The sequence below is a fragment of the Toxotes jaculatrix genome, chromosome 1, assembly GCF_017976425.1.
Source record: "Toxotes jaculatrix isolate fToxJac2 chromosome 1, fToxJac2.pri, whole genome shotgun sequence".
Taxonomy (NCBI): Eukaryota; Metazoa; Chordata; class Actinopteri; family Toxotidae; genus Toxotes; species Toxotes jaculatrix.
In genome coordinates this window covers 8973529-9045617 of record NC_054394.1, presented here as the reverse complement: position 1 = coordinate 9045617, position 72089 = coordinate 8973529, and the positions used below count along the sequence as shown (strand labels likewise).

At 40.1% G+C, this 72089-nt stretch overlaps 1 protein-coding gene across 1 annotated transcript; it reads left to right on the top strand.

The window, feature by feature from the left end:
• Positions 1–23712: 23712 nt before the first annotated feature.
• On the top strand, positions 23713–65194 carry tox3 (TOX high mobility group box family member 3). The gene is made up of 7 exons (XM_041062349.1): positions 23713–24182; positions 46201–46263; positions 54626–54877; positions 61192–61455; positions 61562–61792; positions 62016–62096; positions 62348–65194. Exons 1-7 carry the CDS (start codon positions 24081–24083, stop codon positions 63176–63178), a joined length of 1824 nt encoding a protein of 607 aa, XP_040918283.1. The 5' UTR covers positions 23713–24080; the 3' UTR covers positions 63179–65194.
• Positions 65195–72089: the final 6895 nt, after the last annotated feature.

Genomic DNA, 72089 nt, shown 5'->3' with positions numbered 1-72089 from the left:
CAGTTAACTTTAAAGGCATTTTCAATCAAAGTCTAATGTCATTTGTGGCATGATGAGGCAGTGTCTGGAAGGCAATTCAAATCAATACTGGCCTTCACACTCTGTGTTAAAGCACTACAGCCTCCAAAATCCCCAGTGCTATAATAATGGTTTACTATCTTCTTTTACTGTAATTGAATTAGTTGATAAAATTGTCTTTTTCGTTTTCATTACACATTGGCCAAGCATGTCTTCCTCCCCAGATATTGCTAAGGTTCCTACATGATCAGATAATCAGGTGTGATAAATTAATGGCACACCCCACACAAACACAAAAAGTGGGCAGTATAAACACAGGCACACCATATTTATGTCACACAGCATTCTCATTTCTCATTATTCTCATTTGATCACAGTTCTCATTAGATGTCTTTAACATATATTTACATAGCTATGACAGATATGTTTTCACCAACTACATAAGAAAGAAGCAAATGTAAACCGCATTCATTTGATGTGCCCTATGATTTGTGTTATCCAACACCACAAGTCCTGTGCAGAGCTGGGAAGCTAAGCGCATTTCCAAAAAGTCAGCAAAAAGAAATGGAAATCCTTAACTGTTTTCATCAACTACAGGAATTACAGGAAGCTGGTGAAAAATAGTCACAGCCTATTATATAATTGAACAGCTATGATGAAAAAAATTTACAATAACAATGGATCAAATGACTATGTATGATATGAAAGTGTTCACTCACAGTGAAAATCCCTCAAGGAATTAACCTCAAGTTCCACGTAAGTCTCTGAAGCATTTTAGTGTCTTTTAGCTCATTGTTTTGGTTCATACATTTGGATGGAAATGAGCGTCACTATGTGTGGCTTATGACTGATATATTGTCCCATGAGTGTAAACAATAAACACACCAGATCATATGACAAGTGGTAAATGTGATGAAGTTTGATAGATACTGATTTTATCTGTGTCAAATCTGGTCTACTTTAATGATACGAGTCATGTATTTGTACAGCTATATAGATATAGATAGAATTACTGGGCAGTATTATCTTAGTGAGCAATATTTATGTGTTTATATATGTTCACCTGACTATGTAAATATGTGGATTTTTGCTGTGCTTATAATTTACTGAAAAAGTTTGGGTTTTTTTTAACTTTAATGAGGGTACAAGTGGGGAATGTGTGCATAGGATGACTAAGTTACAATGTACAGCACCTGATAGTCTTCTGAATGAATGATGTTTGAGTATATTTTTTACACGCTCAGGAAATTTGAGAGAAAATTTTCTGTATTTAACCCGTCCATGAGCACAGCAGGAGCAATTAGGGGATTAGGTGCCTTGCTCAAGGGTAATTCCTTTACTTCAGGTTGACTGCAATTATGTTATACAGTAACAATTACATCATTATGTCTAATAACTACAAATGAATAAGTGGAACAACAAAAAAGGCATGCTTTATTTTTCATAAATGGCAAATATCAGTGGGGGCAGGTCAAACTCAGTCCCATCATTGTATCTGGGGATAGTCAGTTTCCTCTGGGACACACACTTTCTAGGCTGGACCTTCACATCCAGATGGCCGAGTCTAACAGCCATCTGTGGCTGCATGAACCAGATACAAAATGCACAAAACCAGTTTATGATCACTGACCCTGCGCCTAACATTTGTACCTTTGGAGAAGTTTTAATTTTGGACAGTTGGTATAAGAGGCACCCACTGGTTTAAGATGCTTTCTTACACAGGGTATGGCTGAAAAAATAGGACAGTGTCATAGCTGATTTAGTTTACCTCATTATTTCTTAGCTGTAATTTAGAGGCAGTTCTGAATCTTCTCATCAAATCAAATATATTCAACTTTCTTTTTTAAGAAAGAACAATGACAACAAATTGAAGTCTGAAAACAGAGGCCAACCAAACACTGATGCAACAGCATGAATATTAAACAATCCTCTGTTTTGATGAAAAAAAAAAAGAAAAACAATCAACATTTTTTTGATCCTTTGAGTGGTTATGGTGAAACTGCTCAATATGCACTGGAGTTAAGAGCAGGGTCAAGCAACTACTGATTTCTGCCAATGTTAAATGCAAATCTTCCTTTTAGCATGCAGCAAGACAGTCCTGTAAATGCTCTTGAGTTATTATGGAATAAAAACACGGTCATCAAAACAAAAAAAAAGGGCCCACTGTAGTTAGCTACAACTGCTTAAAACTAACAAATGTGCACATCATTTTACAGCATGATGCATGATCCCAAACTAGTTTTGAGAGCTCACAGGATTTGACATGTGTGTTGTGTGTGTGTGTGTGTGCACGTGTGTGGGGGTGGTGTAGTTGAAGGGGGGTTAATCACCCTTGTGAAAAAGGAAAACCTACAAACAAAAGCATTCAAAGGCCCTTTCATATGTTTTCCATTGAAATTTGGTGAATATTCTGTCACCGTGCTTTTGAAGTGATTGCTGAGCATACAATTCAGAGAAACGCTCATTTGGGCCACTGCCTCCCCAGTCTTTGTTGTCATCTTCATTGTGCTTTGCTGACCCGGTGCTTTTCTAAAGAACAACATCCCACACCTCCGATTAATGCCTCATTAGGCCTGATACTGGCTGTGAGCTGGAGCGTCGAGCACGTCTCACATCTATTTAGGCACAACTCCCACACCCAAACTTTCACCATGGAGGAGAAATTATTAAGAAACCCCAAACCTGGGTACTGTTTAACTCCCCTTTTCTCACACCCTCCACTTTGTAGCAGGGCCAGAGTGCACCTACGGGTCTTTTTATTTGTCGAGGCTTATCCCCAATCTCTTCATGTGATTGTCTAACAATTCTATGCTGCTTTCAATCACATCAGCCTCTATAAAAAAACTAATTTGACTCTTAAGTGAATGGTAAATGTTAGGTTAAACTGTGTATTAGTCCGTGGCTATCACCATGCATGAAATATGGTATATACAACACTGAATAGGAACATCTTGTATTGTGCCGCAATAGAAGAGAAAGTAATTCATGGTTTCATTTCTTTATTAATATTAATAATTATATATTCTTTGGTGTGTTCACTTTGTATACTACAAAAACAGGATTTTGACAAATGCACTGCAGATTAGCTGAAAACAGGGCTGTTTTTATTACCACATTAAAAGTTGGCATTTTGGAGATACGTGGTTTTAAAAAGACAGCAACAGGAACACATGCTGGTGCACAGTGGTGAGGAACATATTCTCTCTTGGTGTCCATTTTTAATGGTAAAAGTAATTTTCAATTAATTCTCCCTTCCCGTACATTAGCTATTTGGCGATTTATTTACTCATTTCCATTTAGGAGGACATTGTCTTGTGTATTATTATCCTGTTTATCAGTTTCATTTTTTAATATACCAGAATAAAGTTCTCATTTATTCCTCTCCCATGATCCTGCGCTGACTTAATCACTTGGCTGTTGTGCGCATAGCTGCGAGACATGGCTTTACCAAGAAAATCTCCCTTTCTTCCTTTTCAGATGATCTGTGGGGAGTCTTTTTTAATAGTAGTACAAGTTAGTACAGCAAGACTTCTGCCTGATCTCTGGGAGTATGACAGCTGTAGTGGTGTGTGGTGAATGTGTACAAGAATACGAAACAATGAGTAATGAGAGCACCAGTGAAAAACAGTCAATATGATAAAAAGTCTCAGTTTGTATTATTACTGTGGATGCTGCTGCAAAGTACAATAAAATTGCACTGTAGGTGTGGGTACATCCCACCTTCAAGTTAACACAGTTGAGGAGCTGACCAAATAAAAACTGCAGTGAGCTGGCAACAACACAGATTTATACACTGCTCAATACCATATATTATCTCTACTGATGTATATTGATTGGGCTGTGGCAGGTGATTGGTTGGAGCAGCTGTGTTGTTGTGTTGAGAGAGGGTTGTTAGACCAAAAGCCTCAGCTGACAGCTGGTCTCAGGAGGACGATCTGCAGTTCACGAACACCAACTATCTGCTCTCCACAGGTAAAGAGCTGAGGAAAGAGCAGCCTCCACCTCACAGGTTTTAATAATCCATGGGTGTTGTGTTGCTTGTGAGCATTTGAACAGTTGGCAGTATGTTATCAACTTGAAAAAGCATTGTCGAAGGAGTGCTATCTGCTTTAAATGAGTAGGAACATTTCACACTTTCTTAACTGCCGTTGTCATGGAAACAAGTACAACAGAGTGATTTGACCTCACAGCCAACTTTTACAAATTTGTAAGTCATGTTAACAAGCTGAAGGTTGGGTTGATTATACGCTAAGGGAGGAAGTGTCAATTTGTTTTCTGCACAGCTCAAAACAGAACATCTTTGTCAAGTAGAGTCAGTTTCATTGACATAGCGTCGAACCATAACAGAAGTTATCTCAGGGTACTTTTCATATAGAGCAGGTCTAGACCGTACTCTTTGCAATATTATTTACAGAGACCCAAGATCCCCCAATGAGCAAACACTTGGCGACAGTGGCAAAGAAATACTCCTTTTTAACAGGACGAAATCTCAAGCAGGACTGGGTGGGCGACAGTCTGCCTGAACCAGTTGGGTTGAAAGAGAGAGAGAGAGAGAGAGAAGGGAACAGAAAGAGAGAGAACAGGTAGAAAGACAATATAGCACAATGCAAGTTTTTCATGAAGATGCAATAATAACAATACTACTACTACTACTAGTACTAATAATAATAATGATAATAGAGCAGAATCATGGTGGCAGAAGGTGGTTTGCAATAATCACAGATCCAGACTCTATAGCTCTGGAGGCAGAAATACAGGAGGAGAGAGGAGAGAGATGAGAAAGCACAAAACTACGGGAGATCAAAACAGATTTCTGGAAACTGTTCTGTAATGCCGCTCCCTTTCACTCAATGTCTCATGCAATAATTCTGTGGAAAAGATAAGAACAATGAACCTGACCGAGTGTTTTAAAACAATGTACGACATCCAGCAACCTCTGCACAAGCTTAACACCCAAACAGAACAGTACTATTCACTGGGGGGAAAATGCCTGAGCAGTGCCAATCAACAGCAACTCTGGAGCATGTTAGAAAAGATTACAGAAGTCAAATGGCCTTTTCTCCCATTGTGACTGTTAAACTGATCTTGACAGCCGGTCATAGACCTTGAGGCCCCGTGCTGCCTTCACCACCCACCAAATCTATAAACTAAAGCAGGGAAATCTTTGAGGTGTTGCTCTGAGGGTAGTGGTCCTGAATTTCTCCCTAATCCCGTACCCCCACCCCTATTCATAAGAATCATAAAAGCCATGCCTCAGTACTGCACTGCATTATCCTCCTCCTTTTTTTTTCAGCCGTGGTGGTCATTTGTCGTGTGATTAGCGATGAAAAAACGAGCCGAATGTGAATTAAAAAGGAATAACAGCGTGGTGAATGACCTGGATGTCGGTCAGAGGGAGGAAGAGGGGGCCGGGTCTGTTCCAGGCAACCATGCTCACCAGGACCCAGACAATGGACCCCATCGACCCTGATGCGGCTTGACAAGTGAATGACATGCTGAATGGTTGCCATGGGAACAAATGTCTTGAATTTTATGCATGCATATTCTGTTTTGATTCCCCCCCCTGCTCCTTTTTTCATGGCTGAAGAGATTTGACTAATGGTGTGCTGACTCTAAACAGTGCTCTGGATGAGGCTGCACGGGGAGCCCCCTTCTTCCACGGCTCCACCGGACATTGTAGCCCAGCTTAATGTTAACGCCTCTGAGAGTATTAGCTTAGCGCAGCTAGAGCTCAGGAGGAGATGGGTCTGTGTGAATAGACAGCAGTGCATTAGCTCCAAGAGGAAGGGGGTTTCCAGTGCTAATGATCTAATAACAAATTCTCCGGCCCACTTTGTTGGACCTCATACCCTGTGGATTGCTGTAGATTTTTGCCACAAACAGCTGAGATACTGCACGCACCATAAACAGCACTGTTGGGACTATGTTATACACTCCATCTACACACAGTATCTTCCTGTTCAACACATTGCAGGTGTTTACCTTTTAGCAAGCATGAGTTACCAAGCATACTTTTACTTGCATATTTATGATGAAGTGGCAGGATGATCTGCAGGATGAAGTTTTTCTTTGGTTTTAACTATACAATTTTTGCACTGCATTTCCCACAAATCACCTGTAACTTAAACAGCGTATCAAGTACTGTGAAACCTTGCCTTGCGGATTTTGTTTTTCTGTAGGCGGTGCTCTTTTCTTTCATTGTTCAGTCATGATAAATATCAGCACTCATGCTAACCACCCAGTTCCTCTTTTGCTGTGCTTGCATAAAACATGAAACACTTTACTTCCAATGCACCAGAGTTTTGTTTCCCTATAAATAGTCCCATCAAACACAGAGTACACACAAGAGTAAGTGTAAAACCTTCTAAGAGTACGACCAGTGTCATTCTCTGTCTTTCATATCCTTTCAGTGGCACCAAGCCCATTGGTTACTATTGACTATGTAAATCTTTCAGAATGGGTCATGAATAAATACTTTCATTTTGAAAACAGTCAAAATAAAGACATGACACACCTGGGCACTGTGGTTTTTAGCACACGTTGCTCAAATAGGATTAGTTTGTTAGCTTGTGTCTACAGCAGCAGGATATGTGATGGACTCATAACAAACTACAGAGCCCATATTCATCATAGTGATGGGATGTGTCAGCCAGTGCAATGATGTGACTCATAAAGTTTTCAGACAACAGTGGAGCTATACTGTACTTGGAGGAATAAGCTATATCAGGCTTTGGGTACACAGACAATACTTGTTAGTGGAATCAATTCATTGCTGGTTTTAGATAGCTTAATGGGACAGACAATAAAATAATGTAGTTACAATAAGAAAAACTATAATACTGCAGTTTTATCCTTTAATGAACTGCTCATAGGTTTAATCACTAACGTGTTTAAGATTCAGCAATACTACAGCATTCTTCTGCTCATATTTAGTGTTAAATATTAATACAGTTAATATAAACTGGAGGTCTGATTAAGTAAAAATGAACATAACTGTGTTTTCTGAAACCAGGCACACTTTAGGGTTGAAAATTATAGCGCCTCTATAATCGTGCTGCACACAAGTGTTGAAACCCCAGAGTGTGAATGTTGGTTAATATGTAATGTATTGTGCAGCCTGTTATCAGGAACCAGATAGCCTATCTTAATGCTGTGATATTTTTAGCCTCTGAGCTTGTTTCCAGTTTGTATGTCAGCACAAGGACAGCAGCTAAGTTTTGTGAATAAGAAGGTGTTCTTAGAAAAGCACCGATCCCCTGCCTGCGCTGACTGCGGGTTAACTCATCCTGAGAACAGATTATATGCTGTGTCGGCCCTCACAAAACCCTTCTGATGAGAGGGGAGAATCATCACAATCTTCAACAATACTTCGATCAGACACGTAACACAATGAAAGTGAGCTCGTGTGCAAAATAGCCCTGCAATGTAACTGACATCTGAAACATTTTTCCCTCAGCACCAATTTATCATTTTCACTCCTGGATAATAGAAAGCAATATTCCAACCCATGATTACACTTCTCAAGAAATCATATTTCATGTAAGGTAAGCCATGCTCTGTGGACAAGAGGGATATCTAAAGTGCCAATCATAGACTGTACACACTCAAAAACCAATAATGCTAAAGGATACATGACAGTGCATTCTCTATCTCCACTGAGGAGAAAATAAATATTCTGTATCAGCAGCAGCAGTACACATATCACAACATAGCAGTGACCTGGGGAAAATACATTTCTATTGTTGCAGCACACAAACCTCACCACATTATGCCCAAACCACTTCACAGATAAAGCTACAACATGACCATTTTAGCATGCCTCTGTAGAGGAAACAAAATGTATTTACATGTTCACAATGCATGTGGATAATTTTTAGTCTAAGTCCATCATTTGAAAAACATGACAATTGCTAAAAGCTAAAAGTTACTATCGAGTATTTTTACTTACAAAGTTATGGCATTCTGTAACCATTTATGCTTTTAAATATTGATCATTGATCACCAGCAGTTTCATTATCTACCAGGGCTGAACAATATATCAATATATAGAAGACATTATTTGAATGGTAAATTTACAGCAGTTTGACAAAGTGTAGCAGTTTCAGTTGTGACCATTTAATTCACCTGCTACACTATGATAGCAACTTTAGCTGGCAAATAAACTCAGCTGTAGCTAATAAACATAACTCTGTGAATCCTTGAAGCAACAAAAACATTTTGGCTGTTGTTTGGACCTAGGGAAACGCCACTCTATCATTTGTGATGTTTAAAAACACAAGAAGTGGACCAAGTCTTTTTCTACTTGAAAATTTCTCACAACAGTTTCAGGCAGGTAGTTAGCAGGTAACTCGGCAGCTGGTGAGTGTAAAAGAAAGTTGTCTAAATGTCTCAGTTAAACTTTGAAGAACATTGCATACTGATTTTAAGCTTATTGCCAATGTGGATTTCCAAATCGAGCTGCTTCATGAATTCTTGAAGTCTCTCAAGCTAAAGTGAATGTTAGCTTTATCGGTATCATTTTAGGCTGCCATTCAGACATTAGACAGTTGTCAGACACTATGTACCAACGGTTTGTCAGTATTGCCAAGGACTAGCCACCTTTGTAGTGGTTATCAATAAATATACCACTATGTCTGAAAGTTATGATTATATTTGAATGTTCTAAAAATGTGAAGTACCACCAACAGTTATGTCTCACTAAGTCTAGAGGTTAATTAGTCATTTTTGTAGAAAATTAGGCAAGTTTATTCAGAGCTTGAATTTTTTCTAATTAAAAAAAAAGGGATGTATAAACAGAAACATTTGCCATTGCCTGGTGCAATCGTATCTACCTAAAATATTTATGTATTTTGCATTTTTTGCTTTTTTGTTTTGCAAAATAATCATGATCTCCTGTCAAGGTTGGTATTGCTATTGTAAGCAATGTTTTCCAGTAGGTCAGTTCTGGTCTGCTACCATCAAGCCCTTTTAAAACTAGCTGTTCAAATTTAGCTTCTGCATATTTTGGTACATTTCAAGAATGAAGGGCTATTTATAATCTTATTCATTACAGCTGTGTTGTGTTTATACAGACAGAGAGAGAGATAGATAGAGGAAGGGAAAGATAGAGAGAAATATGGGGGGAGGGAAGGAGGAGGAGAGAACACGCCACTGAATGTCCCAAGCCATTAGAACAAGGGATATTTCTGGTTGACTGAGCAATTCATTCTCGACATGTCACATTGAATTTCTTCCATTATAAAACACTGCTGCCTTCTCCACTCCAAAGGCAGATTGCCTGCACCTATTTCACCCAGTGAAATATTGCTTCTCTCCTCAAACAATCTTTTTCATCCCAAAGTTGTGAAAAAATTTTTGAAACAGTGATTAGTCTATGTTCACAGTGCATGGGATATTCTTTTGATTTTTTTTGTACTTCTGCCGACCGCACAAGCTCCAACTTTGTGATTCAACACGCATTTTTCAAATATGATTCTGTAAAGCACACATGTTTAATGTGTCTTAAATCATCTTCAGTTCTAAAATACACCCTATTCACAGTCCCTGGTTTTTCATTCCATTTTAGGCATTACTGATGTGATATTAGAAATCGTGGAGACAACAAGAACCTATTTGTTACTGTCAGCCTATAAGGGGCTTTGGCGCTGAAGTCAGAGTTTTACACTAAATCTATCTGGTGACACATGATGTAAAGAGGAGGACGGGGTCTTTTGGCTGAGCCAGTTGTATGATCTCTCATCCTCAGCTGCATCTTGTGCTTAGCTCCAGCACTTCACAAAGCCCTGATACGGGAAGCCTGACTTTGCTCTGTGTCTCCGACAGTTCTGACAGACCAGCAACAGAGATTGATGTTGCCCAGATAGAAAATAGAGGAAGAATGGCAATTATGTCAGGCTAGGAGAAACATGTGTCTGTGCGCTGCAATACAAGAGGCCCTCGCTGCATTGTTATCGTTCTCAATAACCTAGGTGTGTTTGGGAGTAAATGGATTGTCTGTAGAGAGCATTTCATCCTTTGTAAACCTTCTCCTCTCTTCTCTTCTCATTTTCCTCGTCTCTTGTCTTGCAAGCAATACCCCCTCTTCTGTTGCTTTTTAAATACCTTTTATTTCAGATGTAGACAATTGCATTTGCGGATTCCATGCAATGCGTTCAAGATGGCAAAAACACTGATATAAGTTACATAACATCTATTATTTATATACACATATTTTAAGTCCAGCTCCTGCCAGAATGCATATAGCCTACAGTTGCTATTTGAAATAGAATGAACTGAGTTTCATGAGGAACAGCCAGGCATAGGTCATACAGGCACATTTAAAGTATTTGCTCTCCTATGATCTGTGATTGACAGCATATGCAGGCCTTAACGTCTACATGCCTCACATAAAAAAATTATCTTAAAGCTATCATTATTTAAAATCAAAATCCCAGCACTCAAGAACACATATGGATGGGCTCCACTGCTCCACTATTTCACATCCCAATGAAAGGTACAGCATCATAAGAAACTTCTCCATTATATACTGTATACTGATTTCATTTGCCAGCACCGTGGAGCTATTCATGCTTCAGAAAACACAACCATTTATGAAGAGTTTAACGACACAGTCCAGTGCTTGTCCAATCGAATAGAGTTGGAAGGGATGAGAGAGTTTGTCAGGGCCCTGGTGAGTCTACACTAATGGAAATGACAGTTTTGGAGAGAGACAGTAGAAGGGTCATGGCTTGAATCCAGCCACCCCTCTGTTTCTCTCCTGTCCAAGCTGGCTGCCCTCCTGTGCCTCGTTTTGCACAACTTATTACAGCGCTCTACTGAAAACACTGCATTTGTCCTCATATAATTACACTGTGGAAATCAATTACACTGGAAAAATATCACTGGTGGAAATCATTAAATTGGTTGTCACCCAGCACCGTCAGCCATTAGTTTTGACTAGTTAACTGACTGACTGCTCACGTTTATTTAAATGAGGGTCTGAAGTTGTATGGTGTGTGCTTTAGCTTCCATTAGCAAATGGGTTAGCTTGAAAGGTTGCATGACATGTCATTTATTTGGTCATGGCATAGTCCTTTCTCCCTCTGCATGGCAGTTTAGGAAGAAAGATGCTGTGAGAAATTACAGCATGGTGGATTTGGATTGAAATTAACTGCTTGCTACAAATCAAAGATGTGTCAGTCAACCGTGGACAGCCCATAGTTAATTTATGAGCACTGAGATGAGCCTCTTTCTCTTCCAGACTCATCTATATCAGCAAATGGCACATTTATATTCAGCAGAATATGAGGTTACATTTTGTTTTACACCTGTGTTGACATTTAATCCAAAAGACAACGGCCAAGAGGGCAAGGCTATTCTCAGACCCATTTTAATGTATTTCAGCATTCAGCCATCATAAAAATGAGCCCCGATTTTATTGTGATAATGGAAAAGTGGACTGGAAAAGTGGATTTGGAATTGGTTTGCACATAATATCTTGTGCTATAAAAATGAGATTTGCAGCCATAGGGGAAAACAAATCAAGATCCTTTCTTCAGTTATTGGACCATAGAAGAGAAAATGCAGTTATTTTAATGTAGCTGGAAAATGATGCTGTGTTCATAATGCCCATGCACTGTGTCCTTGGTGCTCAGAGCATGGTATGATTGTCAGGCTACAGACATGCGTCTGTGAAAAGACAGCTTTGGAGGAACTGAGAAAATAATAGAGATACTCCGTTCACCAGTTCAGTCAAATTTCACGGAACTCGCAAATTAAGCACGCAAATGTGAATGAAACTAAAATGTTAAATCAAAATAAATATAAAGAAAAACTGGAAGAAAAACTGTTTTTTAGCTTTCCCTGACAGCAGAAACCATGTGTCTGCAAACCTAAATGAACTAGTGTCTTCAAATTTGACCAGACTAGTAGATTGACGTAGCCTGCAGATTCAAGCCTGTAGCACTTCTATTTGTATGCAATGGGCAATATGTAGACTTAGATTTGTGTCTCAAGGCAAACAACCCTCAAGCAGCGCAGTTTTTCATTTCATGCTGAGCATTCAGTTGCAGTGGGGCATAAATATTCATGAAGATTCCTCCAAACCCATGATATAAACATAAGAATATGGCCAGTGACAGGCATTAGAGTGTGGTCACATTGGATCAAATAGAATAACCTGTCTTTGATGCTGCAGCGGTATCAGCATTATTACTGTGATTAGAGGACATATATGAGACAGAATAGGACTTGTTAAAATACCTCTCCCTCTGTGACTCTTCCTTCACAATCAGTTTTGCCATAAGCAAAGTAGCAGTTCAAATGCAGGGATGATTAGGGCTGTCTGTGGTAAGCCAAACACACCAATAATGATCTGATAACAACATCTGTTGACTTAACTTCGTAACTTTGGTAAAGGTCAAGTTCATGCATGCTGAGTTTCTGAAAATGAAGGTCACAATTCCCATAATACCCTTTTGTTCTATTCAAGTGGCAACAATCATTTACTAAAGCTAATGGGGAAGTGCCTTGGTCTATGCTAGGACTAACAAGACAAGAGTCCGCAGCCAAGCTCTGGATACAAAGACCCTAATGTCAACATGCAAGCATGCTCACAATAACAATGCTAACATGCTGATGCTGAGCAGATATAATGTTTACCGTGTTTAGTTTAGTGCACCAGCACAAAGCACATCTCTGGTAATGTTGCAAATATTTGGTCATACACCAAAATACTGGAAAAGTTTATTATTTTTTATTATTTATTTATTTATTTTTTTAATTATGACCTGATGATGGCACTAGAAGAAAAATTAACAGATCAACTTTTTATGATTCATCCTCAATGAGACATGATCTGTTTCATGGCAATCCATCCAATAGTTGCCAAGACATTTCACTTAAAACCACAAATATATACTTTATGATGGTGCTTGGAGGAAAGTCATGATCTTCACATTCATTAGGATTCATCTTCTGTGCACCATGAATATCTGTACCAAGTTCTATGGCAATGCATCCAATAGCTATCAAGATATTTTAATAAAAGCTAAAATTGTCAACCTGCTGGTGGTGCTAGAGGTAGGGCCAAAGGAATAAGTGTAGAATGTAGAAATGGTGTCAAAGAAGGGGGGTAATAAATAATAAAATAACATATTAATTTTGTGCACTCCAAGATAGAGAATATTTGGATTATACCTTAATCTAATTATAGAAAAACACAAGAATGAGAACAAAATAAAAACATTAACAAACATAATCAGTATAAAGACTCAGAAAAAGATTGATTTTTAATTCACTCCCTGCTTTCATGTTGTGTTGACACAGTGTTAAGAATAGGTTACAATCTGTGTGATAGGTGACAGTTTCCCTTTTCTTTGTATGATAAGGTGACAATTACCTTTTGAACACTGTAATTTACATGTGAAGCAAAACAAAGAGCTGCTTCCTCTATGTTAAGAATACAAGACAAACAAAAAGAAGTTTGTCCTGACATGTAACAGAATAACAGATTGCATTCTACATTTAAGAGCCCACAGCTATTAATCATTATGCATTGGATGTTCATTACCAAAAAACTCATTACACTGGACCATTTAGAATATGTGTACTGCTATGAGACACATTTATAATATCTTTCATGGGCAAACCTTTCTAGAGTAACAGATGTTCTGTCAAAATACACACTAATTAATATTTTTTGTGACATTCTCTCTGTATTGAAATAAATATTTTAAAGTACAGAAACAGAACATAGAGGTTTTAATGCATGTTTTCTTTTAAGCTACAGAAATTATGGTTCTGATTATTTTACCATGAGTATTTTACCATGTACGTCAAAATAAATACTTACTCAAGACTGAATTGCCAAAGTGATGACATCCATTGAACACATTTAGATTTAAAGGGTGAATTCACCTAAATAACAAAACAACAACAACAACAACAAAAATGTATATACTTCCCTCTTACCCCTAGTTGTATTTCATTTTATTTACCAAAGTTTGGAGATCTCTGAGATGTCACCTGCTACCTCAGTACAATAGATGGTAGAGGAAATTTTTTTGTAGTGCTGACAGCATTTAAAAATGACATTTGAAAAAATCAGCAGCAACATCCTTCCTATCCTTTCTGTTCTGTAGAAAAGAGCTCCTAATGAAATCTGCTGAGTGAGGTAGATGCAAATTAAGGAAGCTCATCTATGTGCTTTGGCTGCCTGGCATGAAGAGCCATTTGGGCCTTAATGCAGCTTTAAATGAGCAAGTCAGTAAATTGAGTGAAGCTCAGACTTTATCCTCTGCAAATGTGCCAAACAAAATATATGGATGTTATGGATGGTAAATTCCTAAATCACAAGGTGCCCAAGTAACCTTAGTGCACTAGCTAGTTTAGTTGTAGCTAGTTTATTTTATTCATAATAAGAGAATAGTTTGATTTTTGTTGTCTATAAGTGTGGTCATTGTGTGATTTCAATTTTGATTTCATCTCAGAGAAGTAGAGGAATTAGATTTATCCATTTACTTACTTTCTATTAATACGTATACACATAAAGAGTATGTCTTAAGCTTTCATTAACTGAGTTGCAGGATGTCTTGTTTTTATGTTGCTCTTTTTTAATCTCACACTGTGTTAATGTGGATAGATTTAACACAAATTAAACATAAAACTCAAAAAAGAAAAAGAAAATCTGAATTTATTAAAAGAAAACTGAAGCATATAATGTAATTACCTCCCGGGTTTGAGGGAACGCCAATCAAGGGCATATCTTGGTATCGCCTAATGGGATATTGAAATATCCTCTTCCAGCGTGTGGCACGGAAGGCAAGCACTAATTAGTATGAATGACGAGTGCTAAGATGACTAATGCTGCTGAGGACAGGTTTTAATTGAGAATAATATAATGAAGTGTCCTGCAGATTTGTCAGTGTGCAGTCCTTGTTTCTTATTGGTCCACATAAGCCAAAGACTTGTAATAAAATAGCCAGCGGTATGTCCAGCAACAAAAAGGCTGTTTTTTTCCTCAGTGCACAGGTGTTATTCATTATTGGTTAATTTGAAACACAAGCAAATTGTTTAATTTTGTGTGCAACTCATGAAGAGGGTAACCAAATATATTTACTGATTAAATTGTCTTTGCATATTGGCATGTTACAATTCAACACACAGTATGAATATCAAGCAGGAAGGGACAAACTAAAAATCAGAACAACCAACATAAAATCTGCTGATGTTTTGCAGATAACCTTTAGTACAGTATACACACCAGCACTCTCTGAAATGTCTGTGAATTTAAAACAAACAATACCTTGGGGCAATAATTGCATTACACACGCTCATGTAAAAATCTAAGAGACACAAATATAATTCAGCAGTGAGAATATTACTGAAAAAAAATAATAAAATGAAGCCACCATAGTTTACCTTTAATGTCTAATCTCCCTCATCATTACTGAGAAATGTAATATAGGTAATGAGCCCCAAGGGCTCGGCATAAAACACAAACACATTACTAGGAGGGAGGGAATAAGGGTGAGTGTGGGTGGTGGGGCTATTGCTTAGAAATTATAAGATGCTAGCAGTTGTTTGTAGCATGCAGTAGGCCTACAATTTCAACCTTGAATTTTAGCTGTTAGAATCTATTTTTCTTGCTTTTAAAATAGAAATTTTGGCCACTTATTGTTAGCCAGCAAGTAGAAGTAGCTACTGTTGGTTGCTCGCTACCAGCAGTAGCACAAGACATTGTGACAGTTCACCTTTCAGCACAAGGACCTTAAGCACACCTACCCAAGTCCAGGTGTGCAAAGCTTGTAGAGACTTACCCAAGAAGACTTTAAGCCAAAGAGGCCTCTACAAAGTACTGAATTAAGGGTCGGAAAACTTAAAACCAAATCAAAACCAAAACATGTTTTCACTTTGTCATTATGCTAAGTGTGGATTGATGGGGAGTGTGGAAAAATGGATATTTCATCAATTTAGAGAAAAAAAAAGTGTTCAAAAAGTGAAAGGGTCTGAATACTGTTTGAAGCCACTCTAAGAGTAAGCACAGACATATAATCAGTATATATAATCAGTGGTATTTAGGTACCCCTGAACAATTTTACGCAATCCAATACAGCTGCCTTTGTCATAACATCTATCTTTACAAAGCTCATAATGTTCAGTGGTGACAGAAATGTGTAAATTCAATTAAAAGTTTATTACTGCAAGTATCATAAAAGTAGACTTTACTGTGGAACAGCTGTATTGGATTGCATTAGACTGCACAGGTGTACCTACTGTAATAAAGTGGCCTCTGAGTTTATGCATGTTAGTTAGCCTTGGGCTGCTTGGTCCAGAAGAACTGGCCTGAACCATTTGATTGATCACTGCGCCCTTGTTCCATTCCTGTGAACTAATAAAGAATATCATTCAAATTGCCACTATCTAAAATGTTACACTTTTGTCAATGAATATCTTCAGCCATAAAAACTTTCTCGCAGCTACATGTTATATTAGAGTGAGACCTTATCTTAAAGCAGAACTCTCCCTATAAAAAGCAGAGCTCCTTTTCATGATCATGTTGTAGCTATTATCATTACATGAAGCTGATGTGTAATGACTTAAAGTCTAAAACTCATTGTCTACACAGAGACATGTTCTCTGACCTACTAAACTTGACTGCTGTAACACCATTGATGAAGTTTTATTGCTTTTTTTCCTTTCAGCCTTACAGCCTTCTACATTTTTTTAATAAAAAGTGGATAGTAACAGAAGACCATAATTATTATCATATTTTATATGGGACATGTATTCAGAACAATGATGGAAGTTGTAAGTGAGTTGTGTAATGATTAGCTGCAAGGTTTGGAGTGTGTTATCCCCTCATGTTTTCGGTGTCTAGCTGCAGGCCACAGTCTATCTCTGAGAGGGTGTCAGACTTAAATTTGTCAGTGATGAGTGTGTGTGTGTGTGTGTGTGTGTGTGTGTGTGTGTGTGTGTGTGTGTGTTTAAGTCTCAGTGGAGTGGCAGTTCACTAACACTCCACAGAAACGACCGTGCAGTTTTGCAACTATGCCCATTTTTCTCTTCTAATGGCATGTATGATGTTTGTCTGAGAGGAGGACCCTTCATGCTCTGAATTCAATAACATTTTTCTCCACCTTGGCTGTGTCATGCTTCTTGTAAGACAAGCCGTCCATTTCTCGCTTGATAAAATAAACTATTAAGACCCTTCACCAGGAATAGATAGGAGCAATGCCTTTCTATGGAACAAAAAGCGTCATTATAGAGGAAGTTAATTAACCATTTTACATGGATGACTGAGTAACAATAGTAAGGGAATTTGCAAGGCCACTGCAAGTCAAGGTAAAGTTAGAACCTCATGCTGTTAGCACAGTTCAGATTTCTGGTATGCTAACCAAAGGAAAAAATAAAATTAGTTGCAAGTGAAGCCAATGTAGAGCCAGATCAGAGTCATTTTAATCAGGTCAGAATATTTATTGATATTATTAATTCATGGATAGCATATTAAACTGCATAAAACAGAAACCAAGGAAAACGCCTAGAAGCAATTTCACCAACTAAGAATTTTCTCAAATGCAACAATTAGTCACCTAACACTTCAACTAGGTGCAGTGACATTTCAACTGCTTTCATCTCACAGTGTTTAACTGAGAGTCCATTGCTTTCAGTGGTTATGCTTCAGCTGACACCTGCAGCTCAGTTTATCAAACTTTCATCATTTGAGCTCCTCTCGTACTTATTCTGAATCTTCCCCTCCTTCCAGCACTTTCACTTCAACTGATACTTATCAGCTTCACTCAGACCTCACACTTAAATTAATACCTCAACTTTATTCAGTGCTTACCCTCAAACTGAAAGTTCAGCTTCGTTCAGCACTTCTGTTTTCACTGCTGTTTCATCTCCTTTTTACAAACTGTATTTTGCCAGCCACTTCAACTTCTTTCAGTATTTTCTGTATTGTTTTGTGTTAACAGCAAATCCAGTTGCTGGCACATTTATATTTTCTTCTTAGCCTTTTTGACTTTTAATTATTTATTTAATTACGTTTACTGCTCTAATCAAATGATAAAGTGGCTATGAGAAAATACTACACAGTTACCCTCTGTTTACGTACTTAGTTGTTTTTCCACATTATTCTACTTACTGATACCTGAATTATATTTGATGTCCGTCTGCCTGTAAATCAAACACCACATTTAGCTGCAGCATACCTATTTTCTCCATGGGTGACGGTGATAGCAATCATAATAGCTCTGAGCAGGACAAGTACCTGAGCCTGACTTTAAATATGATTATGACAAAATGGCAAAAGAAAAAGAGAAAACTGGGTTTTTGTGACAGTAACACAAAATTGTCTATTGAGGACCTTCAGTGACAAAAATCAGACAGCAGCTATTTGTGAAGGTGTCATGCAATGACAGCATCACACACTTAATACGAGGGGGTCATACAGTAAATAAAGATGATTTTGTTAATTAATTATTTTGCATTTATTACTCTTTTGTACCTCCATATAATTACTCTGTACCGCTTTAATTGAATCTGAGCAGGAGCCAGCAGAAGATAATTTGTTTTCACGTTACCAAATGGTTGCAGTGTTGCCAGGCTGAGAGGAAATGACATATGGCAGAAAAGCATAATTCATCTGGCTGAGACACTGATACCCAACCATCAGAAAGGAAATTAATTCCGCTCCCTGGCTGCACAGCCAAACAACATTAAAAACAGGAATAAATAACAACAGCAACCGAACTACACACACCACACTCTTGTCGTTTTGAAAACCAAGCATTCAATAACCAGGCTGAATTGGGAATGTAGTGGAGCTTGCTTATCTGATATGTGGTGTGTGGGAGACTGCATGGGGTTTTTTATGTGTCTGTATGAGCAAGAGTGAATGAGATTTGATTGGGTGGGCGTATCAGTGTGTGTAGTATGTGAAGGCATTGCTTCGTTATGCATGCAAGAGCCACTATCAAACAGGAACATGACGAAAAATGGTTTGCATATGCATCAATGTGTCCATAATTACAAAGTAGATTTCTTGGCTACTATCATGGATTGTTGACCATCTCTAAGCAAGCACTGGAGAGCGTTCAAATGAGGATTATCTCCTCCAGCACAGCACAGCACAGTTTAGCACTGTATGTCATTGATTAAGCTTGTGTATATTACATGCCAACACACATCCCACTTGCACAGTGTTTTCCTCTGTCTTGTAACTAGTGTTCAAAAGCACCAACATGTACAAAAGACAAACACGTATACTATCTGAACATGTAAAGAAATATTGCATGATTTATTCTAAATGAAATAGATATGGCTACTTTATATTATTGCTGTTTTTGTATATACTTTAACATTATTAACATCAATATATTAGTCAGTGTATGAGGTATAAGTAAGATAGAAGAATTATATAGCAACATTCTGAGGTTAAAAATATCAGTAAGGCACATGTGACCTATATTATATTTTATATCCAGGGACTGAAAACTGTGTAATAATTCCCAGAGTTGAAGGGCAGGGGTAATATGACCTTAAAAGCATAGACTTTAAAAGGACAAAATAAGAAGTAGAAGTTGTGCCTGAGATGTATTTGTATTTAATAAAGGAAACAGTACAAAGTATCTCTTGAAACCCTAGCTCCAAGAGTCATTTCAGGATCCAAAGAGAAGTTGGTAAAATTAGTCAAACTATAACACCTTAATATGATGTAAATGACGTGTGTGTAAATGTACCCACATTGCCCCAAAATTTCTCTTCATATCCAAGGTCTCTGTGGGTACAGTTTAACAAGTAATATCAAAAGCAGTCTAATCACTTCCAGTTTTAACCAATTAGGAATAACTTGCTATTTTATACTATTTCAGACCTTGGTACTCCCCACAGATAGTGAATAAGAGGTGACACTGAAGCTGTAACATCACATATCAGTAAATGGGAGAATGGTTAAGATTAAATAGCAGTGGATGTTCGCTTCAACAGAATACGCTGCCCTACGGTATACACAGATCACTTTTGGACATATTTCAAAGCAGAGATTTAATAGTAAATAAAGAAAACCTGACATTTACAGACAAATATAACAGAACGGCAAAGCTTTGCTTATGTATTCTCATGGCCAGTAGCATTGATTTTCATGTTTATTCTGACCTCTTCTTTCCACTCTGGAGAGCTGAATGTGACAGGTGAATGAAAAAACTCTTTTTTGTGTGCTTACTGCACAGCCAGGAGTGTAGTGAGCAGTAAATGCACCACTTCTCTATTTATTCATCTCTTCATTTGTGGTAGAAATTCATAGTGTACACGGTAATAATAACAACTTACCTTTATTTTATTACAGACATTTCTACACATCTTGGCAGGAAAAGCACAGGTGTAATTAATACCATTAAACCTGAAGTACAGAACTTTTGTCTACCTCGTCTGGCAAACACTGTCAATTACACAAATACTGTAGATGTGCGGTTACGGGTGAATTTGCCCTCATACCCCCAACCCATGTTGTGGGTCCATTTCAGTTATGCACCAGTCCACATTCATGGGTTGGTGTGGAGGTGCATGGTGCCTTACTGACATGGCTTACTGGGACACTTTAACGTGACAGAGACATCATTAATGTTATTCATTACACCTGTGATTTTCCTGCTATGCCAAGTCAAAATGTCTGCAATGAAAAGGGCAGTCCTGTATTTTAGGTGGATTATCACTTAAAGTTCAACTAATTAACCATTCATCTTGTTTGATAGTTACACAATACAGCAAATGTCTTAGTTTCAGTACAGTACAAACAACAACAAGCAATAATAAGCAATTTCCTGTTTTTTGATTCTGTTTCTGAAAGCTCTTCTGTAAACAGTAACATGTTTTCTTTAACATTGTGTCTATATATATATATATATATATATATATATATATATATATATATATATATATATATATATTTACTGCACATGCTTTTACATTCAAGGCTTTACTTTCTGTTTCTACATGACTTTATTTTTACATAAACCTTTCAACACCAGTAAACAAGAACCTATTTTTTACTTGTTTTTTCACTCATACAGTACAGCTACCTATAAACCTGATCAGACAGTCTTAAAGTAGGTGGGCTTCTATAGCTCCCCAGTGTACACATATTCTCCCCCAAAGAACTTCTACTGAAAAATAATATCTATGATCTGAATGTCAGGAAATAACAGTTTCCAGCAACCACCTAAAAGTAACACTTGAACAAACATGACATGTTTCTGACTCAGATTCTGAGAAGTGTGCTGGGACATAGACCGGCATGTACGCCAAGCATTTACAGTGGTGAAGTGTACAAAGTTGTGTCAGGTGGCCAAGGATGCATAAGTGTTATGTGTATGAATCTTGTCTGGTTGAATGACCACTGCAATGTGACGTGTTTAGAACATATATGTGTATTTATACCATGAAATTTGAAAAAAGTAGCTTCACATACTACAGTTAGCAAAACAAGAACAGGGTGTTTTGTTTTCTCAGTGGCCTCTAAGCACCACCACCTCCGCCCTTCCCATTAGCTGTGGTATTTTCTCCTATTTGTCTTTTGTCCTCATTTTTTCATAATTACTAAAGCCTATTATTATCGCATCTGACCATTATTTTTGTATGGGGTCTGAAACAGGGGTTGTAGCCAGGGAAAATTTCTAACTGAAGTATGGTTTGTAGAAAGAGGCTGATATGTTGCAGTTTCCTGTGATCTAGAACTGAAGCTTCCCACAACAGTTAATTATGAGCAAACATCATGGCACATCTGGATGATTACATTGTACTACAGTAACATCAAAAGAAGGACAGGAGCCCAGGTGATGTTTTTACATTAATCTTTGAACAAAATAACACTAGCAAGCAATTAGCAAACTATCTTAGCTGGTCAAATGACAAAAAGCAGATGATTGACAGTAATGATACTGGTGTCATGGCAACAGGGACATGTGTACCCAGAGGCGGACTGCTAAGAACAATGAATGGGAAGGAAAAGGGAAGTGTGGTGTGACTCACCTTTTTCAATTTACCAAAAAAAAAAAAAAAAAAAGAAGAAGTAAGACTTGGTAGCTCTACAGTGCAGAAGATCAAACCTTGGTTTGTTTCCAAAATTTTACACATTTTACAAATGTATTTATGCATTTGGTTATGTCCAAACTGCTGTTGTCCTGCGTATTTATTCACACACATTTATGCACACTACATAGACGTGGACATAAAGAAGTACAACAGACAAGTTATGGATGTCTAGACACTGAGACGCTCTGCTATGGTAGTGGCCTGAAACTAAACTTGTGTTAAGACATAATATGAAGCAAATTTTGGAGGAGGTGCAAAAATAAGAGAACCATATTAGCAGTTGCAGGTTTGCCTTGGGTGGCACAAACAGAGGTAATGCCACATCCATGCAAGTTGAAAATGTTACAATTTGAGAGAAAAAATTCCCTTATACCAGGTTTTTATGACTGATTTTTATGATTTTTATGATTTATAAGTGTATGGAGACAGGAGGAAAAAGGAAAACAACTTAAGGAAACAGAGTTTGTGGTAAGTTCTGGGTCTGAGTCTGAGCATTGACATAAACACACACACACAAACTTCTTGCTACTTCTAGCTAATATGCTACATTAGTAATTTCTGGCAAATAAATATAGACTGTAAAAACTTTCCATTGATCTAATGTGAATAGCATTAGAATTGGTGGCAATGAAAATGTAATGAAATTTATTTCTCAGTGTTAGGTGTAAGGAAATGCAAAGCTAAACTTGACTCTGGCCTGTCACTGACTATCAGATCATATATAATATGAGAATATCTGCTGGATGAGTTTCTTTTTCTTTTTTGTTTTTTGTTTTTAACCAACTGTTTTTCTAAAAGATAACTAACCGGTGATGTTTGAAAAACCTAGAAGGTCATTTAAAAATGCTTACCAGCTTACCTTACTCCTGGTATCTTGAATTTCCAAAGATTCATCTAACCATCTGGATGAGAAAATATTTTGTCCACTGAATGAAAAAAAAATCTATATTTTTAACTGGTTTCCCAAGCTGTGCCTCTATTTCCAAATCAAATCAAAACACAAACAGAAAACAGAAAAATACAGAAAGGACTTATGTGGAATATGTTAAAATCATTAAAATGCGCAGAGACATGCAAAACAGACTGCTGAAATTGTCATTAATTATCATATGCCAACATGTCACATGGACTTACATTCAGTGGGGTTTTTTTCATGGGAGTGGCTTAGGGTGTTTGGGGAGTGGCTGGCTTGTTCACACATTTTGCCTTCTTCATCACTACGACAGGCAGAGCCGAAGGCTGAACCGGGACACTCAGTGTACTACATCATATTCACTAATTGCACCATCTGTGGAGTGTTGTTGTGCTTGTTTTACAGACCCTCCAAACGCAGCATTTAGCAGATGGGCTTGTGCGGCCGGCTAGATACTTCTTGGTTAAACTGCTTCACCAACTATTTTTTTCCCCCTAAGTTGGAGAAATGAACTTGTGAGAGACAGCGAAGGATACGGACACATCTCGTACTGTTTTTATTTTTTTTTATTATTTTTCTTTTGTTTTGTTTTTTTGACGTGCGGACTTACTTGGCGCTTATCATCACCACTTTATTGCAGTTTTCATTTCTCGTTTTCCTGCATCTGAAGAGGTTGGGTGGGTGGGGGGGTTAGAGGAAAAGGAGGTGGACCCACGCTCAGTCGCCGGTCTCGTGGCTTCTTTGTATACAGCAGCAGCTGTGTGTAAATGCATGGGCACACAGCGTCTACTGCTCCTTGAGCGACAGCTTACTGGGCTCAGTCCAGCAACCTTCATGTGGGCTTCCTCTGACATGAAGCGGCCGAACCAGGCGTAGAAGAGGAATATCAAAACTTTACCCGCAGCAGTATCTCGTTTACCCCGACAAAGCTGGGGTCAGTTTCACTGCCTCTCTCCGTCCGCGTCTCTCTCTCTCTCTTTCTCTCTCTCTCTGTGCGCTTGGATTGTAAACGGCAGAAACAAATTGAGCTCCGTGCAGAGTAGGCTACAGCTACAGCTGCGCGGCTCCCTCGCACACCATGGATGTAAGATTTTATCCGACTGCCGGTGGAAATTCTATTCCAGGAGATCCACCAAACCTGGATTTCGCCCACTGTTTGGGCTACTACAACTTCAACAAGGTGAGAAACCCCTTCTGTCTTGTGCTGTAGCCTAGTTTTTTGCGTTGTGTGGCCACGCTGGTGCTGAAACCATGCTCCGTGTAACTCCGGGCTGATCGTCCCTTTACGAGTGCTCAAGAATTAGTTGACTTAAAACAAGGCATATGCTAATTTTCCTAATTGCCCCCCATTTAGTTCCACTTCCCTCTGACTTCAGCCGCTGATCGCCGCTGTCTTTCTGAAGTTGCTCAGTGAATACTTCCTTCCGTTGCCACAAACTTTGTTGTTGTGTATTAATGGAAACGAGAGCACAATACGAGTGCAGTGACTCCGTGTTACTTTCTGTCGGGCTCAGACCAGCCTCCTTGCACTGCTAAACTCTCTCCGGTGATGTGATCCACAGTCATAGACGCTGTAGGATACAGTTTCAGCGGTGGATTGTTGCATCAGCACCCAACATTACAGCATATAAGCATTAAATGTTATGAAAGTATGATCTAGTGGATCTAGTGTCACATCAGCCCCTCTGTGATCCAGACTGTGATCCAGTGTCATGACCCTCAACATGATGGAGTTAAATTGCATGTTATATAGACACTTGTTTGCCCTGTGGCATGTAGATTTGTTTGTGTGTTACTCTTTTTATCTAAAGGCACAATAACATCAAAGTCATTCTCACAAATTACAGGCTGTTTAACTTTATTTTGAGGATATAAGTAGCTGTAACAAATCAGGGTTGCTGTGTTTCGCTTTTGCAGATAGTGCTTAAAATGAACTCTGTCAGTTTGCAACTTCACAGCTCTACACAGAAAAACGCACACACAGAGAAAGAGGGGACTTTTCATATGTTCAGCATGAATGCGTTCATTGTCAGCATCGTGCTGTGTTGTGCACTTATCTTAAACATGGCATCAGTAAATTAAAAATAAAGAACAGCCTCATAATGTACATCACAGTTTCCTCTACTCACTCCTAGGTTGGATTGGCTATTTTCTGCACCAGCGTTGTTAATGTTAATGCAGAAAGTTGTTTTATTCACTTTGCTACATCTGTATACAAGCAGTGCTGTTTCTGAGGTGGTAATCATAACATTGCTGAGGTCTGACAAGTTTATTAACTCTCAAATGTGAGACTGAGGTTATGTAAAACACAGTTGATGGCTTGTGATATTTTGTTAGTGATGTAACACTTGAACTATTAGGCCAGTGATCCATCAGCAGCTTGACTCCCATGATCCCCAGCAAGAGGGGAACATCACTATGACTGGCAAAAATCACACAACAGTGGTGTGCTGCTTTTATAAAGTCTAAACAATGGTACCCCCTACATCCCCCACCCCTCCTCACACACACACACACACACACACACACACACACACACACACACACACACACACACACACACACACACACACACGCAGCCCCCTCCCAAATTATTCAGCCCTTGCAATCTGATGCTGCTCAAAACACTTACCAGGTTTCTCACTGTTTCATCAGCTCTTTGTCATGTGGCCAAGTTGTCATATGTGCCCAATTTCATCATGTCTTCATCAGCCTTGAGAAATTTTAACTACATTGCTTTGAATTGGTGTAAGAGTCGAAGTGCGATTTTATTCCTGCTCATAAATTCCCCAGGTCAAGTGAAATTTTCCATCTGTAACAGTAATTGGCCACAATGCAAAAAGAGGCAGAGAAGCGAGAGGGAGGGTGGTGAGAAGGTGCTTATCCACTATCTCTACCAGTTATGTTGGAGTGAGAGAGAGAGGGAGAGTACAAAGCATGCATTTCATGCTAATTACAAAGCCTTTCCATGGTGAACGAATAGATTCTTTTGCATGCATCCTTCAAATAAGCCTCAAATAAGCCTCCACTTTATTTGAATCAACTTGCTGAAAGGTAGCACAGTGCAGAGCGGTTAGTCATCCAAAAGATGTGGCATGCTTACAAGTCACACAGAACTAAAGTATTACTTCTTACATCTATTTATAAGCTGTCACAGCACGTTTTGCAAACAACTTTCACTAGAATCACAGTTTTGATTTGAAAACAGGCAATACCCTCTCAAAACGCTGGCACAGGAAATGTTCAACTTTAATGACAACAGAGAGAGAAGGGCTCAGAGGCACTTTGAAACATCAGAGATTCTTTTAAATTTACAGAAAAATCCAAACGATTGGCACAAACTTAATTAGGTGCTGCAGCCATGACTAATGAAGCTGCCTGTTTTTGGCACTGAGATGAAGGAGAAACGGCGGTCCTGAAGAGAAACATGCCACAACTTCACACAGCTGAATAATGCTCATAAAATATATTCAGCAAGAAAAATCGCTCGCCGTAATCGGTTAGAATTAAACTCAGTTCTTTTATCGAAGCTGTCCTTAAAAGCTAACGTGGAGGTTTTATTTCTGTGATTTTCAAACATTAAATGTAGAGTGCTCAGGTGGGTGACGGGGGCTGTCACAGCAGGGTCCATTTCTCTTGAACTACCTTGACTTAAGGTTGAGCACAGATCAGTTATGCTCAAGGGCATACCCACCAAGGCCCCCACTTTTACTGGCTTTTATGGGTTCTTACTTCACGTTGCGTTTTTTGCAATTTATCTGTGTTAAAGTTTGGAAAACTATATCAATCTGTTTAGCTATATATCTATATTTATATAGCTCATTTGTCCAGTTCATTATTTTGGCGATGCCAGCGATGTGAGACAGCTAAAGTTACGTGGTTTTTCTGGGCAAGGTCTTCAGTCAGGCACAGCATTAACCAAAGACAGGGAGCTCTTTGGATTTGACTGGTTTTGGCATTTTTAAAAGTCAAATGTGATTGACTTTAATGGTTTCATGAAAGGGACTCTGTGTTATTCCCATATTTATGGCCATCTGGTCTTTTTTTTTTCTAAAGGTTTAATAATGTTTCAGATACAGTATCCATTTAGAGTGGGCTTTCATTACCTCCAGGCAAAGAGAGACTGAAATTACCAACAGATGTTAATACAAACTCTTCACCTGCACTGGTGCTAACACTTGAGGTTTATTTGTAAAACCAATACCATCACCACTGAGACATTGTAATTCTTTGTAGTTAGGAACTGACCATTCACCAGAGTGTTTTAACGGCACTATTGCAGAAGCATATAGACTAATATAGACAACTTCAAAGCACATTCTAGATGGAAAGTTGCAAATTAAAATCATCTGTTCTGACCTATAGTATCATCGTCTGGAGAAAGATTGTTGATATTTTAATTCAACAGCCAAACAAACACGCCCCTCCCCTCAGTGGTCTGCCAGAAGCCCTGCCCCCCTGAGTTCGTGGTTGTGCATTGCCAAGGCAACAACGCTAACAACTGGCCTTGCTGACCGAAAGAGAAATATGGCATATGATTTTTGTAGTACTGTTGAAAGTGTGACAATAAGCCTGTCAATTTGTAATAAGTGCTGAAGCCAAATACTAATAGCTTAGCCTATGTATTGGTAATATTATTGCTAGTAACTTCAACAGTAATAATAATTTATACTTTACTGTCAGTGGTACATGGAGCAATGTTTATGGTTATTGCAAATTTTTATATATCTCTGACATTATTTAGCTTTTCCTCTTACTATGGTGTAACCCAGTAGGGGTGCATGTAGACGGGACGAATAACGTTACACAGGCGAAGACTTTTAAGTCCAAAGGAAATAGTAAAATATTTTTGCAAGGTAATATCTCTGATGCTATTCACATTTCATTACTATTATGGTGTAGCTACGTTTCCTCAAGAGCGAGGACGTGGAAGAAGGAGGAGTAGCCGTTTTGTGGCATGATCCGAGTCACTTTGTTTGTTTCCCATTTACAGAGCCAGGGCTGTGTCCAAACACCATATTTTTCTTTCAGCGCCCACACAGAACAGACAGCTAGTGGACCATGAATTTGCTGAATTTGACAAAAAGTATGCTGTGTTAGCATCGCTGACTATACCTTTAACAACAAATTGTCATCAAATTTCTAATCAATGAATGAAGCTTCTTTTGGCATGAAACTATATATAAATATATCATAAAATCCAATTTTTAATACTATTTATAGTTGCCATTTTTTTTGCAATAGCAATTGAATGTATTTACATTTAGTAATATATAACTAATGTATATGTGCATGTAGTATTATTGGTAGTGGCAGAGTCTGTGACATTCACTACTGGACTTGTAAATTGTTCATCAAAAAAAGAAAGAAAGAAAAAAATAATCTTTTTTTTCCACAGTGATTATTTTTTTCATCAGCAGATTACCTAACTGACTTTTCCGTGCTGTTGTGGAAAACTACTCATGTTCAGCATGAAATCAGATTGCGACTTTAATTACCATTGACTGAATTCTTTATTAAAGCAGCATGTAATAGTTTGGTTGACTGCGCTGTAAACAAATACACCAGTTGCTCTTCTGTTATATTTCTGACAAAGTAGCTGCTCAAGGTGTGTTTGGTGTTAAGCTTGAGGAGCTTAAGGAATACAACTTTATAATGAGACAAATTCTCAGTTGCTGTACATATTCAACTTTTTCTTTTTTAAAACTGAACAAAGATAAAACATTCCCGAGAATTTATTTATCATCTACTTTCTATTTTATCGTCCAATCGCTAGTGATATGAAAGACTAACTGTGCTGTGAAAACAATGATTAGGAAGTTGTTCAGACTGTAAGACTTGACATGATGATGTAGGGCTGCAGCTGCAATTATCAGAGGATTTTATGGAGCCTGTAAAATATACTGTAGGTGAAACAGAAGCCTGCTCATGGTTCATGTGGCTCCTACTGACCCATGCATATGTAAGGAAACCAAAAACAACAAAGATTTAAGGAAGAATTAAGATTTAAGGAACCGTGGGAGGGTCTTAGTGAATTATTGTACTTTCACAGCAGCAAACCCTTTATTGTGTCCAAACCATAGAGAGCCAAGCTTCTTTTGTGTCTGCTGTGCCTCCTGCTTCATTGGCACGGAAGGGGTTAACACTCTGCTCAAGCAGGGGGCCTTGTGCATCTCTCCAGTGTACACAGCTGGTGCCATTTCATCACACACATTCTAAACATATCCAAACACAACTTTAAATGTGTGTGTGTGCGTGCTAATGCTGTGTGTGTGTGTTAGTGTGTGTGTTTAACCTCAGAGGCTGTCTGCTTTGTCAAACTCAACAGTTGATGGATATGACTCCAAGGTGCATGTTAAATGTTTTAAGTGTCCAAAAAGTGAATAGCTGATGTGTTTTGCTGAGTCTTTTAGTTGTAGCCTGTCAGGAGATGTAGTTCAACAGATTTATTAAACACCTAATTTTCCCACTGAGATTAGAGAGTGTTATTTTTAGTCCACCCACTCGAAGAAACACACCGTGCTTGGAGTTCCTGCGCCTCAGAATGACTGCTCTGTCTGACAGACCACACTACACGTGTGTCTATACAGAGCAGATGTTCACATTTTTTTTAAACGCACAGCTCTCCACTTCCTGCACCGTGTCTTAACATGGATTTCCTCTCAACAAAGCTGATGACGGTTGCTGTGATCCTACAAGGACGCATCAGTGACAGAGACACATGATGGAAAGTGTATAATTGTTTATGAAAACTGGTTTTTAAGGGAGTGAGTGAGTGTTTCTGAAGACGAGACCCAAACCAGAGTTGTTAAAAGCCTTTGTATTAAACCATGCGCCTGATAGTTTCTGATTCCTGCGGCACAGCTGTCACTCTCTTTACTTTGTTGATCATGTTAAGATGTTGACATATGGCGCGTACGGACGTGCACAAGCACCAGCTAAGTCCCTCTGAATTTGTTTCATTTCATTTCAACTTGTTTTAGCAGTATAATCTGATGATGTGAGTCTAAACCTGTGGGAAACATAAGGCCAGGTTATCTGCTGTGTTTATAGGGTTGATATGACAATAAGGCTCTGATATCTTATACAGACATAGACCATTACCCAGATCAGCACTCGTAAAGGCCTTCTGTAATCCTGCCATCACTCCTCATAAATCCTCTTCATTACATCTCTTTGTGCCTTACTCAGTGTGGTTCATTTAGACAGACTTCACTCTTAAATTGTTTCTTAACTGGTGTGTTTGAGGACCCACTGGGGCATCACGTGCCCATCTGACAAGGCCGCAGACAAAGAACATCTCAGTCCTGTGCTTTAAGTTGTGATCTCATGACCAGGGGCAGATTAGGGTCCAAATATAGAGTACAGTAACACCCATAACAGAATCAGTTCTTACATGTTGGATGTCTTCTTACAGCGGGCCTAGCATGTGTGTATGATTTTAGTTTGGTTTTTTTTTTTTCCCTGGCAGTGTAGGTCCCCACTGATCTGAAACAACATTCTCTTTCTGGAAAAATGTGTAGCTGGCTGTTTCAAAAATGTCTCTTTCAGTGATACAAAGAGGATGAATGCACAGGAGAGACACATTTGTTATTGGATTTTGATCATGTACACAACATCGCTATACCATCCATCAAACCGTGTAAGTGCCTGAGGAAAAATAGGTTCTTTTGACATCCGGAGTCATACATTAAAAGAGGAGTTATATTTTCAGTTGTAGCCCTCAAAGTGTTGAATGGCTGTTTAAATGATCTGTAAATGATCATTAATTTTTCTTCATGATTTCTTTAATAGCTATGTTTATTTTTCTTTTGCTAATTTCTGATCAGATTCAAAGTGGAGTTTAGATGTGCCGTACAAAACACTCTGTTTAATCTGTTTAAAAGAAAATTGTTCTTTGTGTTGTTATTACTTTTCTCCAAAATATGTGATTATCTGATGGTTCATTACAGTGCAAATGAAACATGACACACTAATAATTCCAATGTTTTAATTTATTTTAATCTTCATGATTACACCATATAAAGTATAACAAGCTATCCACACTGACATCAACTGCAATTATCATTATTATTATTATTTTAAATGTATATGTTTTTTGGGAGGCGGCCACATAAGCTGAGCCCTCTCCAAAAACATCCACAAGTCATAGATGCACGCAGACTGAACTCATCTATGAGAAAGTTGAAGGTCTCTTACTGTTTTTTTGTGAATACTGTGCTCTTTTTAATCAAATCAGAGCCCTCACAAGAAATATTTTTTCCACCATGATAAACTGTTTTAATCTGGTTTTGGCTCACTACATCTTTGACAGCCTCAACCTTGCTGACTTATTAAAAGGAAGGGGGGAAAAAACTCCCTGTGCCCCAGAAAAAGTGCTTTTACCGTGAATTAAGCATTTTTCAAAAGGACCAGTCAATCACTTCTGGTTGGCTGATTCAGTAAGTGTTGTGTCCCTTTAGTGGTTAGCCTCGCTGTTAAGACACATTCATTTTTAAAGCTTTCCAGAGAGGCAGCCATTCCATGTTTCATAGATCCAATGTCCAATTCTCTTAATGGGCTCACAGACTGTATCAAAACATTCTGCTGTTTTCCTTTTAACTTGCTTGACTTAAGCCCTCGGCTCTTTTCAAGGAGCACAGGCCACTGACGAATGTCCTCCTCCTCACACAGTTATGGGTAATATTTTCTAGACCGAACTAGTTGAATTCATTGCTGCTCTCTTTATATCAGACCCCCCCTCCAGCTGCTGCTCTTATTTTCTCTTAAGTCAGCTCCCAATCTGTTAAATGCAAAATCACATTTTCAAAATGAAGATATTATTCATGTAACATAAATTAGACCTGTCAGCCAAACTAGAATTATTGGCTGGGTGTAGGTTTCATTTAATGCTTTGATTTAAGTGTGACCATTCTAGCTAAAGCAGCCTACTCAGAAATATTAGTCACTGTTCCAACAATTTTTTTTTTCATGTATCTGTTTGAATGTGAATATCTTTCTCATTATGGTCTGCACAGGCTGCAGGTGTGTGTAGTATTACATTTTACGCAGTGTGATTAATTCACCCTTTTTCAGTGTTCCCCACACCCCCACCCTCCTACATCACACATTCCCATAATGCAGCGTGTTACCAGGTTGTACTAAGAGGAGTGACAATAGTAGCAGGTGTGCAAATATCGCACAGACCTCTTGGACAAAGAGCTTAAATAATGGGGGGTAAATAAAACTTTTATTTGAATGGTCAAATAGATGGCGTGTTGGAGCAAACTGCTGCAGGGTTCAAGGAAGACGGCCTTAAAATATAACCTGTTTCTCACACAGCAAAGCGTGGAAACAGCACTTTAAACCACATCTTTAAAAAAAAAAAAAACAGTGATGTACTTGTTGCTTACAGGTAAACTAAACAAGCTTGGTCAGCTTGGATTCTGTTCATGCTGGTCCATGCCCGGTGAGTATCCTGTAGTGACTGGCAAACACTCCTTCTAAAACGTATAGTCTGTTTGTAGCAGTTGGGTAATGTTAATGTCTGTCTGAGCAGTTACTGCCGTGGCAATAATGCTGCAGCCTATAAAGGTTACTTCACTCCCTAAATTAGCTTTAATAGTCTTCCAGAATTGGAAAACTGCCACCTCAACCAGCCACTGTTTAAATGAATCTTTTATGCATTAGACTGATAAGAATATTCACTGGCATGAATAGTTTGTTTGTTTATTTAATTTTGTTTGTTGTAATTCGTGTTAAGTTTGAATGTTATCAAGATCTCAATACAGCGTCCTGATGGAGGATTGTCTCGCTGTACCATAAGTCCCAGAGTAGAATGAAACAGCTGTTCCAAGAAGAATATGTTTGCCCTTTATGTCTTCCCTATACTTACTTTGTCAGAGAGACCAGTTTCACATGAAAAGGATCCTCTTCTCAGGAATTAAACAGCAGTTACTCTTTACTGTATGTTTTTCTTTATTATTTCTGCCCTCTAATTTACTGTCACTCTCTGCCCAGTCACTAATTTATCACCTCTTTTTATAGCCGTTTATGCAGTTTCTCACTTTAAAGAACTTTTGTCTTTGTGCAGACTGTACAAACTTTACTTGAAGCATGAGACAGGAGACACTGACCTTTTTCAGTATTGATCTGAAATCATTATCTATCCCCATATCCTAACCAAGAACTCTGAGTTGTCTAAACATAACCATAAAAATGTTAATCGTGCTTCAGTTGTCAGGGCTGGTCGCTGCATGGGAAACAAATCAAAGATGTTCTGCGGAGAACACAATTTTAGGAAAAACTATTGACTCATTTCATCACTTATATATTATTCTTTTATTCGTAATTGCCCAACAATTTCCTTTATTTGAATGAACAAAGCTCTCAACATGTTAGTGAAATATCACTGCTTTCAGATGTTTCCATTACATTATTCATATTCATGGATCTATCCAGTTTTTATTTAGTTATGTGATCAAAAAGAACAATTGACACGGCCTCAGTCAAAGCTCCAACCACACAATAAAGGTCCAGTCCCTGAAACCTCAGCTGGGATTATGAATGGGGTCCATGAAATTCTTGAGCTAACTTCTGATATTTTCAGGAGTTGAAGTCGAGGCTCATTCACAGCGTGTTCTTGTTTATTGGGATGTGTGTGTTTCTGCTGGCTCGTGTGGACTCTCACATGTGGTCATAGTGTGGGATGGCAGCAGTAGAAACAAGATCAAGGTCTGTGAGGCCTCAGCATTGGCAGGGTTTCCCTCGCTGGACAGCCACTGACGAGTCTTTCAAATGAAATTCCTTCCAAGGAAACTGATCGACTTCCTCATCTTTGTGGAGGTTCTGACTCATGGTGTAACTTTTCAAATACCTGAACAGTCTTGGGAAGGGGTTCTGTCTTTTTTTTTTTTTTTTTTTTTTTTAAGACAGGCTTCACCACATTTGTGCGTCTCCCGCTGATAAACAAGAAGAGAAGCTGAATGATTACACTGTTTCAAAGGCATTACAGGCAGCTGATTAAAGTGTTAGGTCGGAGTTAGCCAAGGTTAACCGTCCATAATGAAACACTTTGAAAATAATGATACGCTGCATGGTTTTATGAAGGCTTGTGGCTGCTCAGCTCAGCAGTGGTGACCTTCAGCAGTTCCACGAGCTAATCGCAGCGATCCCGCAGCACCCCTGTAGTTTCGAGACTCCATTAGCTTCTGATATGCATCTAGGAGAGCAGACCTCGCACAAGGACTGTCTCTGAAACCATTCCTGTGTCACTGAGATGGTTGACCATCACTTTCAACTCTCATCATGGGATATGTCTTCAGCCGCTGCTTTGATTCGTGAATGTGGATGTGTAGCACAGCACAGTGGGCCATGGGGAAGTTGTTTTCACCCTTTTTTTCTTGGCGGTGATGAACAGAAAGTGGATGAGTCTTCGAATCTTCAGTTCTTAGATTGACATGAAAACACAATTAACAGCTACAGCACCTTTATAACCAGACTGTGAAAATAAATAAATAAATAAATAAATAAATAATGATTGTCTGAACAGTATTACATCATATGCGAGTATTCATCATCTGTTATTGCAGGGCATGCGGACTGTTATTAAAAACAGCAGCATATTGTACACCTGGGTAGTCTCGATCATACTCTTTCCAGTACTTTACATTTCATATGGGTGGGGGGGGGCATGCAAATTGATGCATTATGCTGCTGGCATGCGTAACACATGGAGGCACATTCCTATCAGCTTTAGTTGGTGTAGCAGTGAATCGTTACCAGATTTAGCTGAACATGTATAAACATGTTTCCAGCTTACAGTAACCGTCCCAGTTTACCCAGTCCTAACATAGTCACTGGTGTCTGTTGTATTATTGTGGGGCTGAGAGATGACATGTAAAGAGACAGCTCTGTGTCCAGCTTCACTATAGGTGGGTATTGATATTTTCAGAAGAATACATCCCTAACAGGAACTAATTAACAAATAAAAATAATTGCCCTGCTCTTTCATTCATCACCACGGTCTCTCATAACAGGCAAGCTTCAAGCAGGAACAACAAAGTAGAACATAAATCAAAGTAGTTTCCTTTGCCAAGTCAGAACCCCCTGGGAGGTACCTTGGTGCTTAATTAAAATCCAGAAGGATCATGTTTTAAGTGTAGGTGAGCGAGCACTGAATAACAATGACAAATCATGCCCCAGAGCATTAGTGTTGTGTTTTGGAAAAGAATAACAGCATCTTGCTTTGTTTTCTGTACCAAATAAATGAGATTTAATGTGAAAGAAGAAAACTGCATTGTGGCACAAGGGCTGTGGTGAATATAGCATCTCCTGGCTGCAGAACCTGCCAAAACCAGGATTGACATATTAATCTCATAATTATCCACACAGGATTATAATGAAACAGCTCATTATTAGACATTATTTGATGGCTTACCCTTTTCAGTGCACTGTTTATCATCCCTTTTAATGCCTGGCAATCCCTCACATGTCTGTGCCAGTTACAGAATCTAACAATACTTTTGTCACAGCGGTTTCAGGTTATCACTTATCAGTGTGTGTTTGAGTAGTCTCACAGGTTCCACAGGATTCAACATTTGAAAGGAGAACAGTGCTGATTTTCACTGAAATGTTACCTCACTGATTTATAGTGATCCTGTATAACTTCTGCTAAACAGTGGCAACTAGTGTTACAAAATAATGCTAAATTTAGTTTTTTAACGTTAGTTTAAAATTAGTAGAAAGAAGAGTGAGCAAACTGACTTGGTAATGTCTAACTATATTATCTATCTAAATCTTCTTAACATCAGTGAACTTTAACCATCACAAGCTTTCCCAGCAAAACCCCTGCTTTGACTGGCAAAGTACCTCTCCCCACTATGAAGATCTAAGCGATGCCAAATGATGAAATTCATGTAATACTTTGCAAAATGCCTATATAGCAGTTTTTAAGACTTCATGTCCTGTAATACAAAATCGGTAATGGCACACAGACATTTGCATCAACGTTCTCTATATTGTGTGTACTGTGGGATGTCAGAGGCCACGGTGGCAGTCCTCGGGGCTGCTGTTGTCCCTGATCTTTGAGTTTCTGGATCTGACAGTTCTTCAGTGACCAGGCCAGCCAACAGTGGCTGGTGTCTAGGCTGCAGCCAGAGATACAGTGGTAAATCATCGGATGAAACATGATGTGGATTCACGTTTTCTAGGGACAGCAACTGAAATACAAAACCATCCCACATACCACATACTGCTGTTTCTGCAAGCATCATAATTCTGACGTGCGCTGGCTCTTAGGAGAGGCTAAAAAAAGAAAAGTACATTAAAAAGGGAATGTGTGTAGTTATCAGCAGAAAAAAAAAAACTCTCCCAAGTCAAATCCGCTCAATTACAGAGCTCTGGAGAGCTATCCCCAAGCAACCCTTCCACTGGCTAATCAGTCACAGCAAATTGCAGTGGTGAATATTTCAGACTCGACAGATTTGAATAAAGACATCATGATTATTTCACTATTGTACAGTACCCTCAAATAATTTCAGAGGCCTTCAGCTGGAGCCAGCATAAACGGCATAACTCCTGAATTAAGAAGGGGGGGAAAAAGTCGAGGGAGAAAAGCAAACACAAGGGCTGTCAGTCAATGCAGCGAGCTAATTGGGTCGATCTCTTTAGCGAAGATGAATGAAGAGATTAACTCTCCCTATGTGTCCAGTGAATCTCCCCCTCTGGCTCCAGGTAAATTAGCTGATGACAAGTTGACAGTGGGAATTCTGTTTCTCACTCCGACTTAAAGCTGCAGTCAGTTTTAACACCACGGCGCCCCCTGTTGCACTGATCACTGATTTTGTCATTACAGGCTTTGTTTACCTATTGATTAATTGGATTAGTCACATTTGTCTTTCAGGGTTTGTTGACTGAGTGCACCTGATGGACATGGGAAATCCTTTGACATGTATTTTAGGCTTAAAAAAAAAAAGGTTTGGTTGTGTTAGTTACAAGTCATTTTCATTTTGTTGTTAATCACCTCTGCATGTAAACAACAAGATGTGAGGAGATTTGGGCCACAGCATCACAGGTTGTGATGCTCTCTGCAGACCTTATATACTGGCAGAGAATTGGAGAAACGGGTCAAGAATGAGCCTAATGAAGACAAATGAAGAGTGATGGGAGAACATGTGCACAGGAAGGTGTGAGTGCAGAGCAGACTGTGCCCTGCTCTCATTTATTTTAGTGGAGAAACTCACAGCATGAACCTAAAATAGAGGTCAAGGCTCAAATACAGAAAATGTCAGCGACTCCTTTTTTTAGCTGCCCGCAGAAATGGGATAAAAGTGTTTGGAGGGAGCTGTGGTCAAAGGAGGAAATCAATACAGCTGTAAAGGAGGGTTGTACTACAGATACAACGTATACAATTATTTTCAATTGTAAAAAAGAGACAGATTCAGGGTTACTGCCTTGTATGCTCTTTCAAGTGCATGACAGAGGATGTTGGAGGAACATGTCAAAACTGCATCTACAGGACACGACGAACCGTTGTGTCTGTGCACATTTTAACAAACTATTTTGATTCACACTCATCTGTTTTGCTTTGCTTTTTGACTGCAGTGTGTTTACATGTGTCGTGTGTACATATGCTGCACAAGTGCAATATTTGTGTGCCAAATGGATTTTCACTTGTTTGCCTGATAGTATGAATAGGGAAATTCAGTCTGGTGGAAATGGGTGCATTTGATTGGCCACACACTGAGAAGTATCATCAACAGAAAAGATCTTTGCATAGAGCCTTTTACTGTTTTTTTTTCCGTCACGTGTGAGCACTTTGCTAACTTACCTTGTTCTTTTAAAAGCACCGCTTCAATACACGGCAGACCTCCAGGTTTCTGTGTGCCTTTGATCTCCAACCTGTCGTTTTACACAGAGGAAAGGAATAATTTTTGCATTATGACTAAAAGATGTGTAGTGTGTCTTTGTTCCGAATGTCTTTAAATGTCAGTGCAATGATATGGAATCAAAGTTGAGGCTTAGTGTTTGTAATTATTCAAAGCTGGTATCTTAATCTCACACTGCTTTTGAAGTAGGAAATGTTAAAGTGACATTTTGAGTTTAACTACTGTTAAAAACATTAGTGAAGCACTTAGCCTGATGGTTGCTGTCACAAGAAAAACAATGTCTGCGACTCAACAGCCGTCAGGTTTGCTAATGATGTCCTGGTGTGCTGTCAATCTAGCAGATGAACGGACAATAGTATGCCAAGGAGAAAATGCTTAAAATAGCTAATTGCCTCTAAGAGCCCGCTCAACCATTCTGTAACTACTATGTCTTCACAGATGTCTTTTCCAGCTGCTGTTTCATTATGGAACTCAAAGACATTACAGAAGCAATGCACTCTCTTTCTTGATGAGTCTGTGTTGTTGCACATCAAGTCATAATGATTGTAGATACATTACTGCAACAGCAGCGGGGGGAAAAAAAAGGCACGTGCAGAAACAACACAAAGCACAACATCCATATCTGTGCATTTTCATTATTTCACCTAATTTGCCCCAGTCATTCCGTCAATCTCTGCCAACTTGTTGATTGTCAGTTTGGAGACACATTTCTGGAGAGGAGCCCGAGAGTATTTGCAGCCGGACCTCTGTCAGTAGCGCCAAGCAACACAGCCACAAATTGGAATGTGGTACAGCTCTGGGAAAGCAGCCAAGATTTAAATTAGACAATAACCTCTGCTCTCTCTATATTGCCTCTCTTTTCCAGCTGCAGGCCTAGCCATTTGTTTAATACAGTCAGCCCTGTAGTATATAATAGACTGATATATGAGTCACCGCTCAGCAGTTTGCGTTTTTCAGATTTATAGAGATTGAACAACTGGTCGGTTTGTGCTTACTGTAGACTTATGGTAAGAATAACAGAAAAGACACATGTTGCTCACCAACAGTATTGTCACAGAACACATAGGAAGGTTTTAAAATCTATTACTGGGCTGAAATAGCAAAAAGACTAAACATCTAACTGGCTGCACACAATGCTACAAATGGCTGTAACCTTTCTTATTATAATATATAATTATGTGTTTTTTCAAATGGCACATCCCCTAGAAACAGTATACTTTATTTTCTAGACTTTATATTTCCAATAATGTCCATTAGTATCAGATACTGTTGAACTAAGCTAAAGATGTTGTTCCAAAGAATGCTATACTATACATTAAGACTTTACTGGACTGAATATCCTGATGTTATTACTCTCAGTATTTTGGTCTGTTTTACCTGCACTTTAAATGCATCCCATAATGCATTGTTTTGTATTCACAAAATCAAATATTTCCCTTTTTCTGCCATTACTTGATAAGAAATAGAGGATTGTGTTGAGTCCATCACTAAAAGCTCTTGACTGTGCACATTCCCAAAGCCGGTTATAATGAGTGTATTAGCCAGTAACGGCACACAGGGAATAGAAAAATGCATCTGTGCTGCTAAAGCAATAAGAGAGGACTCCACTCCCAGCAGCTTTCAATAGAGCTTTATGTGAATCCAAGTCCCAGAGCTCATAGCCACCCGACAGACCAAGAGAAGTAGCAAACCATCACCATTAGCACCACCAAAAACAAACCCATTTCCAGTGACAGAAAGCTGTTCTTCTCCTTTATGACATTTAACCATGTCATTTTTAGTTATTAGCTTCCTTAACCCCACAGCAGCCTCCTGCTCTGTGGTAGAAGAGTGGCAAACAGAGCAGAGTAAGCTTGGTTCAAATCCACACCTCTGATACCATCTTGAGTTGGAGTTGCTTCAAAGCTGCTGAGAGTAAACAGCCCTGAGACATGGCTTAGCAGTAAAAGCAAGACAACACCACCAAGCCAAGCCTTTCTCATGTTTCTTCCTCAAGAGCTGTGTGTCCATGCAACAGCAGCCATTGTGAGAAAGCTACACCATGTTTCTGAGGCCCTCTCCGTCGTCTAAGCCCCTTTGTGGCTGTGGGCCAATAGCTTTGCACCCCGCCAGATCAAAGATGGCACCCCATTTAGCTTGCGCTTTCTTTTAGGATTTGCTCTTGAGAGTACAGAGCCGACTCAACAGCTAGAAAAAAAAAACGGGATGTTGGATGTTGACCTGCACAGTATTGAGACCACTGGGCTCAGGCTATGGGTCCATTATGACAAATGCTGAGACCATCTTTGTTTTGGCAGCATTTGCAAGTCTTAGGCTTTAGAGAAAACAGTAGCTATGGTGAACCTCTGTGTATTTTAGTTCCATTGTGCAACATGCTGGCGTTGGATGTGGCTGTGCTACAAAATTATTGTGTTAATGTGTTACTGTATTGCCCCTGTTGGCTCTTAAATCAACATTTACCCTTAAAACCGGATGACAGAGACGTCTGGGATTTTAGCCTGATTAAAAAATTAGGGGAAAGTACAATTGTGTCAGCCCGTCCACCACTTTGGTCCAGACTGAAATAGCTTAACAACTATTGGATGGATTGCCATGAAATTTTGGACAGACTTTCATCTGGTGCCAGAATGAGGATCACATTTGTGATTTTGAGTGTTGTTTCATGATAAGATCCCAAAAAACAGTTACACTTCAACAACCACAGTGCTGTCAAACATGAGAAAAAGAGTATTTTAAAAATTTATATCATGTGATTGGCAGCTTTTCTGCCTGAACTGATGTATGAACTAATGCACTAAGCTCAACTACTCGTATTTGCAAATGCTTTAAAAGAAAGGCAAAGATCTAACAAATACTGTTTTCACCTTGTTCTGTTTGCGTCTCTTTGTTATCACTCTTATACACCACATCTGTGCTGAATATAAATTTAGCCCCAAGGAATATGCTGAACGCACCAACTATAGCTCCCCTTTTACTGTCTTTCAACACTGCCATAATGACTGGGAAGCTTGAAAAAACATAATACACATTTGCTGAGCTGTGAAATCGCTTAAAGTTTTTCCTTTATTTGGATAGTTAAGCTTGTCATTTTGGTTGGATATGCAAACTAAGTTTCATGCCCCATGACGGAATTGTAATGTTCCTGTACCATGTAGTGTAATTTGAAGAACAGAGGCTCTGCTTTCGGGTTTGCTCTCAACAACCTCCATCTATATTCCTTGCTCTTAAATTTTAGAGAACTAAGTGATGACATCTTCTAAAAGTTTAAAGGTCCTATTCTGATAGGAGTGTAACACACACCAGGATGCATGGTCTACGAGGGTTTAAACTGTTACTTCAGGTTCATATTTACAAAAGCAAAACAAGCTGCGATGACAGCAGCTCAGACCACAGTGGTCAGTGTGGTGTGAGAGCGGAGATAAATCAGCGCACAGCCTGAACAAAACTGTCATCAGCTTGATTCGGATCCCAGATAAGACTTAGACTTTTTCTCAGGGTGGATGCCCTGCACAACTGTTAAGGTACTTACGCTGAGAGGCAAAGGAAGAGTGAGATGCTTACAATGAACTTCCCCTCAATGCTACCTTATGTGGTTGAGGACTAGCAGTCCTAATGGTGGAAGACAGTGCTGGGCTGGGGGAGTAATGATTTTAGCTTTAAACTGAATTACCAATCGATTCGGCCTGCAGATCAGAACACAGCTTGTGAGCCGACTGTGTGGACATGCTGTGTTGTGGAGTCGCTTTACAAATTGACTGCTGCACACATAGGAGGGAATATATCTATATATGTCAGCTCTGCGCTGCATGTGCAGTGGCCTGCTGGGCGTGAATAGGCCTTGTGATCACCAGAGAGGCAGCTGCAGAGTGTTTATGCTGAATTGGGTTGTAAATGAGCACGTATTTGGTGAAGGAGGACCTCGGGAATCAGAAGATAACTTTTCCAGAGGCTACAACAGGGCCCGGCCAGGACTGCAGGAAAGGAAACGGTGCTGGTCATCTCCTTTGCTAAGAGAGAGGCTCAAACATGGCGGTAGGCCAAGCTTTAAAGGAAATTGCATAAAATAATACATAGCAAATTACTGTGGGTTTCTCGGGATTGGAGGTTGAGTTTTAACTGTGGTGTTTTTGCTGTCTTTTATGGAGACCACTGGAGACCATATTAGCACAAGTGTCATGTTCCAGAGAACACATGCTAGGCTGTGATTACTGAGCTCAAGCTGAACTGTAAAATCGCTTGTCAGCAGTTGATATGTTTCTGGAAAAGCCTGGGCTCTTGATTGAATTAGTTTGGTGGCTTTTGGTGGGGAGAAAGAATGTGTCCAATTTGGTTACCTGCTGACAGACAGCACCGGTATTGTGACTTTTTGATTGTACTGTAAAAAAGAACAGTCTGCTGAAGCTGACTTGAAAATGCATTAACAAATCTCTTTGAATCTCCCCTTTTTTTCTCTTTTTTTTTAGTAAAACGCTACATAATTATGCATCTTTCCCAGTCATTCTTTATTTAATGACCACTGACAACGCAGTATTCGATGTTCAGATGAAAAGGTATTAACTAGTGCATGTTTTTCCATTTGTATGCATGCAGAGATGGCAGCTGTGCTATCAGAGGCTCTTCGGGCACGTATTCTGTGGATCTTGGTTGTCCAGTTCATGTTTACTGATAGGATCTGTGTGGTTACTCCATCATACCGGGGGTGAGATGGGGTCATGTTGGTGCAATATTGTGTTCGCCCTGAGGTTGAAATAATTTTGTTTGCTATAATAGCTGTAAAACACCTTATTTCCCACTGGACATTCTTTCATACAAATATTCCTGCGCTGGGATTTAAAAGATTGGGGGGGGGGGGGGGGGAATCAAGCATCAAAATAGCATTTTCTTCAGTCAGAAAAATAAGAAATGGGCAGTATGCATGCTGATGTTTTGTTGTTTAAATTTTGATTTTAAGGATAGCCTTGAAGTCTTATCTCAACTTGAATGAAAAAAGACGAGCAGTCCTGTGCATTTACAGCATCAACAACAACTTAGAAATTCATATTCATCTCATTCACCGCAAGGTTGCTTGGTTTTCTGTCTGCCTGCGATCATGCAGACAGTGGAGTCTTTTCACATCAGGATCAGGGTCCATGTAAGCTCTTAATTCTCTCCTGTTAAACAGTTATTGAAGAAATGTGCTGGTGGTGCAGAAGGAGAAATAAAAACACTGAGTGCCCAGTGTTTGCTCTGCCATGTAGCCGTGTCTGGCTCTTAGTGCGTCTCATATTACAGAGTACCTTTAACTGTGAATTCACTCTGTTATTAAAAGCCTTCTACAGCTATTTAAAGCACCCTTTCCTAAGGCTTCCCTATGGTTCCTTTCTGGAGGTACATGACAGATTTTTTTTTTTTGAAATGTGAAGAAGTGAGATGCTGGTTTCCTGAATGCATGTAACATCACTGCCTAAGCTGTTGCCATAGTGCTTTACAAGACATTGAAGGCCAGTTTATTGGGTTTCAGGAGCATTTATCTTGCATAAATCAAGTGATTTCCCCAATTTTCCTTGTTTTTTGTTGCATCTCTGTTTCCAAAATGCTTCTCCATGCATGCACATGGTTGTTTGGCCCTTCACATAGCTGCCACAGCTCTTGTCTAGCTCGTCACATCATTTTAATTACAGAGCCTTCATTGTCTGCGCTGACCCATTTTAGCGTGGTCCCTTACCGTCAGCTGCGTGGTCCCTCCAATCACACTTAATTTCATCTGGCATTTGACTCAATCGGCGCTGCCGCGGACATGAGTGCTGAATGCCCCCCCCCCCCCCCAAAAAAATGAATTGGGAATAACAATAACAATCTCCACTCCCTGCTCTGGTCGTCCACAGAGGCCTCCGGCCCGGACTGTGCCACAACATGGTACAGCTTTTAATGGTGAAGATTGATACTAGTGGCTGGGGACATTTCTTGGGATGTTAGTCACAGCTCTCAGAGGAGACTTGGATCTGCTCTTAAAGGGCCCTGGAAACACAGTAAAACATGACTCACGGAGACAGAGCCCAGGGAGTTTCACACTACTAATTAGTACTCTGACTTAACTTGATTGTGTTTTCTCTAATGAAGCTAACGTGATTCGGATCAGTGTCCGTCCTTACAGTATGTAATTCAGCGATACCTCTCAGTCTAGTGTTTGCTTTAATTACACATCGCTTCCTGATTTATAAACACTTACATGCTCATGAAGTTGTCATCCACATTATCCAGTGATGTGTAACATGGCGAGTAATTGAGTTGAAAATGTGTGACTATAAATGCCAGCAAAAAGGAACCTGACACAGCTAAAGCTCCACTTACAGAGACCTTTCACTGTTTCCTTCCATGCAACAGGCAGGAAAGTATACAAGCATCTATATTAGAAGATTACAGAGCTGTCTGTATTCCTCTGGGATTTTCCCAAATTATCAGGGAACTGTTTACAATGAAGAGCAATTGTCTGCTCTCTTTAAAATCTTATTCACATCCAGAGAGGCACAGGGATAGAAGAAACAGAGACAGCACTGCATGAAGCCCTATCTCCCCCTACAATCAGAACAATGTTCCTAGTGCTTGAATAGAGAGGGATATCTCTGAGACTTCAATTTGTTATCTAAAAGAAGAGGGGGGACGGAGTAACACTTCCCAGATAAGCCCAGCATAAGGTTAATTACCAGCCGAGTGGCTGACGTAACCCAGCCATGTCATGTCTCAAAGTTACACACAGCTGGGAAGTGAAGGAGGTCTAGCTATTGGCAGATGTTTCTCACTTGGGGCCTGTGAATCTGTGTGTGTATGTGTCTTTATACATTTGTGTGTGCATTTGTGCAAACATGTAAAAACCCTGTGCTCGAGTCAGATATAGTTTAGTGGGGCAGCTGCAGGTAAGATGGCACCAGAGGCCTAGACAACGTGACAACGCAAACCACCTGCTTCAGCAACTGCTAGCAGAGCTTGTGGCTCCCCTTCTCATTGGTGCGTAACACTGTTAACATTGCTGCTGATTCCCCACTCTCTCTCCAGGGCACAGACTAATTAATGGATACCATTCGCAGTTGATTAGCAGCAGCTCTTTCAGTAATTACATTCGCATACTAACCACTCAGAAGAAAAGGAGAAAAGAAAAAAAAACACAGAGGGCTAGAAAATATATTAATGCACTACTCAGTTCACTCTGATCTTAATTTGTTTCCACTATTGTTTGGCTTCTGCTCAGATAAGAAGCCATTTTTTTCCCTCTCTGTCTATTGGAGTTCCTCATCACTCATAATGTTTTAAGAGAGTGACTTTGTAATAAACACACAAAAGAGATTACTGCAGAGCTTTGTTGAAAATAGGGAGAGTGTTCTCAGTGGAACCTCATGAAGACGCAAACGCACTGTGATTCTTTCTCCTCTGAGCCGTGTGGGCTGGGTTTTGCTCTCCTCACTCACAGAGAGGTGCATTGTGCTCCTGGGCCCAGCTGCTAGCCCATAATTCTTCATTCTATGTCCCATTGTTCCTACCTGTCAGCATGGTTGTGTCTCCGAAGAAAGGAAGTGGCTGCCATTTTGCCAGCAGGCTACGTGTGGATTGGGTGGTGGTGGTGGGGGGATGTTGTGAAAACATGTTATTTCTTACCAAAGTACAGGGTTTTAATAGCTTCTCAACTGTTTTAAACACTACTGTGTCTTTACAGGGTGACACTCACTATTTCACCACTATTGGCTTTGTCTTACACAGTTATTACTCTGATATCTACTCTGATATTAACAGGTAAAGTGGAGTGCCCTTGTAGAAGACACTTATATTTGTAGCACTAAATATGATGGACCCAAAAACCTCTTTTCTGTTCTTTTTTGTTCCTCATAAGCATGGATAAATGCAAAAAAAGTGGAATTAATTGTTGAACCCAGCTCCACCCATATTAAAAACACTCTCCACCTCCTTATTTCCCCTCAGTATCACTCCTCTCCCATAGGTTATTTGAAGTTAATAACCTGCCAGTGCATCTTGATACTTGGCTTTGTGATGCAAACATATCCTTAATTGCCATCCCATAAGAGCTGAATAGCCAGACCAGATTCTCATTACCCTGGTTTGAATTGGCCTGGGCCTCTCACATGCCTCTTGTCATGTCACCATAATGGCAGAGTGGCAGAATGCGCCCGGGCACATAGAGAAAGGGGTTAATTCAGTGTGTAAACATTCGGAGCCAAGTGTGACAATATGTTTGAATGACAGGTATCCATTATGAAAGGGGAGCAGCTCGAGTTACACTGGATCTTATCTGGACACTAGTAGGCTGATTGTGTTTTTTTTTTTTTTTGTCGTCATTTACAGTTCCAGAATAACAACAACTACATGAACATGGCGGAGGCGAACGGTGCCCTGCTCGCTGGTGATGTGAGTATGCTTTACTTTTTTTCATAATACAAATTCCCTTTTGATAACAGGAAGTTCAACTTGCAAACATCCTTTCCAATATAAATACTATAAATACTGACTGGTATGTAAATGTTTTTCTCTCATTTTCGTACATGGTAATGCATAACTACATTTTTCATTAGTTAGATCCTGTCTCACGTATCATGGCTGTAAGTTATATTGCTCTTTTATTAATATTTCTTGGTTATGCACTAGGGATGCACCGATTGTGAAATTCTGGGCCGATACCGATACCGATGTTTAAAATAACAACTTGGCCGATGGCCGATGCCGATGCCGATGTTTTTTTCTTTTTGTTATCTCTTTTTGTTATCTCTTTTTGTTCCACGGAAACATTACTGAACTGTTTTACTAAGTCTTTCAGCTCTTCATCGTACTATCCTTGAATCAGCACAAATTCAGTCAGACAAATTTATGAAACAAGAACAACCTTTAATGTCAATTTTTAGTTGACATTTAAGATAACCTTAATTCACATGACAAGTTCTTTTCTGAAAAATAACTTTCCACAGCCCTCTTAGACTGCCCACTAATCAATGAAAATTTTTTTACAGTACTTACATTACCCAACAAAATTATTTGAGTGGTTTTAGCCTGATAACCAAAAACTTACTCAATGAGAAGATTTTTTACAGTACCACTTTGCCCAATAAAAAATATTTTTGTGAAAAATAAAAATACATCAAGTGTAAATGTAAAAACTATTGGAAAATAAATAAATTGTGTTATTTATAAATACAAACATAAATAGCACTATCTTTCACTTTGTGTATTTTTCAGACAGAACTCACAGGCTGGAACATGGGGCATCTCGGGAAAACCAGTCCCATACAGTGGGCCTCCTCTACTTAACATTAATGATAAATAAATCACCCGCTGTATCTCTCACCTGCTTCTTAGTAAGAGGCATGGTTTTCTTTACAAAGATAAGCATCTCTGTCTTGTCGCTGCAAAGTCTGTTTCTTTTTTCATCCAAGATATGAGACACAGAGCTGAACAGCCGCTCACTCTCCGTGCTGGTGCATGGCGCACAAAGGTATTAACATGCAGCGAGGGCCCTGCTGCGTCGGGTCGTTGCCTCTTGCGCCTCTTGTGGGTGATATGCGCTCTCTCCATCTCGCGTCCCATCCTCGGCAGCAGGCAACAGGTGCGCGTCAAGTATTGCTCGTGCGCGTTGTTTAACATCGCTCATCGAAGTAGCGATCTTTGTATCTGGGATCCAATAAGGTAGCAGTGCAGAACATGGGATCATACTCGATTTGATCGAAGCGTTTATTTACAGCCTCTAATAATGAGGTCTTTGTTGTTGTAACGCCGTGGTCTGTGTCAGCCTGCTGGCTCAGGAGACGTCTCAGGGCGCTCACAGAGGGGATGACGTCGGCAGCTGATGCCTCTGATGAGCTAACTTCTCTTGTCAGTTGTTCAAACGGGAAGAGGAGTGTTATTAAGTTTAATTAATTGCCACTGGTGCGCACTGAGAGTGGCGGGGAGGTCGTAGTCTGCGGCATATGAAGTAGCAAGGGCGCTACTGTTCTAGCTGTTCCAATGTAAATCAACACATAATCATCGGCCACTGCCATCGGTGAATGTCACCTTTATTTGCCGATGGCCGATGGTTGTTAACGAGGCGAACATCGGCCGATACCGATGTTCAGCCGATGCATCGGTGCATCCCTATTATGCACTTATTTAAGGAAATGTAGATGGGCAAAGTAAAACCCAATATAATGAAGCAGAAGCCCTATGTTTCATACAGTAAAGACCCATTTTTATCATAGCCAGCATTATTTTTATTACCTGAAATGCTGCCTGCTCAAATACTGCCTGTCCTGAGACCCACACAAAACTCTAAGCTTACAAAAAGATGAGCTATAGGCTCACCCTATATTGTCTCATAGTAACTTCTGAGAGCTGATGCTGATGTGATCCGACTCGCCAAGATAAAGTGGTATCTCAGGAAGCCAAGGATATAAACACCTGTTTTCTTCCTTCTTTCAAAGACATAATGAAGGAGCCCAAAGACATTCTGTAGTTCTGTCACTCTCTGAGCCACTCTATCTGCCGGCACTTACAAAAAGTGAAATGTCACCAGCAATCTTTGGCTGTGGAGCTGCTGTAATAACTCTGTGTACTGTTCTGTCGCATTTTAAGAAAGAAAGGAATAGTTGTTTTCTCAGGAGGTAAATAACCGCCTCTCTGAGCCATAGTAGTCCTAACACTGTGCTAAATTTACCCGTTTTATTTCCCCTCCACCCACTCCAATGCCCTGTCATTAGAGACAAGTGCACCAAAAATACCCGTCATCTTCTGTGGTTCAAATGGGCCAATCTCATCCAGTTTAGTAGAGGAGATTAATCTGGCTTCAAAACCCACAGCAAAGCATCAGTGCACAGCTCCAAAATACTGCGATAGATGTCATTGTTAACCTTATTGTTTTCTGTCCTGCCCGTCGAGTGGTTGGGATGCAACAGTGACGTTCAAGCTCAAAAGTGTTTGGAGCGTGTGACCTCATGCTCAAAAAGTGGGCGCTTCACAAAGCCACGGAGTGTTACGGAAGAAGTTTAATTTTCCCCCACATTTACGCTGAGTTGACGCATCCTGTGTATCCACGGGCTGCTGAGGCCCACTGCAGCGGGGACCACGCCGACACAAGCTGCTTGGAGAGCATTCAGCCCCCAGCTGTGAGGGCCCACTGTGGCAGTCAGGGAAAGGGGGGATGGGCTGGAGTGGGGGTGGGGTGGGGGGAGTCCTTGATAAAAACAGCCCAGCTCATTTGCATTTTATCAAAAGGAACAACTGTTTCCAGTGTTAAGGCACAGATGGTATTGTGCTTAGAAGCGGAGAGAGAGAAGGAGAAGAAGTCTTAAGCAGAGATTTTTCCTTTCAAGCGATGGAGTGTCCAAAGTATTGTTTGTTGCAAACTGAGCTAAAGTAAGATTAAAGTGACTTCCTCTTTGAGTTGTGAAGTTTCACACTATCTCCACTGTAATGCTATATTAATCTACTTAATGTATCTGCTTTAGGCTGAGGGCACAATGGGGAAGGAAGTGTCCTTCATGAGGGCTCCATGATGAAAAGCTAAGTTTGACAGCGGGGCTAAATTTATGCCACCACATTTGGTTAGCTATTGTTTCCAATTAAAACCAGAGGGTTGTTGTGTACTAGACAAGGTCAAAACCTAGTACTTGGCTTGGCATAGTATGGTCAATGTGCGACATTAAAAACGTAGTTGAAAACTGTTCCAGAAAGTCACTAGATTTGTCACTAGGTGCTTTTTAAAATTATTATTTTATTCTTGAAGTAGCTAAAGAATTACATCTGAAAAGTCAGTTAATCTAGAGTTAGAGGTGCTAAGTTGGCAACACATTTGTAAATACTGTCCTGATGGCATAACAGAAACTGTTCCCACTAATCCGTTTCGAAGAGTAACGGTCAATAGAGAAACTCCAAGACTCGGCCAGCCGACCAAGGGTGTAACTTCATCACAGAGTTTTTGCATTTCAAATAAAAAAAATCTTACTGTATCAGGTTTTCTTGTTTGTCCACTATAGTATTACCCTTTTTTCCAATCTACTTAAAAAGACTTAAAAAACTCAAAAAATTGTAATTTGTAAAAAGTGTCCTCTCCTGAAATCTTGGGTTCTGTTGCTTGCTTGTTTAACAGATCAGTTACAGTGAGTCTATGTAACGTTTGCAAACAGCTGCCACTTTGGCCACAGTTGTGACCACTCTACTTGTGTTACAGTAAATTTAACAAAGTAATGTTCGTTTAGCAGCCATACCCAATCAATTCCTATCTACTGTATGCTAACATTAGCTGAAGTATTTAATTTGTGTTTGACTGCTTACAAATTTACCTTTTAATTTTTAGGAGGAAGAATGTTGTTTTGGTCAAAGAAGATGTTCATTTTTGTACTACCTATATTACCACCTTATTGCTTAAAACTACATATAAACCTGTTTTCATCCAGGTACTATTTTCCTCATAACACATACTGTATTACTTAAAATTTGTTTGTGCTCAAGGCAGAATGTTTCTACATCAGAACAGATGGCCTGTATTTGCTGTTTAGATGGCCGGTGTATCATTTACCTTATGCACTTAGAGAATGAGATAAGATGACCTTGGTGTGCCTGGTAAAGCATACATCCTTGCAGGGAAAGCTTGACTGCTTCCCTCAGGGAAAAGGATACTGTACACTGAGATTGTGTTCCACTCAGATGTATCACTTTACTTTCCCAATCAAATTAGAGTCGTGTAATGAACTATAAATATGTAGAAATGGACTACAAATGATCCAAATTTGAAATAATGTTGATTAGGGGTGCCATGGTTGATGTTGTCATTTGAGTAGCTGCACTCTGCCTGTCTAGATATTTGAAACTGGATCCTCAATCCTGCCTCTATTGATTCTGAGGCCTATTATATGCAGTAATTGCATACTGCTGCCTTTAACAAGTCTTGGTTATTGCATCTGTGAATTGCATTACTACGTTTATTGAAGGACTGGGAATATTGCCCGAAAAGCTTTTTCTTGCTCTTTGTCCTGATATTGAAAGAGTATCATGGCAGCAGAGGGATAACATGTCAGAAAGGAAAATTGACTGATACACATCCCCTAGTCACCTCCCTGTGAGTTTTTATTACTGTGAACACTGTTGTACGGTTTTATTATATAGACAGAGTTAAAATAATGTACATATACTCTATATAAACCAGCTTATACCATTTGCCATAAGACCTTGTAAAGACATTTTGCACTGAAATTCTGTTGTGGATAATTTTTATCCCAGCTAGCAGCTTATAGGGACGGATCTGTCTTGCACTCAGTATCTTGTCAATAACTGTTGGATGGACTTTGTGAACTTTGGCACAGATATTCATGGTGCCCAGAGGATGAATACTAATGATTGTCTAGTGCCACCGTGAGATTCACAATTATAGTTTTGAGTGAAATGTCTCCACTGCTTGATGGAATCACATTCGTTACCACGCCTCCACCAGAATGAATTATAATAACTCTGGTGATCCCCTGACTTTTCATCAACAGGGCCGTCAGGGCAAACGTTTAATTTGTTCAATACTTTGGTTTATGATCAAAGACCATCAAAACTAATAACATTCCAATCAGCCCTAGCTGTAATTTGCATTCATGCTAATTATTAAATGTTAGCATTTGGCATGGTGAATATGCTAAACGTTCTACCTGCTACATATCAGCTTGTTAACATTAGTTTTAGTCATATACTTGTGTAAGGAAGACATTTTTAATGCAACCGACAACTTACAATATGAGACTGTTTTTTTTTTTTTTTTAAACCTCACATTTGAACTTTACAAGGCAGAATATAAGGACTTTTGAGAATGATTTGCAGCCTGATACAGTTTGGTCCAAGTTTAGCACCTCCAATAGGGACCGAGGACTGGAGATTTCCCACACACCTGCTCAGGATACGCATGCTGGGTACACCAGGCCTCTCTGCTCTGCCCTCATACTACTGAACCCTGTGGCTGCCAATGCAAAGATACATACACACTACTCTTTCTCTCTCTGTCTGTTGTGCTCTCCCTTGCCCGCCCCTTAACATGTACATGCCGGCACATCCCTAGCCAGCATCTGGCTTGGCACTTGGCTCTGCTGAGCCTTTCAGAACAATTTAAATGGATAATCAGGCTGGTGATGCGAAGAAAGTGGATTGTGCATCTCTTAATCTCCGATCAGAGCCCCCTAAGCTGCTCCTGGTGCAGAATTAGACTGGCTTTATGTGAAATGACACCAGACAGTGTGCAACACTGTAACACTCTGTGGGCTCCAGTAAAATCTGGCACCTCTTCCCTGGGGAGAGGGCCTTTTCTTCGCGGACAGCTGACATCTTCCATACCCCCCCAAATGAGACACAAACGCCATCTCTCCATTATCAGTGCCCCTGGTGCAGATGTTAATTTGTATCATCATTAACAAAGAGAGGCGATGCACACAAGCTCAGTCTTTGACACTGATCTTGCTCCTCAAATGTGATTTTTTTTTCTCTCCCTGTTCTCCACTTCATTGCTAAACACCAGAAAGTTTCCTCCTTTACTCCAAGTGCATGTCTGTGTTTCATTTAAAGGTCACAGTCATGCTTGCGCTTCTCACCAACAAAAGTAGAGCTCATCTCAGCCAACGTCAGCTTCTTTGACGTTCGCCTCAAATCTCTAGGTTTGCTCTGCAATTCAGGTCACGGTGGACCAGCCTATAGGATCCAGTGGCCTATATAGTTCTGCCCTGATTTGCCTTACACAATGTAACACCACAGAAAACCTACTTAGATCAGCAAATAGTATCTGCTGTAATATTTTTCACCTCCCTGCATGGGCCTTGCCAGCCTTTGCTGTGTATGTGACCACGCTGGACAAGTGAGACCAAGATGTTGCTGATGCTTTTCTGTCAGAGAGATTATAATTGTATGCAAGTGTTTTCAGATTGCTGCATGATATGATACAGATGTGACTGGGATCATAGATCTTAAGGCTGGTGTGGAGATTGACCCTGCTCCACAGGGGGAGTTGAAAAAGATGAATGAAGACCAGGATGATGGACAATCTTTCGTCCTTTCCATGTGCTACTGCAACTTTCCTTCCTCATGACGGTTTTGCTTTATTAACTTTACAAACACTTTTTAATCACGTGCTGCTGAACAGACAGGTATTGTGAACTAAGTTCCAGAGGATTTTGAGAAAGACTGAAACATAATATGACAGGAGAGGACTGAGAGCAAATGGTTGCTACTGAAGGTGCTTGTGATTTATTCTGCACTCTGCGAGCCAGAGGCCAGGGCTGTGATGAATATGACCTTAGCTCCCTCTGAAAGGAGAACTGATTCTCTAGCTGTGAAACAAGCTCTGAAAAGTGAAACAGTGGTAGGGAGCAGGAAGAGAGAAAGAAAAGGGGGGAATGAAAACTCTATTAGCTGCCTCTGCCACAGGAATTCATCAGTGCTTGTCAAGACAGCTGCCCTGACTAGGCAATGAATTAGTTTCAAGTGTCTGTGTGCTAAAGCAAGCAAGGGGAACATTAATACTCCCTAATCAAGGGTTGTGTTGGCATATTCCCTCCGTTGTCTCCCTTCTGTTATTCCATCCCCTACTGGAGACAGAGAGACAGAGCCGAGAAAGACAGGGAAGAAAAGCCTGGTTAGCTCTGTTGTTGAGTGTAGCTTCTTCCTTTGAGATACGTAGAACTTCACCTCTCTTATGGTAGCTGTAGAGTTTGATTCCTATGTGACAAGCTGGGCTGTGGTGCTTTAGATTTGTTGTAATGTGGTCAGATTTTGTGGAGAGTGAGAGAAACTGTTGATGCGGTCACCAGAGGCAGGTCTCAACACTGCTGTAAAAGTGACACGCCGACAAGAAAGTAGAGTTTGAGATCAACCCAAAGCAATCCCGAAGCAGAGCTGGCTTCTTTTTGTTTCATTTTCAACAGGATTTCCAGCAGCGCTGGGAGTTTAATATGATTTCAGCGCTATACCACTGTGCTTTCAAGCAATAGACGAAGCCATGCTAGCAGTTAAAACCATATCACTTTTAGTAAGAGACCAGTGCTTTGAAGAGGTTTTCTGTGACTTTAACAGCAGCAGCCGTGCCCAGCACTCCAGACAGCACGCTGTTTGGCCCTGTGCTCAGCTGCATTCGTGTGGACCTGCAGTGTGGTCATTGTGAGGATATGAATATATTGGCTTTCCAGAGTCTAGCTTAATGCAATGTACAGATGACAACAAGACCCAAGTAGGTGAACAGTCCCATCTCCAAGAAGGCACATAAGCAAATTAAGTGTGACCAAAAGCTTTAATTCGAAAGGCAGAAGGATTAGGCTGTTTGATGAGCAGATTTAAGGGTGCAGGCAAGGGGAACAAAAAGAAACACTTCTGGCCAAGCGTAATAATCTTTGAAAATGTTCTTTAAACCCATCTCCCTGTGACGTGTATTTTCACTGCACTTCAACCCAGCATCTTCCATCCCCAAGATTAAGGGCTTTTATCATGTATCCTCTCTCTCCCGTGATTGCTGCTTGATATTTTTTGCTTTTGACGTCTTCTTCCGCACTCGTCTTTTTCCTTCTTTTTTTTTACTCAAAGTGGACTTTAATAGGTTTAGGAAATGTTACATCTTAGTGCACTTCCAGACAAGTGTATTACCACTCCACTAAAACACTCCCTCTCTTAAACAAAGTTGTCTGATTTAATCCCTGAAGGTTTCCTTCCAGCATGTTAGATAAGGCCCACCTCAGTGAATTCGTTGTTTATGGATTTCGTAACTTTCCTTTTCCTTCCTTCTTTTCAGACTTTTCATACGCCCAGTTTGGGTGACGAGGAATTTGAGATTCCTCCCATCACACCTCCACCTGAGACGGAGTCTGGTCTGGGTCTCTCAGAAGTGGACTCACCTTTCCCAGCAATGCCAGAGCCCCCAGGTCCGCACAGGGGTCCATTAATCCCTCAGTTCCCCCCTCAGAGCCTGGATCTGCCCTCTATTACCATCTCACGCAACATGATGGACCAGGACGGGATGTCTGTCAACAACGGCCAACCAGTGGTGAGAACCTCTATACATTTATACCACTAGTAAATTGAGAAGTCTATTTATTTTCTGCAACTAGAGAAATGTTATCCTCATTTGTCAACACAGAAAAATCCTGCACTAGCGCTGCTACAGCATGTGTCCTACTTGTAGCTGCAGCCCCAGATGTGGTAACCAAACTAAAAGATATGGGTATACTACTGGAGACCCCTGATACCAGGAGGATACAGTCCTTAAATGAGCCCTTTTTACTGAACCACGATGTCACCTTCACAGTTTTTGTACGCCTCCTGTTGTCAGTGCATCTGGCACAGCATCTGGCCTTGTTTACAACACAGGAGGTATATGATCACATTGAGTAAATGTCATGATATTATGTTACTTACTGTGAGGATTTTTTTGTAAAAAGCGCGCACACCGTGGATGATCCCCCTCTGTAAGGTGAGCAGATGTGAATAGATCACAGGTGTTAGAATACAAAGCGCATTCAGCCCCAGAAGGACAATGAAAATGGGACCCAAAAGTGCCACAGTTTCACATACTCATATTTAATTCATGTTGCCTCCAGAAGTCTGTTTTTTTTTCTTCTGTAAACGCTGATGCATGCTTCTGTCCAGTGTCTCACGAGGTCTTCAAAAAAAAAAAGACACGTTTTGTGTGGAGTTCAAGATAAGCTTTGTCTCTGCGTTATAGAGAATTACCCTCCTTTTGAGGTGTTGACGAACATATTTTTAGCCTAATCCTCCTTTCCTCTAACACAGATGGTCAAACACGGAACAGTAGACGAAGTAATCACTCTCTTTATGTTGATACTGTTATGTGCTATAGATTGTGAGATTGTTGTCTCGGGGTGGAAAGGCATTTTCAAATGCCACAATCATAGAAGCATTGAGGAGGAAAAATGGAAATGTCACTGGCTGACTAGTTGTCTTACAGACCTATTACAAGAATGGAAGATTCATTTAGGAGAAAAGAAATGAAAGGACAAAGGCATGAGCGGAGAGATGATGATATTGATGCTGACTTTGCTTTGTGAACCACAAAGCACCGAAGAAGTGCCATGATCATTATAACTGTATGAATAAATGAAATGTGTTTTAGACCCCCCACCTCTCTCCCCCTTCTTTGTAACACATTTGTTGAATCACATTGATATTAGAGATATTTATTTACATTCCATATGGGAAGGGGCTATAAAATTTTACAGCTCTTTTTCCTGCTTCCATGCTTCTGGCATGTAAAATAATTGCCGCTTTTAAAATATCTCTGCCGCATACAGTAAGTGAGCCCCAGAAGGCTTTTGCCTAAAGAATTTTCATTTCATGGTCAGTTAAGCTTTCTACATCTGGAAGAAACAGAACCTTGACACAATTACATTCCTGACTGTTCTCACGACTTGCTGGAGGATTAGATTTGATTCTCAAACATTATTCCTCTTTAACACCATTTGCATGGCTCATGTCTCTGATTGTGCAGAGACTCTATTAAAAAGTGAGGGGAGAATATGGGTTTCTGCTCCCTGCCTCGTGGCATTGTCGTCGGCACACCACTCACTCGTTATCAGTCATCACACATTGTACCGCAGGAAGGCTTGTGGTGGCCCTTCATTTTTCCTGTAAATGGGATTGATCCCCAAAAGTCTTGTGACAATGCCTATAGAAATTCTATTCATCTGTGGTTTTATCTTCGTCTTGAAAAAAGAACGCAACTTTTAAATGAGATAAGTAACGTCGCCGTTCGCAGTGCATACTATATACAGAGACAATGATTTACGAAGGCCCTAAGAGGGGTGTTTTGTCATTTTGTCAGCACACTGATAAAGGGATGACAACCTTATATACATGATTACATTCTGTGTTATTTGTTATGGCTGCAGGGGCAAACAAATAAACCGTGCACTATTGCAATTACATTTTTCATCAAGCCACCATGCTCATATTTCCCAAACACTTGTCTTGGTTTTCTTTTCTCTGTACTAGCTTACTGGTGGAGAGTATTTAGTGTGTGTGAAAGCCTGTCTCTTATCAGAACTTAATGAGAAACCCAGCCAGTGAATATACCTGGGCTATTTTCAAAAGCTTCTTCCATGTCATTGCATTGCCAAGTGTTCTGCTAATTCCTGTCCCCATAACGTTCAGCGTATGTCTTGCAAATTGGCCACAGATGCCGAGCTTCTACAAAGAGAAATACATTTTCTCAGCTGCAATGTGCCTGGCAAGCCCTGAATCTGAAGTCATTATTTATTTAATCTGCTCTCCTAACAAGCTTCTGACTCTCATTTTTGTCTCCCAGCATGTGTCCTCCTGATTTGTGATTGAGTCTCAATAGTGCCAAATAGTACTGGAGTTAGAGCTGCCAGTATTGCTTTATTCACAATTTCTTCTCGATTTTCTCCCTCCTGCACAGCAAGGGTCTCTGGGTTCTATTTCAAAAAACACCTGGTGCCTTCGCCACATTTTAGGTTTTTTTTGACACATGTAAGCATATACTGAAATGGGTTCTGTGTCCTCCATGATTGGATTCAAAACCTACACTAGTCAACTAGCTGTATTACATGTTAAAATCAATATTTAGGAGATATGAGCCCTGCTATCTTATAACATTTACCGCTATGTGGCGATGCATTATATATTTTTCATTACAAACTGGCTGCTTCACATGTCATTAGCTTTACAGCGGCATAGATATGCTAATATCTAACACAAAATAGCGTTTGGACCACATGCATCATGCAAAATGAAAGCGAGGCTGAAAAAGCCATTTGCAGTTTGTTGTTCACATGATTTGATATGCCTTGATATTGTGGAGATTGCCAGTGAGTATAATACCCTTGGTTTTGACTGGTCAAAAACCACTATATCCTGAATCAAATGGAAAATGTGAGCACTGTTGCAGAAAGCATGTTTTTCTACACTTCCCTCTTATCTCCCTTCCAGGCCAAGAAGCACTGACATGAGTTGTACATCAATTTAAGAGAGTGGATTTTTTTTTTTTCGCTTCGTTTCTTTTTTCTTTTCTCTCTCGACAGACAGCTATTGTGACATATTGGGTCAGTCAGAAATGAAAGATATTCATGCAGGCATGCAATACTTGTAATGAAGTCTCAGCTTGACCTTCTGCATGATTGATTCTGTAATTTACTTTTCTCAGGCAGCTCTCAAAATGAAATGATGTCATGTTGGACAAGTTTTAAATACCCATAATGCATCAGGAGAAATGGTGGAACGGGGTACGGGGTCAGCGACTGTACCGGACCAAAGGGAGGGAACCTCCCGGCCTCACAGTGTGGGGGTTGGGGGCTGAATTGGGGGTTGGGATGGAGTGGGGTGGGGGGGTAAGTCGGGGTTATAGGTTGGGGAGATAGATAGACTGAGTTTGCACAACACAGAGAGAAAGAGAGAGAAGTATGTTTGACTGAGACAGGGCAGGGGAAAGAAAAACAATTTATCTTCATGCTATTATAGCCTTTACTGCCATTCAGAATTCCATTTTTCTCATTTGGCTTAAGCACAGACTTCAGCAGGTTGCAGAAAATGGAGGAAAAAAAATAAAATGATGTACCCGTTTAGAAGCAGAGTAAAGGAATATGTGCAGAGTGCTGATAAACTATCTTTAATAGGACTGACCTTTCATGCTGGCGAAAGTTACTGGGGGATTCATCCTTATAATTACCATATAGATGATTTTACCCCTCTCCTGCCATGGAACATTTCCAAGAGCTCTAGCATTGATTGAATGGAAATGGAACTTGTTAACATTCTTTTCAGCCTGTTACAGCTTAGTACATAGTGCCACTGTTCATAAATTCTCCCCAAATTCTGATTTCCAATATCTTTAAGAACAGACTGGAACTTGCTTTCATTGACATCGGTGTTGAGATTTTTATCACTTGGTGAATGTATAATGTTGCATTCTGAGTCCAGCTGCTGTGTTTATTGGCCTGCGTTTATTGTGGAAAAGGTTTCACACTTTGTCAATAGTGGGGTATTTTTTTTTCTCATCTTTTCAGAAAGCTTTATGTGGCTGTGTGGAGTGTTTGCTGTGTAAAGAGTGGATGAAGCCAACAGTAATGTACAAAACAAGCTCTCTTTTTTTCCCTTCTTTCGCAGCATATTGTTAACAGCATTATGTTGATGCCAGCTCTTTCAGCTTTGACATTAAAAGTAACACAATGGGGAATTTTACAATATGAATTTGCAAAGGAATAAAAATCTTTATCGATTACAGAGTAGATTTCAACTTTTCGTTAGTGTTTTACGTACAAACACACGGACAGACAAGACACGTAGGCGCACACACAGTTCTGACTGAGGAGGGCACATCTGGCCACTGTGTACTCAAGATAAGGACTTATTTGCAGATTTACGATGACTATCAAAATATCTGGTTAGATGTCTGCTGTGACTGCTGACAATACTGCAATCAAAATGCAAATGAGAAGGCAGAGGGACATAAATAAACAACCTAGTACCAGATTCATATTCACAATCAAGGCAACTGTTACTTAAAATGATTTCCTTCACTGGTGTGTTATTAGCTGTGTTATCTTTTCATTCAAATCAGATGTGCCAAAGCCGGTGTTTCACTGACGTAACTGTCTTCCCTCTTCTGCAACATGAAGTGAACAACAAAATTGCTGCTACTCTGGTTATGGCTATAATATGTGATGATATAAGAAGAAGAAGAAGAAGAATAAGAATAAGAAGAATAAGGATTTAGAAAGCCGTTGAATGTGATATGATTAAGTATTTAACTGTGGTCATCATGTGCATATATCTTTGTTTTTTTAAATGCATAACATCCAAAGGGCATTTAGAAGAAATCACCATATTCCAAACAAATGGCAGAATGGGCCATTGCTCTAAGTCAAAACTACATCATTTGGGATTGGGCAAAAGTGTTATTATACAGATGGCCACGACTAATGAGCTCAGTGTGCGCGCCTTTGATGTTCACAGCGAGCAGAGAGCAAACTGCAAGCCATCGTGTTCTCAGTAATGAAGATGACAATAGCTATTGCAACATGGCGGGTTGCAGATATGTGTCATTTGGTCACAGGCTTGTTTATTGCAGCTTTTATTTGTGAGAGAACTGAAAGCTTCCGTATTTGAAGAATCACAACAATATGTCTTCAATTTCTTCCCCACCTTTGTCTCACCTTTCGCGCAATCTTCCTCGCACATGTAAATATAAATCCGCTCTCACTTCATAGATTGTGTTTATGATAAGCAGTAGACATGGCATATGAGAAAGAAATGGATTGTAGATCCAATATGTTTCTGTCTGAAATGGTGTTACAATATTGTTTTTGAAGACGGGCATTCATAAGGTTCTTTCAATAAAGCCAGGTGCGTGGGTTTATGATGTGTTGATGTTGGGAGAGATTGAGTTTGTGCTACTGAATACCAGATGGATGTACCCAGGGAGAACAAATCACCTTTTTTGTTGTGTTCACGTCCCCTCCCCTGTTCCATGTCAGCTCTGCTGGCTCTCTGATCAGTCTTCCCTCTGGGGAGCTGGCAGGCTTCGTAATTTCACCCTCACCACAATCAATGCAAACATGTTGCCTACACCTTCTCTAAGACTCTTTCAAGAACTGAATGTTTTATCAGGAGGAAAGTGCCAGAGATTTGGAAAATGTTATTACATTATACCCTCGATGGTAGAAGGGTGGGGACCTGTCCAAAGCTCTTACTCTTCATACCTTCAACTGGTTGATTTATGGATTTGATTCTATATAGAAGTTTTTTCCCCTCTCTGAGTTCTAACTTTAAAGTTACATTACACTAAATCATACAGGCTCATGGCTGCCTCAAACTGAACTGACATGTAGGTGCATGCATACAAACTGCGGCTGTAACAGTCTTTTTATTGTGACATTTCAAGTTATGTATCACAGTGCAGGGGGAACCGAGTCCACTTTTCCCCTCCGGGGACCAGGCAGTCAAAAGCTGTGTCACAGATTTCCATACAATAGAGTTTTGAAATGAATCAACTGAGCTGTGTAGCCATCTATTGCTGGCTTATAAAGTAACTCCTCGGGTGTCAAGATAATTCATCATGGCCTGTAATAGAGATATTTAAGACCCAGGACATCGTGACATGTGATCTGCCACGTAACAATCCAAAGAATCCATTGACCTGATTTCCTCTCTGGTAAAGGGATACAGCTTCATGATCTTCATACGCTTGGCAGCAGGGTGTCATGGCGAGGACAGAGATATCTTTGTGCAGCAGAGTGAAAGCAGAGGAACACGGGTCAGTATTCCATTTAATATTATATGATTTGCTTTCTCATCAGCCCCTCTCTTTGCTTTTTTGTACCACAGAATGTGGGGCCAGGCCACCTTCGCCAGTACCCACCCAACCCAGCCATGGTGATGAAGTCCATCATCAGTATGAACAGCTCCAACGGGATGATACCGCGGAATCAGCTCACCACCATCAACCAATCCCAACTCAACGCACAGTTGAGCCTAAACATGGCAGGACCCAACATCACCCACACTTCCCCATCTCCGCCTGCCAGCAAGTCCGCCACGCCGTCCCCCTCCAGCTCCATAAATGAAGACGACCAGGACGACGGCAACAGGGTGAGGAAGAGGAGTTATTTGTTTGATGATTGTTGGGAATTAACTAGCTGATGTTAAAGAAATTTTTTTCTAAAGTTCTTCATCTCAAAAACTGCCGTCATTGCAGGTCATTGGAGAGAAGCGACCAGCCCCCATAGATCCCACAAAGAAGCCCAAAACTCCTAAGAAGAAGAAGAAGAAGGATCCCAATGAGCCTCAGAAGCCAGTGTCAGCTTATGCCCTATTCTTCAGAGACACCCAGGCGGCCATCAAGGGTCAGAATCCCAACGCCACCTTCGGAGAAGTGTCCAAGATCGTGGCCTCCATGTGGGATGGTCTGGGAGAGGAGCAGAAGCAGGTACTACAAAGTTTAGTCATTCAGACCATTCAGATAAATCATGTGGCATTGTTAACAGGGATACAGAAAGTTCAAGCAGAAAAAAAATGTGTATTTACATGTATGTGGAATATATACAGTGCGGTATCTGTGTGTACTGTATGTTGCCATAGGTGACAGAAGTTATCTCTAATTAAAAAGAACCTTTATTTGTCCATTCACACGTACCTTTGTGTCATCACAGGTTTACAAAAGCAAAACAGAAGCTGCCAAGAAAGAATATTTAAAAGCCCTCGCCGCATACCGTGCTAGCCTGGTTTCCAAGGTGAGAAACTGTTTCTTCTTTTCACCTGAAAAATGTGTGAATCTGACAGTACAGTGAATTGAATTTCTCAGAATTCTTTGTAATATATTATTCACTGTGAGTTTGTAGAGAGCTCTTTTGCAATGACAGAAGGAACTGGAGCAATTTAAGAACAAAATCTACAGTATACTTATATTTGGAAGTATTCTTCAGAGGTGGAAAGTGTGGATTTGTAGATAATTTCTGATGTTTTTTTTTTTTTCTCCATCCAGGCTGCAGCAGAATCAGCTGAGGCCCAGACTATCCGCTCAGTGCAGCAGACCCTGGCCTCCACCAGCCTCTCCCCAGGTCTGGTGCTGCCTTCACCCCTCAACCAGCACCCCTCCATGTCATCAGCATCCCAGGCCCTCCAACAAGCCCTACCACGGGCCATTGCCCCGAAACCTCTGCAGATGAGACTAGGGGGCAGTCAGATCGTGACCTCAGTCACAGTTTCCCACCAGAATATGTCCTCCGGGATGCCACCGCAGCTGCTTGGCCAGATGGGTGCCGGAGGAGGCATGGTGGCGGGTGCCCAGTCTACAGCGGTGTCTCAGATGAGCCCACCCATGCAACCGGTGCAGCAGCATGCAATGCAGCAGCTCCAGCAGCAGCAACAGCAGCAGCAGATGCAGCAGCACCTCCAGCACCATCAGATGCAGCAGCAGCAGATGCATCACCAGCAGATCCAGCAACAGATGCAGCATCAGCATTTCCAACACCACCTCCAGCAACAGCTGCAGCAGCACCACATGCAGCAGCAGCAACAACAGCAACAGCAGCAGCAGCAACAGCAACAGCAGATGCAGCTGCAGCACATGCAGTTGCAGCATCAGCTGCATCAGCAGCAGATTCAACATCTGCAGCAGCAACAACAGCAACAACAGCAACAGCAGCAGCAGCATCAGTCCCAGTGTTCCCCACCCCAGCACTCTCCTGGTACACCCCATTCAGTGGGAGGCTCCGCATCGCTCGGCAGCCCCCAGCCAGCCCCACAGCAGCAACCACACCCCTCCCAAATCCAGGCCCACGCCCAGGTCCTGTCCCAGGTCAGCATTTACTGAGCCAAATGGAAATCCTATCTCAAAGAACAGGAATAGAATAAAAGCATCATTCCACGTTGCTTTTCTAAGTTGCACTTAAGAAGTGTATAAGATTTAGAATGTTATACAAAGAACTTTGTCCATTGTTATAGACGGATATGCACACGCGTGTACAGGAGGTAAACATGTTAGCTGAGGTTTTGTCTATAAAATAGGCTGAGCTATGACAGAAGCCGGTTAGGGCGAGCGCCCAGTGATTGTTTATTTGTTTGTTTTGTGAGGTCTTTCAGTTATCAATTTAAACTGACTGGGCACACAATGTGTTGAAAGACGTGTGTCTTTCACTGTTTTATTTAACAATAAAGCTTTATTTATGAGGCCAGAGTTGTCAGTTCACCGCAGCAAAAGGACATTTTGAACACGTTGTAACAAAAAGGATTTTTATCAGCTCTTGCCTGGACTGAATGACTCACAGAATCCTTGCCTAAACCAGTAACCCACACACCAGTCTTTGTTCCCACACTGGCCAGTATATAACGAGACTTTCTTTACTCCAGCCTTTCCTCTTTCACCAATCATTCTCGCAGATGTAACTGTTCAACAACGGCATGGAGGAAATCGTTGATCAGATCGCCGCACGTTGGAGGCCCGGTGATAGCTGAATGCATTTAAACTGTGCCACAAATGCAGACAGTGTCTTGAAGAATAAGGGGAACTGAAAATAAAAGGTCTTGGGATGCAGATCTCTGGATGAATGACTGAACAGACTGAGACAGAGACTGCCATAAATCATTTATGTCATCACATCATCAAACTGTAGCTGTAATCTGCTGTACATGTTTTGTAGAGTGGGGAGAGATGAGACCTCCTTTATCCAGTAATCTATCCTCCAGGTGATTTGCCCAAAAGCGTGTAACTGGCACCCCCACCCCCTCCAAAAGAAAAAAGAAAAAAAAAACCTTCTTTAATCTATTTGTTTTTACTTCAGATGTTTAACAATTAAATTATGTTTTTATTTTGTGTAACAAAGGGGATATTTTATGGTAAATACAAATTTCCGGATCAAGGAAAGATGGTTTGGGGACTGATGTATTTTTACTCTGCTCCTTGATACTGTCATTGTTTTGAAAAAGGAAAAAACAAAACTAGCAGAGCCAGTTTGTTGCACTGCCAAAGCCAACTGAAAAGGCATCGGAGGTATTTTTGCCAGCTGTATAGAAGTCCCTGAAAAAACAAACAAACAAAAAAAAAAAAAAAAAAAACAGAAAATGTTGTACATTTTTCATATCACCTGTTGTAAAGTTTTAATATGTGAGGCTTTAATTAAAACATTGTTAAACGACCTGTGGATTGCTATATCACATAGTGCATTTCTGCTCTTTTATACTTTTTTATGAGTTACAATAGCAGCGATTAATTCTGTTTGTATTTTGCTTACAAACCAACTGCTTCTGAAAACTGTCCATAGAATAAATGCATATCGGTATGGAGCCCTAGAAAAGTTGTTTCCAGCTCAAAACAGGAGAAGTAATTTAATGTTTGAGTTTTTGCTGGGCCATGAAGTCGAATCCAGAGACATTCCATCACTAATATGATAGTAGCCATAATTTTGTATGAAGTATTATATATTTCTTTGTGTCTCTGTTCAAAATTAAACTATCAATCACAAATATTTATTTGAAGGAATCGGTTTATTTCAAAAGTTATATCAGCCATAAATTTTTTATGAGGTATTTCTTCACATCTCCTTGTTAGCTATTGGAAATAAATACACTGATAAATATTCATAGCACTCAGTTCTTTGCGAGATATGCAAAGTAAATTTGTATGTTTTCTATTGATTAATTCTATAAGAGGAAAAAAAAACTTTGCAGGGATATATGAGCATTCATGTTGGCATTATTATAGTGTGTGCTGTTTCTCAGTGCTTTGAATGGAAGTCCATTGTAACTGTGTGTAAAAAAACAGTGTTGATACTGGACAAGGTCAGCATGTAACTGGTACTTGTCTCAATAACAGTCCCCTTCTCACACACCAGTGCACTGGATTCTGCCTCTTTCTTACTCCCTTCAAAATCGCTTCATTTCCAAGACATCCCCAGGGGTTTGCTGAGCTCCCTTGAATAATATGGTGAGCGGGGGAGGGAAAGCAGGCAAACAATAATTATCATATCTTCACAAAAGGCTGTGAATCCACTGGCCCAAAGAAGGGCCCTCTTTTTTTTTTCCACAGGCAGCTGAGACATTTTAAACACGGGTTAATGTTAGTTACAAATTAGGAGCGAGGATCTGCTCCTGTGCTTCTGTGATAGCAGCCTGATAGAATTTTTAAATTTTGGTTTGTTTTCAATTAGTTAGTTTTAGAAAAGCATTCGTAATTTGGGCTGAGGCCTGTCGCTGCCGCTGCTGCTGCGGTGATTGGCTCTTCAGCTCGGTATGGAAACGATGCCCATTTCTCTGCCTTGATTAATTGCAGCATCTGTCCTGTCAGAAGCCCGAGTGAAGAGGTCTGCAGGAAAACTGCAAATAAGTGCTGGCAACAGTCTTAAAGTGCTTATGATGAAATGAAAATTAAAAACAGCAAATGCCGTGCATGACCTGAATCTCAATACAAGGGGAGAAGAGGAGAATGTGAGAGCGGGTGTCCATGGATACCAAACACATGCTTTAAAAACACACAGTAATGAGGCTCTGGGAAATCGCTGTTATTATTCTGAACAGATTCACAGCAGAGCCCATTAATAATGCATGGAGCTCCTTGTTATTCCATAACCCCTCAGTACTGCGGTCACTGTGTGTACAAATATCTCACAGCCAGGGTTGGAGTTATGGGACTCTGCAATAAAAAGGTTACAGATATTTTCAAAACATTGCTATACACACACCCATAATTTACAAGGATAATACACTGCACCTTCTATAACAGGGATTGGTTTAATTTGAATAGGTGAATAAATAAATTTCACCTGCTTATTCAGTGGACTTTGTCTGTTGTATCTGCAAGATAAATATTTTTTTTTTCACCGTATGATATGATCATAGAGGCATGAAGCAATCAATATCACCCATGCTCTTCTTTCTTTCTGTCCTCATCATTAACTAACGCTGATGAAATGCATGAAGGGCACTATGACATTAATATGTCATTTGAGTAATGCAATCATGAGGTGACCTAATTGTCCTCCTCCTCCCCACTGAGGTCAGTTGCTCGGCACCGTGCCAAGGATGACTAAGGAGTCAGATGTGGAAGCTAGGGGATTCTGTATTTTAATGATTTATTTGGCTCTTTTGTTGTTTTCCCGTTCAGCGCACAGATACAATGTGAGCATAACAAAAGCCCTGCTGACACTGACCATCTGACCATCAGACCCATGCTGCAGCCAATCTCACAGTCTGGACTCAGGCCACAGATGCAGGACCTGCCACTCTACTCTGACACTAAACTTTGCCTCCTTAAGAGGACGAAAACAAGAAGAAGCGGCCTTTCTTTGCTGATGAGACCTGGTTCAGGGGAGTGCAGAGACAGCTGACCCTACAAGTCCAATGCCAAGCCTTGTTTACAGGGAGGAAGTAGGCCTCCAGTCAAATGGCCGACTACTTTTAAGGAATTCTTGACCTTGCTATGATGAGTTTCATGGTGAGAACTATTGACCTCTGAGATGAATAGTGAACTTTGTTACGGGGGCTGTTGGCTGGTTGCACTGTTGACATCTCCGACCAATGGCAGCGTTTGTTTAGAGAACTTTTGACCTGGCAGACTAAAGGAGCGCCACAGACGATGCCTCGAAGCAAAGTCAATAGTACATTCAGGGGAACTAGTATAAACATTATGATACCCTTACACAAGCTTTCTAATAATCTTATTTAAATCTTTGAAATTGGGTGTTAAACTCTCTACTCATCATTGACTGATCAGTTGATTTTGCACTAAATTAAAGATATTGATCATTGCCATAAATATCAGGAAAACATGACGTTGCCATTCTGCAGAAAATATGAACTCAAGCATAAATAATCACATATGTACTTCTCTTGTTCACTCTGTGTCTTGCACATGCAACATCCAAACTCAGAATTACACACATTTTTTTCTTTTTTTTCACACATTTTCCATCCTTGGATTTCTGTGCAGTGATGTTGCCTTGGTGACACTGATTCAGCCATTAGGCTTATCCCCCTCTTTTGTTGAATGCTGTTATGGAAAGTCTGATCTGCCAGTCTTTTCGACCTCTGTCAGCCCGTGCACCACTTTACTTTAACAATTCTGACTAAAGCTTTCCAACATATTTGACCACATACAGCAAAGATAGCCTAGGACACTATAGCCAGAAGAAGTGGTGCAGGTGTTAATGACTGAATAATCTTCTGTCCTCTGAGGATATGTAGACGCACCAGTAGAGGAATGAAATGGACAAAGATTTGCTGTCACTTTTGAATCTTGCACCACACTCTGAAGATGGAGGAAACAGCTGTAGACTTTTCTAGTGCTTGTGTCTAGTGCAAGTGCTTAATGAATCATTAGATAATTACAATCTACAATTTAAATGGTAGAGTTTATTCATTCTAATGCCATCGCTCTTACCACTGCACAATATACGTTTCCATATATACATATTTGTGCAGTTGAGCACAGGCTAGACTGAGGGCTGATAAGCAAGCCACTATTATCCTGCTGTCAACGTCATAAAGGTCGTGGAATAAACATCTAAAGCCCAAAGAAAAACTGTTTATTAGAAGCAGTTGTCACCATAACAATAACACCAGTCAGCGCATGAGGAGCTGGTTTGTTTCAGATTATTATGGTTAGCTCAGTATGTTATTGTGCATTGTCAGAATTTAGCAGACCAAATGCATCTGGAGCATTTATTCTCTGATGAGTTATACAGTCGTTCTGGAAAAAAAATGCACAGCAAGCTGTCAGTGATTTGAAAAAGCTTTCTTTATTGTGACAGATCATCATGCCCCAGAGGTTGACAGATGTCCCTGCATTGCATGGAAACGATAGCGGTTTCTTTTTATTTGGACTTTGTTTGGTTTAAGAATGTAAAATGCAGCTCCCTCTCCCCCCCGCTGCCACTTTCCGATTTATTTCATCAGTATTTTATAGGCTTTGTGTTCAGCAGAGGATCCCAACTCTGAAATTGCCTTTTATTGCAACTTACTTAGCCTGTTAATATAGGCTATTACACAGAGCCAACATGTTTCTATGGCAACAAAACTGATAAAGTGTACCAGGAGACTAGAGTGATAGATTACACGTGCACGCTGTGTCACATCCAATTAACTCAAACTGACTGTACACCACATTATGCCACGACTTGCAGGAAAATCAATAAATATGGACGGTACCCAACAAGGTTCCCCCTCTGTTTCTTTCTTTCATCCCTTACGATGCCAGCGAAGCCAAGACAGATCATGCCACTAGGATGTCCCTGCTGCTACAAGAGGCAGGTGCTGTGTAGACACCATTCAAAACTTGGCCTATTCAGTCCAACTCCTCTAACGCTCCATTCATGCATAGCAAAACACCATCTGCTCCTGTTTTGCCCGGAGCAATCACAGCTGACCAAAAAAAAAAAAGAAAAAGAAAAGAAAAAAAAAAAGAAATCCATGATAACAGCTGTTGCCAAACAAAAGCCAAACAAAAGGGAGTAGGAAAAGGTTAGAGACAACTTCGACACCAAAAATTACTCATTGGAGAGGGCGAAGGAAAACATTTACTCTTGGTAATAGTCAAGGAAATGGGATGCCATCCAGCAGAGAGACGGGGAAAGGGTTAAACACGAGGCATTCAGTCTGTGGGCCTGGCAGACTTGAAACAGTACAGGATCAGGTGATAATAGATTCAAGCTGAGGATGATTCTTTTACACAGTCAATTCTCAGGGTTCAGGAGCACAAGCAAATGAGCCATAGAGTCACCTCACAGTGTATGGCTGCTGTCTGAAGCACATATACACGCAGGCCATCCAGGAACTGCGCGCTGTTACTATTCTTTATACTGTGAATACCTGTTATACCTGTAAGGTTATTATGTTAGGGCTGTAACTAAGAATTATTTTCATTATCCATTAATCTGAGGATTTTTTTTGAATTAGCTGCAAAAAAAATGCTCAATGCACAATTTCTCAGAGCCCAGTGTGAATTATGTAAATTGTTTGTTTTGCCCAAAAAATATTCAATTTCCTACAGGCACAGAAGTACTCAGTACATTTACTCAAGTATATGTGATAATACCATAACATAAATATACTGCACTGCAAGTAAAATTCCAGCATTAAAAGTAGAAAGATCACTCATGTATTAACACATGGACAGCGTGATGGCTTCCTATCGCAGGAAAACCAGCATATTCTCATTTTTGAGAAGCTGCTTCTTGTCGATTTTTGCGTGAAAAAGCACTTAAACAAATTGTTGCTACTCAATTTTCCAACAATCAACTGATCGATTAAGTGACAAATTACGACAGCTCTACAGTTTTTTATGCCCCAGTCTGTCGATGGCAGAGTTAATTAAGACAACAATTCTAAACTGGAACTGATTATACTGAAAATCTGAGATAAAAACAAACATGTATTGGAACAAGGGGAAGAAAAATAAATACATGTGTCCTTGCTCCAGTGAGGCTTATAGTTTTCGCCCTCCCCTGCTTTATGCTGCATTATGGTGTGATTGGCACCAGTCCTCGACCCTGTGAGGCCTAGCTTGATCTAATGTATGGCTGCTGACCTGGAGGAGGGGCTGCGAGCGAAGGTGAAAGACCGAACAGCTTGCATGCCTCCAGACCTCAGCTGCCCATGCAGACGGCAAGTTGTAAAACCACCGTTTGAGCCACAGAGAAGTGTCACGGCAGCCATATACAAAGCTGACAGGAGCTCAAATGCACTTGATACACAACACAACAGTTAAACAGTGGACTGAGAGGGAGCAAAGTTAAAGGAGGAAGAAGAAAAGAAAGGAGCGATCTGTAAATGATGATGATCTTAGCCCTTGTCCCCATGGGGATAATTAAGTTTTATCTTATCGTTCCTTATGCTGACTATGAACAGACCTGGATCTAATTGCATTTTCACATAATTCATAACATTAAAATAATTCCTTAAGCTCACAGCACCAGATGGTTGGGTGTGTTTTCGCAGCCATAAAACAAGAGAATGTGCACAGGAAGCTTCAGACAATCACAGGAAAGCAGTTGAAAAATAAATTCATGTTTACGTTCATGTTTCTACGATGTGATTCATAACCTTGGTGACATTACCTGGAATTCCAGATGCTAGGAAATTACAGGAAGAAGGAGAATAATAAATGCTAGAAACGATTTGCAAATGCATTTGTAACCAATTTGACTATGAAACATGCAAATCGCTGGGTTGGACCATGATGCTGTGAGAGATGTCCTAGGTGGAGTTTTATTTATAAACAGAAGCTTCTGTGGCAGTTGAGCAGTCAATTTGCCTAACAAATAACTCTGCAACACATTTTCAGTTGACTGCACATGATGGCCTCTTTGTTTGCAACACCATTTCAACATTTCAAGCAACCTTGAACCAAAACAAACATGAAATAAAGATAAAAAATGAGCGACGCCTGGACAGCTGCTCTTTAAGGTCACGTCCCAAGCTATGGACTCTGCTGAGGAGCTTAACATGGCTGTGTGGATGCCTGGACAGTGTACAGTAGACTTGTAATGAAGCGGGGAGAGACAGGACAGAAGACAGGCTCCAGCCTCACGCCATTAGAGGTGATTTGTCTGCCAAACTGATTCCAGTCCCAGTAGTTTTATCAGTTTAATGCCCAGGCAGCGTTCATTATTTCTTAGCCGGGAGGGTCAGCCTCTCTTCAGCAGAACAAGTGTGGGTTGTGTTTCTGTCAAAGAGGGAGGGGGGTTAGTGCTTGACCCGCAAAGCCATTCAGTTCTCAGAGTGATCCATTGTTTGGGTCCTCTCTTTGTTCAGTTGCCTGCAGAGAGAGAAGGGGCCAGCTAAAGGGGAGGGAAGGAGCAGAGCTGGGGTCTCGCTGGGTGCCAGGGGTCTGCACTTACCCTCAGCACATTCTCACCTACAGTCCTTTCAGTCCTAAAAGGCCGTGCAGCCTAATGTTTATTATGTGTACCAGTGTTTTGTCACATACACATGCTGAAGTCACTTCACTTCAGACTTACAATACACTATATACACTACACTACAATACACATCAGAAAAATTTTTATACGCAGCTGTAATATCAAAATATTGACTAAGCATCTAAATAGACAAGATGGAAAAGAACATATGTCAGCTGTGTGTTGTTGTTCTTTGTTTTGTGAAGCTAATTGAAGAGTTTGGAGGGGTTTTAAAAAGCTGACTTGTCTTGTTGATATAAAAGCTGCATGTAAAAAGCTGGAAAGTAACACAATTCAGTTAAGAATATTAGTACTTGATCCAAGCAAAACGAGGGGACAATAACATGGAAGAGCAGCAGAAGGGAGAGGGGTCAGCCTGCAAAGCAGTCTCGTCTGTTTAGATGTGAATCACCCAGTGAATCCAAATCTACTGAAGTCAAGTTTGAGACTAAAAGTGATCAAAACATTAAAAGAGACTCCACAGCCACTGTAGCAGCTCTGTGAGGCGCTTTGAACTGAATGTTTCTATCACCATGGTAATGTGCTCAAAATGACAACATGCTAACATGCTGATGTTGAGCAGGTATAATGTTACTATAATAATGTTAACTACTATCATGGCTACCATGCTACTATCATGGCTATGAAGATTAATCTGCACTGATAAAAAAGATCCCTTCTCAATGAGTGATGTGATGAAAATAAACATTTTTGCATATTATGAAAAATAATAGGATGTTTCCCATCTTCTGGGACCTTTCACCTATCATAATATCCATAGTCCACATGCTGTGAAGCACTGAAGGGTTGCATGGTAGCTCAGTGGTTAGAGCT

Excerpts from the sequence above, each read along its gene's own strand:
- tox3 (XM_041062349.1), top strand. The coding sequence starts at position 24,081 with ATGGATGTAAGATTTTATCCGACTGCCGGTGGAAATTCTATTCCAGGA. Across the intron at positions 24,183-46,200 it reads GCTACTACAACTTCAACAAG|TTCCAGAATAACAACAACTA; the intron begins GTGAGAAACCCC and ends CGTCATTTACAG. Across the intron at positions 61,456-61,561 it reads ACCAGGACGACGGCAACAGG|GTCATTGGAGAGAAGCGACC; the intron begins GTGAGGAAGAGG and ends CCGTCATTGCAG.